General features: G+C 36.9%; 2 pseudogenes; both read right to left on the reverse strand.

Moving 5' to 3' along the window:
* Positions 1–10929: 10929 nt before the first annotated feature.
* On the reverse strand, positions 10930–11751 carry LOC131047870 (asparagine synthetase [glutamine-hydrolyzing]-like; annotated as a pseudogene).
* Positions 11752–19081: 7330 nt separating this feature from the next.
* Positions 19082–47886, reverse strand: LOC131047876 (asparagine synthetase [glutamine-hydrolyzing]-like; annotated as a pseudogene).
* Between the last annotated feature and the right edge of the window lie 24203 nt (positions 47887–72089).

Genomic DNA, 72089 nt, shown 5'->3' on the forward strand with positions numbered 1-72089 from the left:
TGATATTTTGATCACTTTTCTTCGAAGGAGCAACATTGTGTACTTGGTTGTAGATAGACTAGACCTAGTGGACTTGATCTTCGTTGTTGGGTTACCTCTTGAGGGCATTTCTCTTATTAGACATCTTGGTTTGTATCATGCACTTCATCTGCTTGAGGTTACAACCAACAGGGCCTTGATCACTGCTTTAGTTGAGCGGTGGCACTCTAAGACATGCTCATTTCATCTTCCCACAGGTGAGGCCTCGATTACATTGGAGGATGTATGTGTTGGCATATGTGCAGAGTATGTTGACATGATGATATTGTATATTGTCATTGATGTCAATATGATGAAGTGTGAACCGGTATATTGAAGTAAGCACTTGCAAGAGAATCAATATATGTGAAAAAGTGAACTGGTATGGCTGTCCAAGTGAACCAGTATGTTGAAATGTGAACCGGTATATGTGACAAAGTGAAGTGGTATGTTTGTCCAAGTGAACCAGTATGATGGAATGTGAACCGGTATATGGAATGTTTTGTATCAAGGTTTCATATGGTATGACTACCAGTTGGTAGTCTTAGCTTTAGGGTTTCTGGTTGAAGTGTTCTATGACTATGTGATTCAATTGATGACATTGTGTGTTGTGCTAGCATTGTAATGAAGAATAGATTGTGTTGCCATGTTAGCTCTATGCGCGTGAAGGATCTTGCATGAAGGAGATCGATCCTATCTACCTCAGGAATGTGCGAAGTCTCTACGAATAGTGGAGAATGCATGATGGGTTATTGCATCCAAGATGCGGTGAAGAACGAACGATGGAGAATGTCTTGAGATCTGTTCAAGACCGTTGTATTCAAAGCAAAGTGTTCAATGGTCAGGATTGAACCGACTGAATTGCTTAACCTAAATGTTTAGGGCTTAGGGTTTATGCTATAGACCTATTTGTTTCCTATAAGGTCAATGTTGTTTTTCATGTTGAGGTTGTTGGCAAATGTTGTGTGTGTATCTAAGTGCAAAGATACGTGATTCTTGCCAGACTAGATATGAGAATAGATACCTGCAGAGTGTGAGTGCAGAAGGAAGGAACTGAAGTAGATTTGCATTGGCATTGCAGGCTATTACTAGATCATTGTAATACCTGTTGACCTCTAACCACTTCAATAGTTGTAAAATCCCTTAACAGGGTAGCTTTAACTAGCTTGCTATAAATCCTTTAACAGGGTGACTCAAAATCACTGAGTTCTAAAAATCCTCTAACAAGGTAACATTTAACCAGGTTTAACCCTTAACCAGGTATGTTAGCCATCCCTTAACCGGGTGATCCCTAGCAGGAGCGGATCCTAACAAAAGCTATTGTAAAGTTTTTAATCGGACTAGGCTCCTAACAGAGTGGACTTCAAAAGGGTTCAAAGAACAACTTGTGGGTATTCATCCCCACCATGGTTTTTCCCAGTTGGGTTTCAACGTGAAAAATATGTGTGTTATGTGTGATGCTTTTCATATGATGCTTTGTTATTCTCTGTTAAGTGGTAAAGCACATTGAACCTGTAAGTCTTTACATTCCTGTTAAAATATTACTAGTGTATGCATATGGGTGAAGTGGAAATAAGATGTTAGATTGTGTGGAATGCTAAGTTTCCGGTTTATGTCTTTCACTGTGTTTAACCATTAGTAATCTGGTTCAGACTGGTGTTACTACTTGCTAGTCAATGTGCAGGGTTCTTAGTCAAACCGGTTCAAGGAAAAGTGTTTTTATCAATACTAATTGACCCCCCCCTCTAAGTACCAGTTTGGTACTAACTGTTCATCTTTGATTCATCAATTGGTATCAGAGCATCCTCCAGGTCCTCTGTGTTGTTAGCTTAACCACTTGAGGAAAAGATCCTACTCTAATGATGAAGAGGGAAGGTCCAAAGTTCAATAGAGACAACTTTAAAATATGGAAGGACAGAATGAAGATATACATCAGAAGCATGGGTGCTCAACATTGGAGCTATGTTGAGAATGCTTATGTTATCCCTACCGATACTCTCACCGATGACCAAAAGAGAGAGATTCAGGAGAATGGGCAAGTCATGGAAGACCTAATTAGTAGTTTATTTGAGATTGAGTTTATTGATGTTCAGGACAAAGAGAATCCCAAAGAAGTATGGGATGCCCTTGAGAATATCTATGGCGGTGATGAGCATGTGAAACAAGCTAAGGAAGAAAGCCTTAGGGGAAAGTTTGAAGACATGTGGATGGTTGAAGGAGAGACCATTCAACAATATGGAATAAGAATCAAAACTGTTGTTGGAGATATCAAGAGTGCAGATGGTAAAATGGAAGATTCCACTATTGTTAGCAAAGTTTTGAGATCCTTATTACCAGTCTATGCAATAAGGGTTGCTACTATTCAGGAGTTGAGGTCTGTAGACAAGACAAAGGTATTCCTGGACTCCATCATTGCAAAGTTAACAACTTATGAGCTAAATAATTATGATGGAATTATTCAGAAGACTGAATCAACCTTTAGAGCATCTCCTGCACCATCTAGAAAAGGCAAAGAAGCTAGTACCAGTGGTGAACCAAGACAAAGTAGAGAAATGGATGATGAGGAGATCCTGATGGAATTTGGAGCTCTTCTTGCCGAGAGACTTCCCAAGGGAACCAACAAATATAGAGGTAAGCTTCCTTTGAAATTCTTTTCTTGTAACCAGATAGGACATATTGCTGTAAACTACCCTAATGGTGACAACAAGGATAAACCGGAGAGGTTCAAGAAGTTCAAAGGAGCAAACCGGAGAAACTATTTTGTAGTAGTTGATGAAGGTGTCACTGATGAGGAATCAAAAGATGAAGAAAATGAAGATATTGTGTTTGTAGCAGTCAAGGAAGATGTGTCAGACAAGAAGGCTCTTGTCTCCCACTTTGATAATTCCAACAAGTGGATTATTGATAGTGGCTGTTCTCACCATATGATTGGTGATCAGAGTAAGTTTCTATCTCTGGAAGAGTATGATGGTGGCATTGTTCATTTTGGTAATGATGCACCATGTATGGTAAAAGGCAGAGGGTCCATCTCTCTGAATGGAAGAAGCAGTGCTGACAATGTGTATTGGGTAGAAGGTCTAAGGCACAACCTTTTGAGTGTTGCTCAACTGAATGATAATGGACTCACTCTGGAATTCAAAAATGGAGTGTGCAAAATCAAAGGAAAGAATGGTGAACTGATGGCTACCGGTATGTAGATCAAAGGTAACCTATTTCAATTAAATGCTAATGTCAATACATGTCTTATGGCTAAGTTTGAGGATAGCTGGATATGGCATAGGTGACTCTGCCATGTAAACTTTGACAATATTGTGAAGGCCAATAAGATCAAGGCAGTTAGAGGATTGCCTATGCTAAGAAAACTAGAAAATCCTTTATGCAGAGAGTGTCAACTGGGGAAAATGTCTTCCTCAACCTTCAAAGGTAAACCTTTCACTGCAGACAATTTAGTTGATCTTGTGCATACTAATTTGTGTGGTCTTATGAAAACTAGGAGTGTGCAGGGAGATAGGTATTTTATAATTCTTACTGATGATTGCTCAAGAATGATGTGGTTCACATTCTTGAAGGACAAATCTGAAGCTTTTGGAAAGTTGAAAGCCTTCAGAGAACTTATAGAAAAACAAAGCGGTAAGAGGATTAAGTGCTTAAGAACTGATCAAGGAGGAGAATTCACTTCTGGTGAATTCAACTAATACTATGAAGAGAATGGCATCAAGAGGCAACTCTCTGCCCTCGAACTCCGCAACAGAATGGCCTAGTAGAGAGAAACAACTGGACTGTGGTTGAAGCAGCTAGAACTATGTTGATCCAAGGAAAGGTTGCTCACACCTTTTGGAGAGAAGCGATGAGCACTACAGTCTACACAATGAACTGGGTACTCATCAAAAAGGGTAAGGAAAAAACACCTTATGAGTATTGGATCGGTAAGACACCAGTGGTAAGCTACTTTAGAGTGTTTGGTAGTAGATGCTATATCAAGAGGAGTGAACATCAGAGCAAGTTTGATGCTAAATGTGATGAGGGAATATTCCTAGGATATTCCACAAAGAGAAAAGCTCTCACTTGTTTCAACAATAGGACTCAGAGAATTGTTGAAAACATCAATGTTAGAGTTGATGAAACCTTTGAGAGATCTGAGGAAACTGGCAGTGAGCAAGCAGGAGATGAACCAGTAGTAACCTTCTGGGAACTGGCTGCAAAATAGCCAAGCACCAGTAATAATGCTCTTACAATGGTGGATACTGATGCTGATGAAGATGAGGATGAAGAAGAAAAGCAAGAGGAAACAACTAAGATCATTCCTAGGTATGTAAAGCCGAATCATGATCCAAAGCAGATCATAGGAGACAAGGATGCAGGAATTCTTACAAGAAGAAAGATCAGAGAAAACTCTTGCATGATCTCTGAATTTGAGCCTAAAACATTTAGAGAGGCACATAAAGATGAAGACTAGATCAAGGCAATGGAAGAGGAACTTACCCAGATAGAAAAGAATGGCACATGGTCTTTGTACCCAGACCAGATCTTAAAAATGTCATTGGCATCAAATGAGTTTTCAGAAATACGCTGAATGAAGATGGCTCAGTGGTTAGAAACAAAGCCAGATTGGTGTGTAAAGGATATGCCCAAGAAGAAGGAGAAGGCTATGGAGAAATAAGCTGAATGAAGATGGCTCAGTGGTTAGAAACAAAGCCAGATTGGTGTGTAAAGGATATGCCCAAGAAGAAGGAGAAGGCTATGGAGAAACCTTTGCTCTAGTAGCCAGATTGGAAGGAGTTTGTATGCTTCTTGCATATGCAGCATTTAAGGGATTCAAAGTATATCAAATGGATGTAAAGCCTATATTCTTGAATGGAATTCTAGAAGAGGAGGTGTATATAGAGCAACCAGATGGGTTTTCTCTATCAGAAGATAGTGACATGGTGTGTAGGCTACATAAGGCCTTGTATGGACTAAAGTAGGCACCTAGAGCATGGTATGAATGCTTTCACTCCCATCTTGTGAAGATTGGATTTGAGAGAACAAGTGAGGATCATAATATCTACCTGAAGTCAGAAGGAGATTAGATTCTGATTTGTGAGGTATTTGTTGATGACATAATCTTTGGAGGAGATGACAAGATGAGTCATGATTTTGTAGATGAGATGAAAAAGGAGTTTGAGATGTCACTTATAGGGGAGATTAAGTTCCTCATTGGATGACAAATTCAACAAATGAAAGATGGAATCTTTATCACTCAGTCCAAATATGTTAAAGAGGTGTTGAAGACCTTTGGCATGGAAGACAATAAACCGGTTGGTACACCGATGGTGACTGGTTGTAAATTATCCAAAGAGGATGACTCAAGGTTAGTAAATGAGAAGGAATACCGATCAATGATTGGTAAATTGCACTATGTAGTACATAGAAGATGGAACATTGCACATGCAGTGGGCATTTCTGCACAGTTCCTGAAAAGCCCAAGAGAATCCCACTTGGTAGCAGTCAAGCAGATTCTGAGATATCTGAAGAGAACTATTGACTATGGATTATGGTATCCATACAGAAATGATTTCAACCTGAAAGTGTTTACAAATGCTGACTTGGCTAGTAATGTGGATGACTGAAAGAGCACAACCAGTGGTGCATTCTTTCTTAGTGGAAGACTAGTCTCATGGATGAGTAAGAAACAGAGCTGTATCTCTCAGTCTATAGAAAAAGCGGAGTATGTTGCAACATTTATGAACTGCAACCAGATAATTTGGATGAAGCATGTATTAAATGGCTTCAAAGTTCATGTATTTGAATCGATAAGTATATTTTGTGACAACACAAGTGCAATTAATAGCTCCAAGAATCCGGTTTTACATTCTAGAACCAAGCACTTTGAGCTTAAATATCATTTCTTAATGGAAAAGGTTCAGAACAAAGAAGTTGTACTTGAACATGTTTCCAGTAAGGAGCAGTTAGTAGACATATTCACCAAACCTCTATCGAAGGCTACCTTTACCTATTTGAGAGGTGAATTAGGGGTGTTGCCCCTTCAAAAGGTGAACTAAAGGTGTGTGCTCCACATCAGTCAAGACTTACATTGATATATTTTTCTCAGGATTGGTGTGTTGAGGGATGCTACTCCTTAGGGGGAGCAACATAGTAGAACATAGATGATTATGCCTTCACTTTGGCATTGTTGTCAAAGGGGGAGAAGATGTGAAGTGGAGAGGATATCTACAGTATTGGGGGAGAAGATGTGAAGCTCAAAGATATCTTTGTATATTGCCATCAATGCCAAAGGGGGAGATTGTTGGCATATGTGCAGAGTATGTTGACATAATGATATTGTATGTTGTCATTGATGTCAATATGATGAAGTGTGAACCTGTATATTGAAGTAAGCACTTGCAAGAGAACCGATATATGTGAAAAAGTGAAGCGGTATGGCTGTCCAAGTGAACCGGTACATTGAAATGTGAACCGGTATATGTGAAAAAGTGAAGCAGTATGTTTGTCCAAGTGAACCGGTATGATGGAATGTGAACCCGTATATGGAATTTTTTGTATCAAGGTTTCATATGGTATGACTACCGGTTGGTAGTCTTAGCTTTAGGGTTTCTGGTTGAAGTGTTCTATGACTATGTGATTCAACCGATGAGATTGTGTGTTGTGCTAGCATTGTAATGAAGAATAGATTGTGTTGCCATGTCATCTCTGTGCACATGAAGGATCTTGCATGAAGGAGATCGATCCTATCTACCTTGGGAATGCACAAAGTCTCTGCAAACGATGGAGAACGTGTGATGGGTTATTGCCTCCAAGATGCGGTGAAGAACGAACGATGGAGAACATCTTGAGATTTGTTCAAGACTATTGTATTCAAAGCAAAGTGTTCAATGGTTAGGATTGAATTGACTGAATTGTTTAACCTAAATGTTTAGGGCTTAGGGTTTATGCTACCGGCCTATCTATTTCCTATAAGGTCAATGTTGTTTTTCATGTTGAGGTTGTTGGCAAATGTTGTGTGTGTATCTAAGTGCAAAGATACGTGATTCTTGCCAGACCAGATATGAGAATAGATACCTGTAGAGTGTGAGTGCAGAAGGAAGGAACTAAAGCTGATCTGCATTGGCATTGAGTGCCGTTACCAAATTATTGTAATACCCGTTGACCTCTAACCACTTCAACAGTTGGAAAATCCCTTAACAGGGTAGCTTTAACCGGCTTGCTGTAAATCTTTTAATAGGGTGACTCAAAATCATTGAGTTCTAAAAATCCTCTAACAAGGTAACCTTTAACTGGGTTTAACCCTTAACCGAGTATGTTAGCCATCCCTTAACCAGGTGATCCCTAGCAGGATCGATTCCTAACAGAACCTATTGTAAAGTCTTTAACCGGATTGGGCTCTTAACAGAGCGGACTTCAAAAGGGTTCAAAGAACATCTTGTGGGTATTCATCTCCACCATGGTTTTTCCCAGTTGGGTTTCCATGTGAAAATTATGTGTGTTATGTGTGATGCTTTTCATATGATGTTTTGTTATTCTCTGTTAAGTGGTAAAGCATGTTGAACCTGTAAATCTTTACATTTCTGTTAAAGTATTACTAGTATATTCATATGGGTGAAGTGGAAATAAGATGTTAGATTGTGTGGAATGGTAAGTTACCAGTTTATGTCTTTCACTGTGTTTAACCAGTAGTAATCTGGTTCAGACCAGTGTTATTGCTTGCCAGTCAAAGTGCAGGGTTCTTAGTCAAACCAGTTGAAGGAAAAATGTTTTTATCAGTACTGATTCACCCCCCTCCTCTCTCAGTACCGGTTTGGTACTAACTGTTCATCATTGATTCATCATTATGGTGTATTCTGCACATTCCGATAGATGGTGAGAAAGTGGTGTATGATCACAGGGTTGGGATTAGAGGACTATGTCAACTCTTTGAGTGTGAGGAGAAATATATTCCTTTGAACATACGATATGAGATTTGATGGGCTCAGCTGGAGGAGGCATATGATGACTTGACCATTGTACTATGTTGTCTCATAGGAGGTTTTTTGATACTTGACAAGAGATGTCATGGATTCTTGATTGGATGGGGCCAATTTATATATGGGATAATCATCAAGGGAGGAGTATATGCTTGGGGTCCTTATATGCTTGCCATGCTATACTACCAGATGCATGTGATAGTTTATTTGACATATAGATCTATCAGTTGCGGCATTACTTTCCTCTGGGTTTGGGCTTGGGATCATATTGCTATATTTAGGCTAGTTGTTCATGTTGCACTTTAGGCAGAGGAGCCATATGTGTACAGGTATACTCCAAGGATTAGACATAGGGGGTCAGGGAACATTATGTACTAGAGACACTAGATTGATGTTCTACAACACTTTATCTGGAGACCTTACTTGGATTGCCCCAATTGGGAAGATAATGTGGAACACTTTCCTTTCTATAGATAATAGAGATATCTTATTGGTAGGACTATTAACACATAGAGGATCATAGAGTAACACCTCCCAGGATGGGTTCTTAGACAGTTTAGAGAGATTTAGGGTTGTCGGTTATTACAACTTACTTTACTCAGGTGGCTCATGAGGTTTTTGATTGTGATGCATGCATACAGCCTCATGTAGAAGTTATTGAGTTTGATTCATTGAGAGGAGTCCAGTGGGGTTGGGCTACAGGAGTAGAAAATGCAGGGACGATACCACAATATGATGCATGGTGGTTGAGGCAGGCCTATCCCATTGACAAATTTGATCATGTCGATCACTCCTCAATAGATACGACACTAGAGATGATAGGGGAGATGGGGGGTGTAATAGGAGGTGTAGATGGAGGGAGAAAAGAAGTTGAGGATGGAGGGAGAGGATAAGTTGTGACTATTGTTTCTACAAGAGGAGAGGAGGATGATGAGGGAGAGGAGGAGGAGGTGTGTTGTTCACCAAATCTGGTTAACCCGAGAACACTTGCAATCCTTCTATGAAATGGCCAATTTCAATCTACAAAACACATCAGGGCTTGGAAAACATAACATAGGACCCTAATTTATCCTCCTGCACTTCAAGTTCTACTAGGCCTAGGGGGGGGACATCCTTTTGATGCATTAAATCAACTCATTACACACTTATGACAACATCAAACAACAAGCAGATAGGTCCATTCCACAAGCTCAACAAATTAGATAACACATACAGATTGGCTGGATCTTGTACAAATAATGGGTGAAACAGGGCTTTGGAAGGATATAACACAAACCCCTAAACATAAAGGGAAATAGATTTGTCTTTAATTTGAATTAATTAGAAACTATCTCCAAATCTGCAAGACCAGTGCCTTGTTCATTGGGCAATAGAGTCACACACAGAACTGAAAATGTGCATCCATAGTTACAAATTGGTTTTCCTTAAACAATAATCCTGCATTAACACCTTATACTAATGCATTACTTAATTCCATTCACAAAATTTATCAGATCTGGGAAATTCCATTCACAAAATTTATCAGATCTGGGACACATTCCATTGTTTATGACTGATTATAGAATTTAAACTCTTCACTGAAGAATGCCTTCAAACAATCATACGATCTCCTTAAGATGACAAATTATAGCCTCCTTGAGGATTCAATTCATAGCAATGAAATATATGCACATAGACAATATTGTGGGAAATTTACTCATGCCTGACACAAGTAAGACCTACAACTAAGAAACAACATCTACAACACTACACTGCAACCTCTATACCCTGAAATGAGAAGAAAATTGGAATAAGAAGGAGAGGGAAAAAGATTAGGTTTCATCAAAATTTGCGAAGTGTCTCTTTTTCCAACTGAATTTCACTTCCTTCATCTTTCCCATGAAAAAATCACCCAAAATATCCAAAATTTGTTAAAACTAACTTCCTTATTGGATTTCTTATCCCGAGAGCTTTCTGGTGATATATGATACTTGGTATTTTGGCAAAAAATAAGCCTCTGGGTGAATTAATTCTGAATATGCCTCTGTCATTTAAATTTTTCCAATTTTTTATATAGTTTACACTATATAATTAACTTTGATTTTTCACCCATTTTAACTCCTGACATCCTCCCATGTGGTGACCTATGATTCATTAATGGGATCCACTGGGCGCCACATCGGCTGACACCTCATACATCTGCCATGTGTTGGCCACCTATGCACCACATCATCGCCATCTGTGCGCCATTGGACAACCAACTGTACACCACGTCACTGCCACCTATGCACCAAGTCAGTGACATGTTAGTGGGACCCAGATTGCAATCTATCTTTTGCCATTTCATGATGGCTAACTGGCATGCACCTTTCCTTCGCGAAGTCGCGACAACCATTGGATCCTCTAAACTTGCTCACTCTTTAATGTTCATTTTCGGCATGTGCTTTTCGCTATTTCGCTAAGGGTATTCAACGTGTATCTTCCCTTCGTGAATCCACGCACACCGTCAGATCTCCTCAACTTTCTCGTTGGTTAATTTGCTCCTTCTCTGCAAAATCCACTTGCCTCGAGATCTGTGCATGTGTGGGGTCCACTTGTCGCCATTTGTCATTCCTATCAATCACCTCGAGAAGCATGCCCATGCGCGTGGAGTCCGCTTGGGCACCCAACCAGCACCATCCATCAAAATCCTCAACCTTTCGACACTTTACTTATGTGGAGTTTTACATATAAATATCAAAAAGTTACATTCCCCAGCCAATGTGGGATTAATGCTCAAGCCTGGGACTGCACTTTCTAAGCTTTTCTTGAGTGTTTTAATGGCGACCTTTCTCATCCACCACACACAAGGGGTTTAGCATTGATCCTTCACACTCCACCTCACACGCAGCTACATCATGCAGAGGGAGGGATTGACTGGCATCCAATTGCCAATCTTTTCATTTTACCTGAGTCAAATTGCATTTGTAATCTATATAGCCACATGCTCTTTAAGACCGTCTATCCAATTATAACCAACTCCATCACTGAATTGCTCCTTTTGTCTATACAAGATATGCTTTGGGAGTAAAGGATTCTCCTCATCATCAAAAGCTTTGCAAAGAATCCATTTTTGAATTCACCGAATATCAGGTCTCACCATCTTCTAATGCAGATCTACTTCCATTATAACATTAATAAAATCTTTATCTAGAAAAGGCACACAGAATTCCACACCCCATGCTATTGTTGCCTTATTTGCCCTCAGGAAATCATACAGATGAAGGGCTTTGATCTTACGACATGTTTCATGGTGGAACTCTTCTTTACTTGGAGCCTTGTGGAAAAACAAATAGCCTCCAAATATTTCATCTGCTCCTTCCCTAGAGAGAACCATTTTTATGCCAGGAGACTTAATTTTGTGAGCCATTAAGAACATGGGCGTGCTTGCTCTCACAGTGGTGACATCAAATGTTTCAATGTGATAGATTACATCCTCAATAGCATCAATACTGTTTTGTTCTGCACAGAAAATTAAATTCATGATGTATGGTGCCCAAAAATTGGGCAACTTCTTTTGCAGCCATTAAATTAGGGGAATCCTTTAAACCGATGGAGAAGGAATGGAGCTTTTCTCCTCACTGTTTAGCAACACTGGCCTCTTTCAAATGACAGACACCAACTGCAGCAACTAAGGATGAGTCTAGGCCCCTTGCTCAAATGCTTGTCGAAGCTTCAAGGGGTCATAGGGAGTACATGGTATTTCTTTTGAATTCCATGGAGGGTTATACCATCTTCGTATGCTACCAGCCATTATTGCATTTGCTTAGAATTTAATGTGGCCTCCCAATATACCACATTGCCTGTAGGAGAGGAGCTGATTTCACAATTCATTTGAAAGTCTCTGCAGCCTATGACAACGTTTCATGTAAAGAGGATGCTAGCAAAGTCACAGAATTTGGCTTTGAGCTGCCAAGGCATTTGCCAAAACTCTAATGGATTTGCCTTCCAATTCTTACATCCATATAAAATGGATAAGACCCATACAGATCGAGACACCAACTTATGCTTCCAAAATCGAACACAGTGATACATTTGCTGCAAATCCTTCACCGATTTTAAGAATGTAGTGCTCTGGAGTCTGGTGTGAGGCCAAATTTGTCCCCAATTGTAAAGGAAATAGTTAGCATGCTTGACATTTTGTCACAATATCTTCCTCCCTCCTAGTTTTACTTTATACTTAAATCATATTAAACATATATTTTAAGATATCAATTTAAGTGTTGATTCAAAAACCTCAGGAAACTACAAGTTAGATTGGGCCCCAAAGTGGGTCTGACTAAATTTTTTTTTTGTTTCCATGCAACTGACCTCTGAAATGCCTCAAGAACCATAAAATTACCTCTGGAATCGATCGACACCATTTTCAGATCACCAAACTGAGTTTTGCAACTTTCAGGCACTTGTGCCACATTTTCGCATTTAATCGCGAAGATGAAATTTTCAAACCGGTCAAAGCACCTTTCTGGACCTCCCCATCTGATAGGCGTGTACTCTGATATATAAGCATGAACTCTACCAAACGGTTTCTCAAAATGAATCCCAAGTGAAGAGATATTAATTGTCGAAAATGACCAACTGGCTTTGTCAGCACTACAGACCTGATGAAGTCAATGCTCAGGCAACTCATGTTGCCTTTCTTAAAAATATCAAACGACCTCCGTAGACCCTCAAAACTGAGACATAGGTACCTTGAAGTATATATCAAATCTTAGAACACTCAGTTCGACCAAAAGGATGACAGGATGCAAATGGTGCGCTTATGAAAATAGGTACTTTAACTGATATAGCAATGAAAGTACGGATCATTGAAACATATGGCCTAAGAAATCCTTTTGAAAACCGGTCAAACAGATTGGCAGGAGCTTGAAAATTGAAACATAGCTCACCATTTATACCAGAAATATCTCGAAACAAAAATTCTGGCATGACATTCACTGAGACAACTTTTACACTGATGCAAAACAAGGCTCCGACTAGCAGCTAAAATAGGGACTTGTCAAAACATACAAATTGCAAACAAATCGAGCTTTGAAAACTAAGAAAATGGATTGCTAGAGACTTTAAATTTTGCAATCTAACTCACATTTATGCATAGAATTGAATCCAATTTGAAATTATTCATGAAGATTAATAGGGCAAAATATATAAACAACCAAAGTAGGCTACTCAATAAAATCTGCATTTGTGCCTAAAATGCACTTTCAGCTCACCCCTCAAAATGGGTGTCTGATAAACTTATCCAAACTGAAATTTGAAAGTTGCACATCATTGCATAGGCCAAATGAAAGGTGTACAATAGGTTTCCAAAGCCTTACCCTTTGAAAAACAATTGGCTCCATTTGGCCTCTCTCTAACTAGGCCATTCAAACTGACTCATTTGGGAATACAGAGCAAAATTTTGAAATGGGCCTATAAACTTGACTCAATTTTAATGAGTCCCAATAGTGGCTCTGACTGGGAATGGTTGATTGCAAGATCAACACAAGAATCCAGAATCTATGGTTAAGCAGACCACCCAAAAACGGATCACTTCTCTTCTCAAAAATAGGGCTTCCTTATTCTACCCAAACAACAGGGCACTTTATTGAAAACCACACAACTGAAGCAAAGCAACTATACAATAGATACAAACATACTTACAACTAAACATAAACTGCTCAAACAATCTTAGCATTTACCTCTGTCAAAAATTTGATTCTCATCACTTGATACCATGATCCAAACAAAGGCACCTTTCAATAACAACTGAGCATAATCCTTGTAATCCACCTCTTTCATCTCATTACTATAACAGCTAGTGTGCCTACCTTTGGCCTGATTTTGAACTTTGTAATCACAGGCTATTTCAACAAAAGTAAAATCATGAGACAATTCACAATAGAGGCCTTCCCACAAGCTGCCATACATTTCACTATCCCAATCAATTCTATCATTTGCAAAGGCATCATCATGCTGAACCTCAAAAATAAAACATTCACTCTCAACATTGTAATCCTCATCAGTACATGCCTTATTATGATTTAGAATCATAGAATGAAGGGCATTACTATCCGAATGATAAAAACAAGGAACATAAATATCACAATCCAGATGTGATACTTCACTATGCTGATCACACTCTATATTGTCCTTGTTTATCAAACTCAATACATCTGCATCCTCAATATCCCATTCATGGAAGAGAATGCATACCTCTAGCTGAAACAAAACCTCAGCTAAGTCTTTATCATTCAAACTTACATCCATCTGAAAAACTTCCATCTGTGGTCTAAAGTAATCATCACATAACCCATGCCTCTTACCCTCATCATGAAGTAAAATTTTACAACACATGCTACTGCTGTTCGGATTTTCATCAGCATTACAAACTTGTTCAACACAAGGGGAAACTTCAGCATTTTCCATAATGAAATCAGCACTATGAATATTAGTATCAAAGGCAAAAAACTCCATATCCGGTTCAAGCATATTATCAACATTCACATTCTCTTCATGATACTTCAAATTCTGAAAGCATTCAAATATGGGCTCATTCAAATCTGAAAATAAAACATTATCCGCACTATCACATATATTTTTATCTTCAAAAATACTTTCATTTTCAGATTCATGACTGAAGTATATAACTTTGTCTTCTCTTATATCATCTTCACAAGATGAATAATAAGAATTCTCATAACCATCATCAGCTGCATGATTGGCATTCATTTGCCGATCATAAGAAAGTGAAAAACTTGTGTCAAGATCATTCCTACTCTGAAATTGCTCTTCATTGTTCCTCTGTATACCTTCAAGGTGTTGAAAAGTGAACTCAGTGTCCTCATAATCAGCAACACCACTCCATTTTGAAACACATTCATCACTGGGTATACTTGCACTAAAAGCACTATCAACATCATCCACAATTTTATTTTCAGATTTATCAGACTTAAACAAAATCTGAGTTACATCATATTGCACATTTTCACTTGCATAATCAGTAACATTTGGTGATCCTTCAGTATTTGGTATTGCAACATTAAACCCGTCAGTAGTATGTAAAGACAAATGGTCATCACCATCATTGTTTTCATTTTCATTACCCTTGAGAGATGCATAATTAACTCCAGAGTTTGCAGTCACATAATCAGCATAACCGACATACAAATCAAATGGTACATATCCTTTATATATCTATCTCTGTATCAACATTTTCACAACACTTCCCATTAATCATTCCATCATTACTGTGAGAGACAACCGACATTGACAACAGATATTCTTGACTCTCATCTAAATTTGAAACACATATATCAACAAAACCATTCAGAACAACATAGCTTAACATATTTGGACAAGGAATGATTTGTTCAGCTTCACATGGTATTTCACCATTGAAGGTGATTTGACAAGAAACAACAACAGACACAAACCTCTTTGAGATACCAAATTTCAAATTATTTTCAATGTCCCTAGCTATGTTAAAGGCTTCATACAAAGTTTTGGGTTCTTTGTTTCTCAATAAGAAACCTATCTTCTCATCAAATGCACTCATATAGATATCCAGACATACTTTATCATCAAACTTATACTTTTTGGAAATTTTAGTCAATGCTTGTGAAAACCTGATATTAAATACTGGTACCAATTCATCTTCCCTGATTTGTATGTACGTGAACTCTTTCAGCAAATCACAATCACTCACTTTTTCATCAAATTGGTCTATGAAATCTGAAATCAATTCCTCCCATGAGGGAATACAATCTACTGGCAAAAAAGAGAACCAATCCCTTGCATCCTCTTTCAATGAATGGACAAATAACTTCATGCACACATCCTCTTGGCAAATTTCAAACTCTCCTATCAAATCTGAAAATCTTTTCACATGTTGACATGCTAATTCTGATTTCTTCCCATTGAATATGGGTAAATATTTTCTAATTTCTGTGGGTATGGGATTTGGGTAACTTAGAATATCTCTAAAATTTAGAGCAGCATAGTACTTCATACTGAAACCTTTCCTATTACATGGTTGTGACACTTCACTAGGCATGGTAATATGTGGAAATACACCCAACTGAAAAACTTCACTACACATTTCTTTTTACTCCCACAAATGATTATACAACATTGGATAAAAGAATGAAACACTTCAAGCACATATCCTTATTTCAAATCTATTCATAACATTGCTTGACACAAAGCTTTCTTCAAATTTACATACTATGGAAGAACATATACACTAGACATTTCAGCAGAATGGATATGCAAATTAATTTGTGATTCCTCTTTTTCCCTCTTTACTAGTGTTGTTCACTTAATGGGAAAACTACATTACTCATTCAAATTTTTTGAACAAATGTCTTGCATTGAAACTTCTGAAAATACCTAAGTGTTTGCAGCTATAAACTCTTGTAGATCTGAAGATTTATTTCAACTTTCAGCATGGTCTTTTATCACAGAGTCGCCACCTCTTGCATAGAGGATAATTTGAACAATAAAATACCATTCAATCACAAATTCAATTCTCTACTTATCTCCTTCAATCTCGCTTTAATAAACACTCTTCCAGGCCATTAACATATGGATTTGGAAAATAACACCAAATCTATGTGTATCTTCCTATTGCACTTTATATCAAACTTTTATGATGAACTTATGTATGTAAATCTGCATTAGCAGTGATAACTCATATCTCTGCACTATACATTGAACCATAAACCTTATGCAATACTAATTGCAAAGACATTCAACACTGGTATGAACCATAGAGTCGCCACCCAAATAAGGAATTGGGGAAAAATTTGCATACAACTGCAAGGACTTGCTCACAACTCAACAACATGAATTTACTATTACTCCATAATATATGACATGACATAACAATCATTTTGCAGATCCAGAACAAGGAACATTTTCTTCACCATAAAATCCCTTTCAACTTTGTGCTACACAATGGACAGACTGGCTGGATATGAAATTGATAGGACAAGGAATACATTCAACTTCTAACCTTATCAATCAAACATTTAAATCCATTTACTCCCCAACAGACTCGCCAGTTTTGTTGTTCACCAAATCTGGTTAACCCAAGAACACCTACAATCCTTCTATGAAATGGCCAATTTCAGTCTACAAAACACATCAGGCCTTGGACAACATGACATAGGACCCTAATTGATCCACCTACACTTCAGGTTCTGCTAGGCCTAGGGGGGGACACCCTTTTGATGAATGAAATCAACTCATTACACACTTATGACAATATCAAACAACAAGCAGATAGGTCCATTCCACAAGCTCAACAAATTAGATAACACATACAGATTGGCTGGATCTTGTACAAATAATGGGTGAAATGGAGCTTTGGAAGGATAGAACACAAACCCCTAAACATAAAGGGAAATAGATTTGTCTTTAATTTGAATTAATCTGAAACTATCCCCAAATCTGCAAGACCAGTGCCTTGTTCATTGGGCAACAGAGTCACACACAGAACTGCAAATGTGCATCCATAGTTACAAATTGGTTTTCCTTAAACAATATTCCTGCATTAATACCTTATACTAATGCATTACTTAATTCCATTCACAAAATTTATCAGATCTGGGACACATTCCATTGTTTATGACTGATTATAGAATTTAAACTCTTCACTGAAGAATGCCTACAAACAATCATACAATCTCCTTAAGATGACAAATTATAACCTCCTTGAGGATTCAATTCATAACAATGAAATATATGCACATAGACAATATTGTGGGAAATTTACTCATGCCTGACACAAGTAAGACCTGCAACTAAGAAACAACATCTACAACACTGCATTGCAACCTCTATACCCTGAAAAGATCCATATAATTTTGCACATTTGGGTCAAGTAATTCAGAAATGGAAGCCATGAAAACTGGAGCACTTCCTCCAAAATTTTGGAACCCTTACAATGAGAAGAAAATTGGAATAAGAAGGAGAGGGAAAAAGATTAGGTTTCATGAAAATTTGCCAAGTGTCTCTTTTTCCAACTGAATTTCACTTCCTTCATCTTTCCCATGAAAAATACTCCCAAAATATCCAAACTTTGTTAAAACTAACTACCTTATTGGATTCCTTATCCCAAGAGCTTTCCGGTGATATATGATACTTGGTATTTTGGCCAAAAATAAGCCTCTAGGCGAATTAATTCTGTATATGCCTCTGTCATTTAAATTTTTCCAATTTTTTATATAGTTTACACTATATAATTAACTTTGACTTTTCACCCATTTTAACTCCTGACATCCTGCCATGTGGTGACCTACGTTTCGTTGATGGGATCCACTGGGCACCACCTCGGATGACACCTCATCCATCCGCCATGTGTTGGCCACCTGTCCGCCACATCATCACCACCTGTGCGCCACTAGATGACCAACTGTATGCCACATCACCGCCACCTATGTGCCAAGTCAGTGACACCTTAGCGGGACTCAAACTGCAATCTATCTTTCACCATTTTGCGATGGCTAACTGGCATGCACCTTTCCTTCACGAAGTCGCGACAGACGTTTGATCCTCTGAACTTTCTCACTCTTTAATGTTCATTTTTGGCACATACTTTTCACTATTTCGCGAAGGGTATTCGACGTGCTTCTTCCCTTTGCGAATCCATGCACACCATCGATCTCCTCAACTTGCTTGTTGGTTAATCTGCTCCTTTGTAAAATTTACTTGCCTTGGGATCCATGCCTGCGTGGGGTCCACTTGTCACCATATGTCAGCTCTATCGATCACCTTGAGAAGCATGCCCATGTGCATGGGGTCTGCTTGGGTGCCCAACCAGCACCATCTGTCAAAAGCCTCAAGCTTTTGACACTTTACTTATGTGGAGTTTTACATATAAATATCAAAAAGTTACATTCCCCAGCCAAAGTGGGATTAATGCTCAAGCCTGGGACTGCACTTTCGAAGCTTTGTCTGAGTGTTTTAATGGTGGCCTTTGTCATCCACCACACACAGGGGGTTTAGTGTTGATGCTTCACACTCCACCTCACACGCAGCTGCATCACGCAGAGGGAGGGATTGACTGGCATCCAATTGCCAATCTTTTCATTTTACCTGAGTCAAATTGCATTTGTAATCTGTATAGCTGCATGCTCTTTAAGACCATCTATCCAATTATAACCAACTCCATCATTGAATTGCTCCTTTTGTCTATACAAGATATGCTTTGGGAGAAAAGGATTCTCCTCATCATCAAAAGCTTTGCGAAGAATCCATTTTTGAATTCACCCAATATCAGGTCTCACCATCTTCTACTACGGATCTACTTCCATTACAACATTAATAAAATATTTATCTAGAAAAGGCACACAAAATTCCACACCCCATGCTGCTGTTGCCTTATTTGCCCTTAGGAAATCATACAGATGAAGGGCTTTGATCTTATGACATGTTTCACGGTGGAACTCTTCTTTACTTGGAGCCTTGTGGAAAAACAAATAGCCTCCAAATATTTCATCTATACCTTCCTTAGAGAGAACCATTTTTACGCCAAGAGACTTGATTTTGTCAGTCATTAAGAACATGGGCATTCTTGCTCTCATAGTGGTGACATCAAATATTTCAATGTGATAGATGACATCCTCAATAGCATCAATACCGTTCTGTTCTACACATAAAATTAAATTCATGATGTATGGTGCCCAGAAATTGGGCAACTTCTTTTGTGACCATTAAATCAAGGGAATCCTTTAAGCCGATGGAGAAGGAATGGAGCTTCACTCCTCACTATTTAGCAACATTGGCCTCTTTCAAATAATGGATACCAACTGCAGCAACTAAGGATGAGTCTAGGCCCCTTGCTCAAATGCTTGTCGAAGCTTCAAGGGTTCATAGGGAGTAGATGGTATTTATTTTGAATTCCATGGAGGGTTATACCATCTTCATATGCTACTAGCCATTATTGCATTTTCTTAGAATTTAATGTGGCCTCCCAATATACCACATTGCCTGTAGGAGAGGAGCTGATTTCACAATTCATTTGAAAGTCTCTGCAGCCTATGCCAACGTTTCATGTAAAGAGGATGTTCGCAAAGTCACATAATTTGGCTTTGAGCTGCCAAGGCATTTGCCAAAACTCTAGTGGCTTTGCCTTCCAATTATTACATCCATATAAAATGGATGAGACCCATACAGATCAAGACACCAACTTTTTCTTCCAAAATCGAACACAGTGATACATTTGCTGTAGATCCTTCATCAATTTTAAGAATGTAGTGCTCTGGAGTCTGGTGTGAGGCCAAATTTGTCCCCAATTGTAAAGGAAATAGTTAGCATGCTCGACATTTTGTCACAATAGCTTCCTCCCTCCTGGTTTTACTTTATACTTGAATCATATTAAACATATAGTTTAAGATATCAATTTAAGTCTTGATTCAAAAACCTCGAGAAACTACAAGTCAGATTGGGCCCCAAAGTGGGTCCAGATAAAAAAAAATTCATTTCCATGCAAATGACCTCTGAAATTCCTCAAGAACCTTTAAATTACCTCTGGAATCGATCGACACCATTTTTGGATCACTAAACTAAGTTTTGCAACTTTCAGGCACTTGTGCCACATTTTCGCATTTAATCGCGAAGACGAAATTTTCAAACCGGTCAAAGCACCTTTCTGGACCTCACCATCTAACAGGCATGTACTCTGATATACAAGCATGAACTCTACCAAATGGTTTCTCAAAATGAATCCCGAGTGAAGAGATATTATTTTTCGAAAATGACCAACTGGCTTTGTTGGCACTGCAGACCTGATGAAGTCAATGCTTAGGCAACTCATGTTACCTTTCTTAAAAATATCAAACGATCTCCGTAGACCCTCAAAATTGAGACATAGGTACCTTGAAGTATATATCAAATCTTAGAACACTCATTTTGACCAAAAGGATGATAGGATGCAAATGGTGCGCTTATGAAAATAGGTACTTTAACTAATATAGCAATGAAAGTATGGATCACTGGAACAGATGGCCTAAGAAATCCTTTGGAAAATCGATCAAATGGATTGGCAGGAGCTTGAAATTTGAAACATAGCTCTCCATTTATATCAAAAATAGCTCAGAACAAAAATTCTGGCATGACATTCACTGAGACAACTTTTACACTGATGCAAAACAAGGCTCTGACTAGCAGCTAAAACAGGGACTTGTCAAAACATACAAATTGCAAACAAATCAATCTTTGAAAACTAAGAAAATGGATTGCTAGAGACTTTAAATTTTGGAGTCTAACTCACATTTATGCATAGAATTGAATCCAATTTGAAATTATTCATGATGATTAACAGGGCAAAATATATAAACACCCAAATTAGGCTACTCAATAAAATCTGCATTTGTGCCTAAAATGCACTTTCAGCTCACCCCTCGAAATGGGTACCTGATAAACTTATCTAAACTGAAATCTGAAAGTTGCACATCATTGCATAGGCTAAATGAAAGGTGTAGAACAAGTTTCCAAAGCCTTACCCTTTGAAAAATAACTAGCTCCACTCTCTCTAACTAGGCCATTCAAACCGACTCATTTGGAAATACAGAGCAAAATTTTGAAATGGGCCTCTAAACTTGACTCAATTTTAATGAGTCTGTAGACACCTAAAAATGGTCAACGCTTGCGAAGTCATACTTTAACATTTGCGCATTGCCTCATTTTAGGTTTTTTGCGTCGCATTAACATTTCTCCTATGTCACGCACTTGATTTTTATCATTTGCGAGCATCGAGTCATTCTTCTACATTCTTCATTCATCTCGCATTCGAATTTGGTCTTGTCGACAACACTATCCAGTCATGATTTGGATCGATCTTATCTTGTTGCATCAATGTGCGTGCTAATTTGTCATCATTTTGGACATCATCAATCCTAATTAGGGTTTTGTCCTCTTATCAATCTTATCATTTTGGGCATTGTCAATCCTAATTAGGGTTTTGTCCTCTTTTCAATCTTGTCATCATGCGATCGATTTGTCATCGATCGTTGTCATTGTTCGATCTTGTCATTTTGCGATCAATTTGTCATTGATCGTGGTCATTTTCAATCTTGTCGTCTTGCAATCTATTTTGTCGTCGATTCTTGTCCTCTTGTCGATCTTGTCATTTTACGATCAATTTTGCTATCGATCATTGTCTGTCTTAATTATGTCAATTTGGATCAATTTGTCATTGTTGCTCGTCAATTGGCGCCTTTTTCTCAATCAAATCATTTATCAATCAAATCATTTATCAATTCAAAATCATGATCGAATCGATATCAATTATCCTTTGTCAAGACCTAATTGTCGTCTTTGCATTTCTAATTCATCTTCCAAGGTTTTATGATTTATTCATTTAATCTTGTTTGGCATTTTCCCTCTAGGTTAAATAATTTATTTATTTATCCTAAGTCTTCTTGTCACAATTAAATTATTATTTAATTGGCTAATTAATTCCTCCTATTTTTGTAAATTAATTAATGAATGAGAAATTATTAATTAATTTACCTAATTTGCATCAATTTCCTAATTTCCAAGTCATTATTTCCAACTTAATTTTCTAATTTCTCCTAAATTCCTAAATGTCTATTTCTATTTCAAATTCATGTCATAAATCCTTGCATAGAAATTTGTCATAAATTGTCATAAATTGTCATAAATCCTTGCATAGCAATTTGTCATACACATGTCATAATTTTGCTATTCTTGATTTGAATTTCTATTCGAATCAATTTCATGCTAATCTTGTCTTTTTCTCCAATTTCTCTATAAATTGGATGAATTTCTTCACTCAAATCCTTGGATTCTTAATTAATAATCCCTATCAGGCTATCGAATTTATGCTTCTAGTACTCTTGAGCTTTTCATCAATGTCAATCTTGCTTTCAATTGTATGTGCACTTGTAGGTGAGATCCACAAATTCATTTGAAGAGGAAAGAAGAACAATGGAGCCGCATGGAAGAAGCATCCAAATCATCATCTGGTTTGCATGATATTTGCTTTTGAATGCTTTGTTTTTTATGTCTCTATTGAGTGTGCTTAGGATTAGATCATTGCAATATGTGTTTGTGATTGAGCTAATAATGATTAATATGTCTTTTTATATATTGCTTTTATGATTTTCTATTTCCTATGCTACATTAATTGGTGAACTCGACGTGAATACTAACCTTCTAACCCCTTTACTGTGTTTTGGAGTGCTTTCAAGTTGATTTTGCAGGTCAAAAACCTAAAAACAGGGCCGTGCAGGGTATTCTGGACACTTCTGCGCTTGTGTAAGACATCTTGTGCCTGTGTCCTACATCTTGCGCTTGTGTAGGTGTCATTCTGTGCTTGTGTCAGACATCTTGCACCTGTGTCATGAGTTCTGCGCTTGTGTAAAGTCCAGAACAGAGGTGAAAAATGCAGTGTTTACTTGAAATTTTTGGTGTTTTTGCATTCTGTTTTCTGTGCTTTGGATTTTGGTGCTAATTATCTATGTAGAATCTTGGCATACGCATGGAAAAGACTACAAATCAAACTACTAACATGTGTTATGTAGAATCGATGGTCAAAGACAACAAATCAAACCTCTAACTTGGGTTTTGCAGGTTGCCTTGGAGAAACAACCAAACTTTTGTGTTTATGATTTTAATTAGGCACTTAGTGATTTCTAAATAGGTTGGAATGAACATTTGTTTTCTTTGATTGTTAAGTATGACATTGGAGTAGGAGAGTATGCTCTCATCCTTCTTAGGGTGATCAGAAATCCAGATCTTCGATACCATGCTTGTGTTGTTGATTGTGTGTCACATTTAGAGGGCCTGCCTTCCCGACCACGTTGCTTTTGCAAGCAAGTGATAATCGTGAGAAGGGAACGACCCAAAGTGAGTACGGCTAGAATTCCTTGGCATTCTAACTCACTATAAACAAATACCTGATGAGTGAAAGCTTTGAAGGAAGGGTTACGTGGGAATTGTAGTTACTTGGGAAGTGATGAGCCTTGAACTCTTTCTCATATCAACATCTAAGTAGGGCCTCTTGGTCTAAATTGTGCTTGCGCGACTACATTTGTTTGGTATCTTGATGGGCTTAATGTCTCAATCACACTTGCATGACATCAAGGAGTAACGCTTAACAGAAATCCTTACTACACACCTTGTTTTAGAGGCCAAAAACCCTTCTAGTTGCTTGAGAAGGACAAATTCGGATACTTGGAAGAGATACTAAGTTCGCCATGGGAATATTTCCATGGGGACTGATGCTTGCCTGCCCTGAGAAGTGAGTGTCGTGGAGGGGAGCCCATGGGGTCAAGCATCTATGTATTCTCCTTGAATCCCATAATGAGTCTACCTCTCAAGTACCTAATGTCTTTGCCTACCATAAGAAATGTGGGAATGAGCATGATTGTCTTGAGTCTAAGGTGCAATATCTTGTATTCTTTGATTGTCAAAAGTTGAATTTTATCTCATTTCAAGAACAAGGCAAATTGATTCAAAACAAGGTTAAACATAAGAGACATTCATCCAACAAAGGTTCAACAAGATTCAAAAACTCATCTTCAAACATGGTTGTCAAATATTGTTCAAAATGTTGTCTTAACATGCATGTCACTTACATTTAGGTTCATCCTAGGTTGCATTTTGCAAAGTCATTTGTCAAGTACCAAGGTTAGGTTTTCACCTAAGTCATACTCCTTTTCATATCAATAAGAGTCACCCATTTGCATGTGTCCTCTTGCATTAAAGTCATACTATTGTCATACATTCATATTTGCATACCCTAAGTCTCTTCATTAAGCTTAAGTCATTATCATATCATAGCAATTGTCCCTTTGCATATAAAATTAGGTTTTGTCATACTTGAGTAATCCTAATCTTTGATAAACCCTAAGTCATTGTTAAGAAGTCTAGACCTTATCAAATCTTTTGTCCTTTTGTCATCAATATCATTTGGTCAAACCTAGCTTAGTATCCAAGCATATAGGGGAGACTTTGTCATTTGTCCCTTTTGTCACTTACGTCCTTTTGTCCTTTAAGGTCTAGATATCATTCCAATTTCCTAAGGGTCCCTCTCTTAGATTTGCATTCAAAAAGTTTGTCAAAATCTTCAAAACAACCAAAAACATAGGTTGCACTCTTGCCATAGATTGCATTTTCATCTATTTAGTTTGCATTTAGTTGCATATCATATATTGTCCTTGAAAAATTCCAAAAAAATATTGCATTTGCATAGTGACATGTCTATTGAAACAAGGTTCCAAGCACCAATGATGTAACAAAGTTTGACATATCAACCGACAATGCAATCGCAATTATATCCAACCCAACAACAAAGCAACATTGGTCAAACATATCATGATGATGTAAATGTCCAAATACAAAAACTAGAGGAGAAACTAGCTCAAGAAAATGAGATATTGGAACAAAGAGTGAAAAACATTGCGAAGAATAGATCACAAATGTCCAAAATGTTTCAAAAACTTCCAGGTCGAAATCCAAATATTGAGCCAATTGATGTAAGATCTCTTCTTGAATGATCAGACATACCAGCTCTCCTCTCCCAAATAGAGATGATGAAACAATTTCAAGAAAAGAGACAACATCAATTTCAACATTATGTGCCTCCACAACAAGAACAAGAAGGTGTTTACTATCAATCAGTTTTTCAACCAATACAACCAATGGTTCAACCAATTGTTCAACATATACAACCAATACAACCAATGGTTCAATTTCAACAATACGTCCAACCGACTATCAAGCATCAACAACAAACTCAATGGACAACTCAGTATCAACAACAACAACCAAACATTTGAAAACAAAGCTTGCAACATGCACCAAGGAAAATTTTGAACATGTCAAACCAATTTGATCAACATTTAGTTCAACATCAAAACATGACATCAAATCAGAACCAAATTCTTTCTAAACAAGTTCAAATTCCAAATACAACTATGTCAAAACCTCGAAAGAAAGGTGGCTTTATTGCAATGCTCTTAAGGAAATTACCTAGTGAGTTCTTTGAGGAAGATCAAAATAATACAATTATGTCTAGCAATGCCTCATCCCCTTGCAAGCAAATTGACTCTCCAGTGGCATCTATCCCTACACCTTTAGAAGTTTCACAGGAACCTTCCATATTGTCCTCATCAAACAATACACCCAAGGATGAAATTACCCAAGGGCTATCCATAATTGACTACCATGATAATCCAATTCATGATGCACATCCTTTTCATGTTTCAGAAATACAAGACCCAATGCCACCATGCACTTTATTGCCATTACCTGTTTTAGAGGACCCCATTCGAAATCCCTCTTCCTCATGTTCAAGCATTGATTCCTTGCCAAAATCCATCACAAATGTTCAAAGTGCATTTCCTTCATGCCAAAACATTGATTCCTTGCCAGAATCCCCCATGCATATCCAAAGTTCAACCTCATGTCAAGAGGATAATTTAGAGCATAAAGAAACATGTCTTAAAATAGATCAAGATCAAGATCTTGAAACCTTATCATCCCATCCAATTGTTGACCAAGACCCCATGCTCCCAGACACTCATGATGATTCCCCTATTCTTTTCCATCCTATCCAAAGTCCTATTGACACTCCATTCCCCAGGCAAGATCAAGATATCCCAGTTCATCCAATCCCAAATGACCCCCTTCCATTTCATGAACAAAATATCCTTTCAAATCCCATTGACATTCCAGATATCCTTTCCATCCTTTATGATGATCCCATTGAAAGTCAAGAGCAAAGCACCTTTAAAGAGGATTCCAATGATATTCCTCCTTGTCAAGATCAAATTATTCCTTCAGATCCTCCACAAGATCCTTATGTTCCTCCATCTCCTTGTCCTAATGCTCCATATACACTCCAAGAGCGCATTTCTTTTGATGATCCCATTATTTCTCCCATTCCATCTCTTGAAGAGCCTATCATTGAACCATGTCCACTACAAAATCCTAGTCCCTCTCATGATCCTAATCCCCCTCATGATTCTAACATGTCAGTGCAAGATGTTCATGAACCCTCGACATGCATATTGGGTTCTTCCACTTTGGTCCAATCCGATCCACTTCAAGATCTCATTATTTCTCTCATACCATGTCCACCTCATAATGGACTCGCGTCTTCTTCCCAAAGAAAAGAGTATCCTACAAGTCAAGATATTCATAAAGGCAAAGGAGTAGACCTTCATGAGCAAGAATCCCTTCATGTGAAAGAAAATGTTAAGGGTCATGTCTACAGAGCTCACACTCAAGGCGCTGGTATCCCTTCAAAGTCAAAATCCAAATGTCCACCTTCCCCATCATCGCTTCCATCCATCTTAGGTCCTTATTTCCCTTCGTCCTCTATGCAAGGTCAGCAAAGGCACACATCCTTGAGTAAATTTCATCAATCCAAAAGAACTCCACTTCATTCCTATCCATCCATGCATTCCTTTCCCCCTCCAAGCAATTTGAATGCCAAGTATAAAAGTCATAAGTCTAGCAATCCACATATATTCAAGGATCAACATGTCCAATATAATCGACATGTCAAAACAAAGAACAATATGATCTATAAAGAAAAAGAAATATCCAAAAGGCCACAAAGGCCCACTGAGCAAAATAAAGCAAAGTCAAAATATATATGGGTTCCTAAATCCCTCATGCAAGCAATGCACTCCAAGGAATCACAAAAGCATGAAAAATCAAAAACCATGTGGATCCCTAAGCGGCTGCTTGAAGCACAAAAGCCTAAAGAAACATCCAACTTGGCATCCAAAATTGCTATTCCTCCATCCAAACCTCTCAAATCTATTCCTCCATCACATTCTTCATCCGTTTTGGGCCCTTATGTCCCAAAATCTATAGCCTTTCCTTCGTCAAAATCTCAATATCCAAAATACATTTGTCCTCCATCAATCCATCACCCCTCAAGGTGTGTGCCAATGTTGATCTTGCCAACATTTCCGTCCAATGAAGCCCAATTCTTCCAATACCCCATCCATTATCCAATGCATATTTTCCATCCTTCCATCCCTCTGGTCCAATCCTTTGCATAAATCTTTGCCTTAGTTTCATCTTATTTTCCATGTCCTTATCCTACCAACGTCTTTGAGCATGCTTTTCAAGGTCATGGTCCTTTTTTTTTTCAAGGCTACTATCCAAACAAAAAGACGCTTGAGTCCTTCTTCCATCCCCTATCATGTGTCCATCTTCTATTGAAAAAGTCAAAATACAAAAAAAAAAGTCAAAAATAAAAAAGACAAAAGAAAAAAAAAAGTGAAACAAAAAAATAAAGCAAAAATAATTCGTCCATTGGTAAAAACCTGGCAAATAGGTGCCTTGGGCAAGTACCGTGATGAAAACCTGGCAAACAGGCGTCATGTGTAATCTATGAACTTCTTGCACACCACACTTGGGGGCAGGTTTCCTCCTTCATATCCTATTGCCCTTCATTATCCTATCATACCATGTCATTACTCTTCATATCCTATTGTCCCTCATGTCCAGTTTCCTCTTTCCACCTTTGATCTTGACAAGGCTGAGGATCGTCATGAGCATCATGCATCTTTTTTGCAGCTTTTAGTCCATCATAGCTTTTGGTCTTTATCCATTTGCTTATTTCAACCTTTCATCCATATTCCTTGGCTTATTGCAACTTTCTGCCACTGTCCCTTAGCCAATCTCAACCTTCAATCCATGTCCCTTATCCATTCTTGGTCTTGTTTATCCTATCCATATCTTATCACTATCCATACACTCTTTTTCATTCCTTGATCTTGATCTGACATAAGGACGCAACACTTAAACATGGTTTCAAAAACCTCTTGACATGTCCCTCATGCCATGTCACTGCTTTACATTGTTATATCCAGTCTCTTGTCCCATCATGCCATAGCCTTTGAAAATTGCATCTGCGTTGTCTCCATAATAAAAGGCCTTTGTCTTCCCTCTATCCACCATCATTTCAGCAAGCCTATTTATTCACCTGTCATATTCCTTGCCTTGCTAGACATTGGGGGCAAAAATCATAAAAATTGAAAAATGTCATGCAAAATTCAAAAAAAAAAAAAATTAAAAAATGTCCTGAAAAAATCTCAAAAACATTTAAAAATGTCCTGAAAAAATCTTCAAAAAAAATCGAATAATGTCCTGAAAAAATATCTAAAAATTGAAAAAAATGAAAATCCATAAAAAATCATAAAACGTCCTGAAAAAATGAACAAAAAACATTTCAAAACATTAAAATCCAAAAAACAAGCATTTTGCAAGAAAGGATCCCTTGGTGCATAGACAAATCACTGAGCATCCATCCAATGCCTCGCAATCAATCATACACTGTGCTTTAATGAAATCATGTGTTAACAGATGAACTTTTTCAATCAAAACCAAACATTCAAACTGGTCGCACTTGTCTTATCAATCGAACGTTACCTCAAAATCATTTGTCCTTACTATCATGGGTCTTATACAGGGTGTGGTATACTCGAAACCAGACTGTGTCCTGTCTTAGACAGGGTACCGCATGTCCTGAAACCAGACAGCATGATTGTCTTATCAACGCTTTCAACTTTTGACAATGAAGATCAAGATGTTTGTCTGATTTGCTTGAATTTGTGCATCTTATCTTTTTATTGATTTATCTTTGGCTTCGATCATGTTCCTATGTTGCTCGATGATGTCATTGAGTGATTTAGAGTGACCGGGATGGCTCATGATCCCTTTCTTTTTTGTTGTGATTGTCGTTTGTCTGTGATGTGTCTGTCTTTTGCAAAAAGGGTTGCATTTCAGCTCTGGCCTTCAATGCCATGATGCTACGCATCCATTTTGCTACATTAAAATAAAGGTTCTCACCTACAAAGTGCATTATTGAAAGCAAGTATTTCTTCATCTCTACCTATCCTCTGTCTAATTTCTGCTTACTAACATTTCTTCAGTCCATCTTGGTAGTCCATTCAAACCTATCATCTTCTATCATTCTTATCGATCAATTGGCCTCTTTTCCGCATGTTTCCGGCCAATTCCTCAAGGGGGCATGCATATGTCATTATTATTGTCTAGGGCATTTTCATTACTGTTCTTTGAAACAACGCTTAAAATCGCATTTTCTCAAAGAGGGGCAAAATGTAGACACCTAAAAATGGTCAACGCTTGCGAAGTCATACTTTAACATTTGCGCATTGCCTCATTTTAGGTTTTTTGCGTCGCATTAACATTTCTCCTATGTCACGCACTTGATTTTTATCATTTGCGAGCATCGAGTCATTCTTCTACATTCTTCATTCATCTCGCATTCGAATTTGGTCTTGTCGACAACACTATCCAGTCATGATTTGGATCGATCTTATCTTGTTGCATCAATGTGCGTGCTAATTTGTCATCATTTTGGACATCATCAATCCTAATTAGGGTTTTGTCCTCTTATCAATCTTATCATTTTGGGCATTGTCAATCCTAATTAGGGTTTTGTCCTCTTTTCAATCTTGTCATCATGCGATCGATTTGTCATCGATCGTTGTCATTGTTCGATCTTGTCATTTTGCGATCAATTTGTCATTGATCGTGGTCATTTTCAATCTTGTCGTCTTGCAATCTATTTTGTCGTCGATTCTTGTCCTCTTGTCGATCTTGTCATTTTACGATCAATTTTGCTATCGATCATTGTCTGTCTTAATTATGTCAATTTGGATCAATTTGTCATTGTTGCTCGTCAATTGGCGCCTTTTTCTCAATCAAATCATTTATCAATCAAATCATTTATCAATTCAAAATCATGATCGAATCGATATCAATTATCCTTTGTCAAGACCTAATTGTCGTCTTTGCATTTCTAATTCATCTTCCAAGGTTTTATGATTTATTCATTTAATCTTGTTTGGCATTTTCCCTCTAGGTTAAATAATTTATTTATTTATCCTAAGTCTTCTTGTCACAATTAAATTATTATTTAATTGGCTAATTAATTCCTCCTATTTTTGTAAATTAATTAATGAATGAGAAATTATTAATTAATTTACCTAATTTGCATCAATTTCCTAATTTCCAAGTCATTATTTCCAACTTAATTTTCTAATTTCTCCTAAATTCCTAAATGTCTATTTCTATTTCAAATTCATGTCATAAATCCTTGCATAGAAATTTGTCATAAATTGTCATAAATTGTCATAAATCCTTGCATAGCAATTTGTCATACACATGTCATAATTTTGCTATTCTTGATTTGAATTTCTATTCGAATCAATTTCATGCTAATCTTGTCTTTTTCTCCAATTTCTCTATAAATTGGATGAATTTCTTCACTCAAATCCTTGGATTCTTAATTAATAATCCCTATCAGGCTATCGAATTTATGCTTCTAGTACTCTTGAGCTTTTCATCAATGTCAATCTTGCTTTCAATTGTATGTGCACTTGTAGGTGAGATCCACAAATTCATTTGAAGAGGAAAGAAGAACAATGGAGCCGCATGGAAGAAGCATCCAAATCGTCATCTGGTTTGCATGATCTTTTCTTTTGAATGCTTTGTTTTTATGTCTCTATTGAGTGTGCTTAGGATTAGATCATTGCAATGAATGCTTTTGAGCTATTAGCTATTACATTTATCTTTGTTTTGTGATGATTTCCTATTTCCTAATGTACAGAGTCGCAACAAGGTGGATATTGGCAGTGACACTAGTTCCCATAGCATTGAGGTTAATGATGATTCTTCCTCAGGATCATCAAGCTGTGAGGGAGATGAGAGCTCTCAAGATACTGATATGGCCGAGCTTGAGGAAAAACCTATTGCAATGGTAGGTGTAGAGAGTGGAGGAGAACAGGGTGATGATGTTGATGTTTCATAGGTCCTTAGAGCTAGGATCTAGAGCTTAGATAATGTGTTGGCTAGGGAGTAGTAGGGATGAAGAGATGATTGGGCCTTATTCTGACATGAGCAAGTGACGTGGATTGCAGAGCAAGATCACTTACAAAGGGATCGGGATGATGCCATCCAGAGGGTACATTTAGCACATGATGCTTATGAGTAGTATATTGCTCTAGCTACTGGATCATGTGAGGATTGGCTCATACATTTAGCTCAGGAGTGTGTATACTAGCAACGAAAGTATGAGAGGGTTGTCCCTAAGGGAGAGAGTACCGAGTTATAGTGTTTATATATCTGGGAGGAGATCTAGCAGATTGACTAGTCGAGGGACTAGTAGTGTGGGCATTATGGGTCCACCTCCGACGCCATCGAAACATCCTGAAGAAAGATTGAGCAAGTAGGATCCTCTAGTAGATAGAGGTAGTGTTGGTTGAAAACTTTCTTATTATGAGACTCTTTGAGAAATTATGATGATGTATTCTGACACATTTTTTTTTGAGATATATATATGATATGTAGTTTTGGTGGGGGTTCTATATGCTTGTGTCATATTTGTATGATTCTATATGCTTTGGCATGATGTTCTTATATGGTTTATGATGCAATGATGTGATGTTCTTTTTACTTATGCATTCTACATGATTTCTTATGTAATGATATGACCTATTATGTGATGAATTGACTTATGCTTATAATGGATGTGAATAATTGTATACATGCAACCTAATTGAATGAATGAATGCTATCTTAAATAATTCATGAACCAACTATATGACATGCAAATGATTAATGAATAATGGGAGTATTTTAATGATAAATGAATCTAAATGATAAATGAAACTAACTAAAGTGAATATACCTTAATATGTAATGAATGCAATCTAATAGATTAACTAAATGAACATATGTGAAATGAATGCATGCTAATGCAACCTTAATTAATGAACGCATGAATATTTTTTTTGGAAATGTGTCAAATTGTTCCTTTTACCACGTAACTCAAATAAGAAGATTTGTTAGTTGACTAGAGACAAAGAGAAATGATAAGAGAATGACGCTTAGAATGAATTACAATGATGATAAGAATTAGAAATGATTGAAGATGATAAACCCAATAATATGTGTCTTTTTATTCATAGAGAAGTATATTCATCATTGAGCCTTATTATGTAACAATGGAGCTTTGCACACCGAGGTATGGGGAACCAAGGTGTAAAGATATTTCATTGAAAAAGCAAACACATTGTAGACAAGGAGTGAACCCTCCATTCTAGGTATAATGTCAGGAGTCGAGGTATGTGGGGTAGTCACAAGCATCATTATCCTTCATGGGATACTTTCCAAATGAATGTACCAATCATAGACACCCATGTCACCATTGACCTAGAACTTCATTTGTCCACACCACAAACAACAAACAAAGAAAAGGATCATGCCCATCTCGGCTCCTCTAGTCACTTGTGGACATCCTTGAGTAGCATAGAAACATGACCTACCACCAAATGATAAAAGATAAAGATTGACTAGGACAAAATTCAGCAGTCATACTGATATGTGCATTTACTTTGATTGTTTGATGTGATGGTTGATAATGTCTGATCTCAAAAAATGTGGACCCTGTTTAAGACTGACCTGTGTGATTTTGAGCATATCCTCTTTTGTTTAAGACAAGATAATGATCACTTGAAATGGATAATTATTATGATTGATAAGACAACATGATTAGTTTAATTCAAGATTGTTGCTTAGATAGTTGTATCCTTTGTTAACTTCATGCAAAGCGTTTGCTTGATATTTGCTAGGGTGTTTGATTCTTGCAAGGCATTTTATTGCAAGTATTTTTGGATTGTTTTTCGATTTTTAGTTCTTTTCCAAGAGCTTCTTCAATGTTTTTGTATTTTTTTAGGATTATATTTGGATGTTTTTGGTATTTTTTCAGGTCATTTTCTGCTTTTTAGGGTTTTTTCCTTTTAGAACATTATTTGATTTTTGAGGGTTTTTAAGGTCTTTTTTTCATTTTTAAGATTTTTTCAAGACATTTTCTGATTTTTTAGGATTTTTTCATGACTTTTTCTGATTTTTAGTGATTTTTTCAAGTCTTTTGATGCTTTTTAGGGATTTTTTCAAGTCTTTTTATGCTTTTTAGGGATTTTTTTTTCAGGTCTTTTTATGCTTTTTAGGGTTTTTTAAATTATGCCCCCGGTGTACTAGCTTGCTATGATATAATAATCAACAAAATGCACATGGAGACAATAAAATTTTTGATATGAAACTATGCTCATGCAATATGAAAATGCATTTCCTATTTGGACAAGGATGATTGTCTATGTTATCACTTTATAAACTGATTGTTTTGAAGGTATAAAACATTTTAGAGATAGGTGTTCGTTCGATTGTCAAGAACCCTTGGACCACCTACTTTAACACATTGAGTGACTAACATTTATAAATGGAGATGCAAAAAACTTCCCCACTGATTCCTGAAACTTTTGGTCTTCTTTTACCTATGATTGCAGTTTAATTTACTCCAGCTCTTGTGATCATTGGAGACCCTTAGCATCCTATGTGACTAGCACATAGTTTATTCTCTCTTCAAAAGCATCTTGGATAGAGCCTCACTGCCAGCAAGGGTCTATAACCCTGATGAGGTTATCATTGTAATCTCTTGAATAATGTTCCATTTATAGCATGCATCCATAGCCCTGATGGAGTTACTTGCATGTTCCCAAAGCCAAGCTTTTATTGCACTTTTTGATGCATGATATTTCAATTATATATCTTTTCTCTTTTGCCTTGATATTTTGATATGTAATTAGGCATAGATCTTTTTTATTTTTTATTCTTTGCATTGGCTTATAACTAATGAAACTTACATTGGTGTGACAATTATAGCGATGCTGAAGCAGAGTTTTAGATTTTTTCTAGTCATATGATCAACCAGATTTCTACAATGATTTAGAGCAAACAATTAATGTGTGAGATATAGCAATTGATAGACTTGGGAGACAAGGCATGATAGTGAAACATCTACCCAACCATAGAAAAAGTCTAACCACTAGGTGATGTTGAAGATGATTGACCTTAGGTTTTGAAAACTTCATGTCCGAGTATCTAAGAAATGAGATAACCTTTGCTTCTTTCATGTGCAGACAGGTGATTCAAGTAAGACAATTGCATTTTTTTTTATTGATGAAGCTATATATGAAGAAAGATGACTATATGCTATGAAGATGCAAGTTATGATGCGAGTATGATGCAAATTAAAAAATAAACTATATGTAATGCAATGCTAGAGAAATGATATGCAAAAATGCAGAAAAATAAAACCTAAACTAACGTAGCCCTTAGATAGTATCATTTAAGGTGAATGTTGTTCATAGGATTAGGGAGTAGATTTCCCCCCACTGTGGACAAGCTATATTCTCTATTACCAATAACACGTTTTATTATGAAAGGACCCAACCAATTAGTTTCAAACTTTCTTGTCTTTTCATGGTCCGCTAGGTTCTTCTGATTTTCCTTAAGGACCAAATCTCCTACCTCAAAATGTCTTGGCCTTACTCTTTTGTTATAGCTCCTTTTTAGTCTGTTGTAGGTGATTTAGTGTGCTCTACCAATTCTCATCAAAAATTTCTAGCTCTTGAAGCCTGGCAACTCTATAGTCTTCCTCTAATATAATTCCTTTTAGGGACACTCTAAGAGAAGACAATTCTACCTCAATAGATAAAATAGATTTAGTACCATAGACCAATGAGTATGGGGTGGCACCCATGGTTGTGCGCACACCTATTTTGTAAGCCCAGAGCACAAGACTTAACTAGAGGTGCCAATCTCTTCCTTCTTGATTGACAACTTTCTTTAAAATTAGTTGCCTCTGCTTGACCATTACTTTGGGGTTAATATGGGATTGCAAATTGATGCTGAATTTGAAATTGGTCACACAGTTCATGTACCTCCTAGTTTTTGAATGAACGTCCATTATTGGTTACTATGCACATTGGGACTCCATATCAATAGATAATATAATTAAGAAGGAACATTTTTATCCGCTTTCTAGTGGCATAGGTTAGAGGGATTGCCTCCATCCATTTGGTTAAATATTTGGTAGTTGTTAGGCTGAATTTATGTCCATTGGAGGATGTGGGATTTATCTTGCCCACAAGATCTAGTCCCCATTGTGAAAATCACCAAGGTGATGTTATTGGTTGGAGATCTTGAGTGGGCGCATGTAGGTCTCCATGTAACTAACATTGTCTGCACTTCTGCACATATTTATAGGCATCCTTTTCTATGGTTGGCCAGTAATATCTAGTTCTGCATAATTTTTTTGCGAATACAGGACCATTGGAATGTGCCACATAGATTCCATCATGCACTTCTTTTAAAGTTAACAATTCTTCTTTGACATTTAGACATTGAAGAAGGGTCCCATAAAAGTCTTTTTGCTATAGAGTATTAGCAATGATAACATGTCTAGATTCCTGGTGTATGAGAGTTTTCCTTTGATTTCTAGATAGGTTAGGAGACATGTATTGGTCATGCAAATATGCATATATTTCATTATACCATGATGATTATGGGCCTAGTATCATGCATACATACTTAGAAGAAGGGATCTCATATGTCAGTACTATTAGCTATTCCATGATGAACTCAAACTAAGTTTCATTGTTTGGCATATTCAAAAGGGATCCCACAGTTTCCATAGCATCTGTCGATTTATTTTGTTGTCTAGGAATTTTCTCAAAGGTGATATGACTAGAGTGTTGTTTGAGTCATTCAATTATTTTTTATAGGGCATTAGTTTGTCATCCTTGGTATTGTAATCATCATTGACTTGATTAGCAATAAGGCTATGAGTCTACATAGACATTTAAGTATGTTATTTTCCACTAGATTGCAATACGAAGTCCTATGATGAGAGCTTCATATTCAGCTGTGTTGTTTGTGCATGGAAAGATTATTCTATAAGATTTTTGAATTGAGTCACCTTGAGCAGTTACAAATAGGATACCAACACTTGCGTCGTGATTGGTGTAAGAACCATCAAAATATAGTTTCCAGGGTATTGAGGCTATTATGGTGAACATAGATTCATCAAGGAAATCTACTAGGAGTGGATGATCATCCTATATAGGAGCTTCTGCCAACTAATCTGTAATGATTTTTCCTTTAATAACCTTTCTATCTACATATTCAATGTCAAACTCACTCAATATCATGGCCCACTTGGCCAATCTTCCTATTAATGTAGCTCTGCTCAAAAGGTACTTAAGAGGATCAAAGTGTGCTATGAGTTTGATCTTGTGACTCAGCATGTAGTACCTAAGCTTTTGGGATGCAAAGATTATTGCTGAGCATGCTCTCTCCATGGGTGTATAATTAAGCTCATATCCCACTAATGTTTGGCTTATGTAATAGATGGCTCTTTCTCTCCCTTGATCATCATGTTGTGCTAATAGAGCTCCCAAAGAAGAACTAGTTGTTGATATATACAAAAGTAAAGGTTTACTTGGTATTAGTGGAACTAATACTGGTGTTGACAATAGGTATTTTTTCAATGCTTGAAATTCTTCCTAACATTGATCTATCCATTTAAAAGTTACACCTTTCTTGAGAAGGTGTTGAGATGGTTGACACTTTTCTGCCAATTGTGCTATGAAGCGTATGATGGATTGCAATCTTCCTTGCAAGCTTCTAAGCTATTTGAGTGTAGATGGTGGTGGCATTTCTAATATAGCTTTGAATTTAATAGGATCTACCTCAATCCCTCTATTGGATACAATGAATCCCAAGAGTTTGCCAGATGTCATGTCAAAGACACACTTTTTGGGGTTGAGTCAGACATTGTATTGTTAAATCCTGTCAAAGATTTTGGCTAGAATATCAAAATGATCATCCCCAGTTTTTTATTTTTACAGCAAGTCATCTACATAATCTTCTATGAAATCATGTATCATGTCATAGAACAGGGTGGTCATTTCTCTTTGATAAGTGGTGCTAGCATTCTTGAGACCGAATGGCTTCACATTCCAATAGTTTGTTCCCCAAGGGCAAGTGAAAGTTGTTTTATGTTGGTCTTCTAGTGCAATCTTGATTTGATTATAGCCAAAAAAACCATCCATGAGTGAAAGCATATCATGCCTAGTAGTTAAATCCACAATGATATCTATGTTGGTTAGTGGGAAGTCATCTTTGGGACAAGCCTTGTTCAAGTCCTTAAAGTCAGTGCATATTCTTATACCTCCAGTGGGTTTGGTCATTGGTACTAAGTTGGATATCCATTCTTCATAGTCTATCGATCTTATGAAGCCCACATCCAACAACTTTTGTAGTTCTACTTTCACCGGCAAGGCGATTTGAGGGTGCATCTTATGCAAAAAAAAATTATATGGCTTTGCACCTGGTAAAAATGGTAAATGATGTAGTACTAGCTCTAGATCCAGTCCTAGCATGTTAGCATATGACCAAGAAAAAATTATTGGTCTTTGTTTAAAGAACTAAACAAATTTCTCTTTTTCTTCTGGCCTTAGAGACTGCGCCAAGTGTATTTTACGTATGGTTTTAGTGTCCCCAATATTGACTTCCTCTATCTTTTCAACAAGCAACGTCAATTGTTCTTAATCAATAGGGAGGTCATCTAGTCTACTAGTGCTTGGGTGTTCATCTACTTCAACCTCTGCAGAAGAGGAGCTTGCCTCTCCAAAATAGGCTATCCTATCCAGGTCTATTACAAATCCATCTTTGTGATCATCATAAGGAAGCCCATCCCAAGCACCCACAAATTCTGCAATAGCTTCATCATTTTCAAACCAATTAAGATGTGGTTTGTCTTCTTGCCCCCAGTCTATTAAGTGAGGATACATTAGATAGAGCTCTCTGCTTTCCTCTAGAGGAGGTACTACTGATATCATCCAAACTCAGCTATTACAAACATATTTGATTGATTTTGGATTTATTTATTTGTCTTCATAAATAATGCCATCATCAATAGGTGATTGGTTGTCATAAGATCTATACGTTGTATATGTGATACAACTATGAAGAGATAGGAATTCATACTCATGGGAATCAGCTACAATTTCAATGTTTGTCTCCGTGTCTAATCTTTATTTATTGGGTTCATTAACTTCCTCAATGGGAGAAAGAGGAGTTTCCACCATGTTGATGAATAGTTGGATGTTCCCATGACTTGTAGATCCTTCCTCTATGACAGACATATCGTTTAGTGCTTGGATGAGAGACTGAGGTAATATGATATTACTATCACTAGCTGGGGCTATGCTTGTTTCCATTTCTGTGCTATTTGATGGTGATGGTGCAAAATGGGTATTTGATTCATCTGTTAGTACAATTCCCATCTTTGTTACTACATTTACATGTGATTCTAGTGCAAAGACAATCATTGATAGATTATTCTAGCTTGGTGACTCAGGATCTTTTTTCTCACCTACTACGGGTGATGTTGTTGGAGTTGGTAGATTTTGGATAACCAGAGTATCTGGTCTAACTATTGTTCTTCATCTTGTCATGCAATTATATCCCAAACCTTGATGCTTTGGTTTTTCTAATGGTAGTATAGGCTCTATAATGCCTTGATCCTATTTCCCCAATCCCATTGTGCCATCATAACCATGTCTTTGTAACATTTTGAAACCATTGCCATATTGATTTAAAGGGAGTCTAACATTTTAACTATCATCTTCTTCTCTATACAGCCATTTTTTCATATCTTCTTCAAAGAATTTTTCATCTTACTCTCCCCATCTTATAAAGAAACAAGAGTCTGAGAATTGGACTATTTATTTTCCTTTATCTTTCTTTGTTGGATTTGGAAAAGTTATCCCAAAGGATCTAGGAGACAATTGTCCTACTAATAATGTCCTGGAATAGGAATATTTACCACATCCTTCATCCTTGATATGGAGGGGTGGTGTTGTAGGTATGAAAGATGATGATGGAGCTTCTTGATTGATAGGGACTTGGTTGTCTGTTCTTTCTCTTAAGTAATTACAATATTGGAAGGGATTCATATCACCTAGTATTGTGATCTTAGTACCATTATAAGGGAACTTAACATATTGGTGGAAATTTGATGGCACAACTTGCATTACATGTATCCATGAGCAGCCTAGTAGCATGTTGTATCCCAATTCTCAATCTAGGACTTGGAATGTGACATCAGTGGTAATAGGTGCTACTTGTATAGACAAGGTAACTACACCTTTTGATGGGTATTCTTCATCATCATATGCTTTAATGTTTATTATTTTGGTAGGATCAATAAGATGTTGTGAGTAGCCCAATGCTTTGACCAAGTTAAGAGTGTATATGTTGAGTTCGGCTCCACCGTCTATTAATACTCTTATCTCTTTTTATTGTGAATAAACACTTCTAGATGAAGGGTCATTGTGCATGGATTTATCTGTTGGGACATCCTGTTCTGTAAATTCCATATGGGAAGCAGCTAGATTTACAACCATTGATTGGAAGGTGTTCTCATCTATGTTGGGGGTGACAACAAATTCTTGGAGATCTTTATCTAGGATTTATTTGTGACTTGGGGAGATGCCAAGGATCTCAAACAATGAAATTTGTGCGTCGGTCTTTTTTAGTTGATCCACTACATAATAGATAGTTGTTGATGGAGGAGGATTAGACAATACTCCTTGCAATGTGACCTTTGATCGATGAGTAACAACTACATAATCTTAGTTTCTTAGATTGACAATGATTGTGGCAACTATTTCATCTCCTGCACTAATTACATTTATTGCATAATAATATGCTACTTTCGTGTAATAATTTACAGTGTTGTCCGGCGTCCTAGAATAGGAAGCCTTTCCTTTATCATGTTTAACAAAAAAGATCCTTAAAGATAGTATGATCTATGTTTGCAGATCCTTTATTAGCATCCATAATAATGCCACCATGATCTATGAGATCTTGTATCAAGTTCTTGAGCTTATAACAACTTGAATTTTTATGGCCTTTCATGCAATGGTATTTACAAAAGTCATTATCATTCCACCAGGTTGGTTTGAAAGGACCTAGTTTATATGGTTTGATTTTTGTTAGGGTGACCATATTGGTTTGTATCATCTTCTTGAGGGATAACTCAATTGGTTCTCTAAGTGGCATGTAGTTTCTTCTAGGTGTATTAACCCTTGGAGGTCTGGGGTTACCAGACTGAACTGCATTTGCGCTCATTGATGCTGCACTTTTATCTTGGGAATGATTCATGTTTGGCACAAAGGACTCAATCGGTCCTTGTATTGATACCACTAGTTGAACTCTATTAACCACATGAGCATCTACAACTCCATCATTTGTCATATTCTTATTTTTTGACCAAAATTTTGATTTTTCATTATTTGTGTTGTTGGTTGATCCACCTTCCTTGTGATTTTTTAGGACCCTTTTCTCTACAAGACCCTTCTCACACTTTAGACCATTTTCTGTGATCTCCTTGAAGGTTTTGAGACATTGCATCTGCAATGGATACTTGATTTGAGGAATGAGATTCTCGACAAAGATGTCGACCTGTTCAACTTCTAGTATATGACTAAGGCATCTACAGTATAGGGATCTCCATCTTTGTAAAAATGCAACAAATTTTTCACATTCCCTTTGTTTGGCAGCACATAAATCCATTAGAGTAACTAGATTATCTATATTGAGCGATAATTTTGTTATAAATTTCTCATCTAGCTCTCCCCATGAGGCATTATTTGGTGGGAGGTGTGAAAACCACTCTAGTGTTGTTCCTCCAAGACCTTTGGGAAATAAGCGCATCAAGTATGTGTCTACATGAGCCACCTCAATACATGCAATGAAGAACTCCTTGGCATGATATCGAAGATCACCTTTTCCTCTATATTTGTCAAACTTGGGAGTTTTAAAATATGATGGAAAGGGTGGCATATACAAAGTCTCGTCAAAGGGATAAGGACGAAGATCCTCCATTGTGTAGATTTTCTTTTCATTCCCCATTTACATATTTGCCATATGTCTTTGGAGGTTTTGAACTTGTTAAGACAATATCTCTATCTGGGTCAACGATGCACTGGCCATATGTGTTCCCCACGAAAGGATTGGTTTTTGAGTATACATGAGATTGTTGGAACATTGTTTGATTATGCACTTGTGTGTTGTGATTTCCACTGGGTATTGTGAAGTAAGAAAATTGGGTACTGATATTTGGCTGACTAGATCCTTACATTCCTATGGATCCTTGATTCAAATCCTAACCACTATAAGTAGATCCCATGGAAGTTGATATTATTGGTTAAGAGGTACTTGTGGGAATAGTATTATGAGCCATACTTGTTTGATTTTGTGTGGTGGTGTTTGAGGGACTTGCTATGACATTTGTATTTGAGGACATAACAACTGACTGAGAACTTTGAGTTGAAGTTGTGGTAGAAAGGATTGCTGGTGCTTGTGTGTTTTGAGGTGCACCAAGTGTTGAAATTGAAGATACAACTTGTGTTTGTGTCAAGTTTGGTGTGTGATTTACATTTTGGTTCAAAGTTACCCTTATAGGCAATATTGTTGAGATGTCAACATTTGGAGGTAGCTTGGCTCCATTCTAAATGAGAAGAGAAAGATATATATCCTTATCATGATTAATAAGTGCATTGAGAGTGATGAGAGCTTGTCCATCTTGTTGGGCAGCCTCAAGTTCTTCTTGTGTCAAGTTTCACTAGATTTCTTTTATTGAAGGCATGTTGTTTATGTTGGTTGGCAGTGTTGCAACTCTTTGGGGGTACATGTGTTGGTAGTTTGATAAGTCCATGTTCCACATGGGATTAACAAAAGGGTCACTATTTAGATCCAGCTTATTCTTAGCCCTTTGTGATCTTGTTAAGGGCATGAATGACTCCTAAGATGACTTGGGAATATAAGACCTATGACAATTTATGGTGCAACTAGGATGACAATACTAGACTCTTGAAAGACTATGAATGCAAATTACCTTGATACTTTACTAAGGGTTGGGACAAGGAGGTTGAAGATCAAGATGAGGAAACTGTTGTTGTTGTAGTCTTAGTCATTCAAGCCTTTGTCGAACAATCTCTCTTTCAGTTTCTCTTTGCATTCAGATTGCCTTTTGTATTTCCTCATCTATGACAAATTCAACTCCTTCATACTAGGGGACACTTGTTCTCAACTTCCACACAAGGTTATTAAGATCATTAATGATTTCTCCTTGATCATCATTTGGACCCGCATTGGGTTGCTCAAATGGGAAGAAATCGTCACCATGCAAGACCATTACAACACATGCTATGGAGACTCCTTCAAGGAAATTCAAATACAACTAAAGTGAACTTAACCTATTGACCAAGTAAATGACACTACTCAAAAGTGATTAAGAGTTCCTTGATGACTCAAATTAGAATTTTGGAAAATGATTCTCTATGCTAGACTAATGAGAAAGGGAACCAAGATTGATATGATGATTTACTGAAAGTTGGGGTCTCTTGGAATCAAATATCTTTTGGGAGAATGTTTGGATGTGATGCAGATTAAGACTATGCAAGAGCTAAGTGAAAATGACAGACTTGTATTTGACACCTAAATGCAAAAGGAGAGTTTAGGCAAAGACTATGTATAAGAACTAAGCATGAACTAGGGAAAGACCATATGAGGACTACTCAAATGAAATATGAGGATTAGGGATGAATTATGCAAAATTAAAGTTAAGCTTTGACCAAGAAGAAACAATGCAAGACCTACTAGGTAAGGACCTATTGATTATGAAAGTATGATATGAGGATTAAGGATGAGCTATGCAAGATAATGACTAAGGACTTGGAATCAACCTATGATCACAAAGGGTGTAAATAAGAAACTTTGTTTTGGGAATTTAGGACCTTGTTTGACTATTTGGTGTTGATCGAGGTGTCTGTTTGAGTGACATTGTTTGGGCAAAATTTTATGTGTTGAAGGATTGTGCAAACACAACATATAGATGTGAAAGACATTATGGCCAACTGAATTAGTTTCTAACAACTTTGAAAATCAAAGTTATGTGAGAAAAAGTGCCTAAATGGGCCCAAGAAGGACTGACTCTTAATGGTTTAAGATATCAAACAAAATAAAGACATGAGAAGCATTTACAACCTAGGCTAGAAAGAGGAAACCATTTCATGAGGCCCCTGTAACAAAATACCTCATACAAGATAGACAAATAGAGACTCTAGAAATACTGGTTCCACTCCATGGTACTAACTTCTCAAGCATGCTAGATTCTCTTACACCAAAGATCTAGAGATCTTATAATCGGGGAATTCCTATCTCATCAAGATGGGTACATAAGGGGTATCTATAAGGTACGATCCAAACTTTGTGAACCAACAAATGTGATATTTTTGGGTTAACTAAAACAATTGGCTCATAGTAAATTTCCAAGGGATCACTAATCTAATGGAAAATTATTGAAGAAAGCCACTTAAGGCTTTAACTGAGCTTATCAGTACAGTTGGGGCCTCCACATACATCGAATTCACTCAGCGCTCCAGCCGTGTGACCAGTATATTTATATTGCCGCTTGAAAAACCTGCTTGAGATTGCATTGGGAGAGTTGATATCCCCAACATGTTCCAATTCGAGCTACCTCTATGGGGTGATGAAATCCCCAGTCAAAGATACCCCTCACTACTAAAATAAAAGTGGGTGTCATTGTCATTTTTCCCTATCTCCCAAGACCCCAAAGGTGGGTGGAAAGGTACTTCATGCAACTATGGGCCCACCTAAGAAATGAGCAAGCACTCTAAACATAGAAGAAAAAAGTTCATTAACCTTAGAGAATTTCAATGTGATCTAATCTAAGCATAGAACAAATCCATGTCCATTTTTAAACCCAAATCGAAATATGAATTGCATACACATGGGTTTATTTTAGAGCACCAAAACCAAATGTGAGTAAAAAAAATGGATATCTTGTAAACCACAAGTTAGTAATTTCAAATAGGAGTCTTGGACCGATCATTTATTCCCTATTCTTCCTACCACATGTTGTAGACAAACTATCAGTAGAACCAAAAAATCAGAACATAAAAGATCTGACAGAAATGAATTGTCATTTATACTTTCAAACAAATGTAAAATGGTCACTAAATGAATGCGAAAAAACTTAAACAAGAATGTGAAATGATATAACAAAAAATGTGAATTTTTAATAGAACTCTTGCAAATTTCTATCAGAACACATGCAACACAGTTAACGACAGAAAACACAAAAAATAAAAATTGCCAAAATAGAATGTTAGAAAATTTAAATTTTAATAATTTTTCTCTATAATCCTAATCCCATTCCTTTGATAATTTTTGTATTTTTATATGTAGGCAAAGACTCATCTTTGGTATTTTATATAGGCAATCTGAAGTTTGGATTTGCTGAATTTTCTTTCTTCTTATAACAGTCTCTAGAAATATCATTGTTGTCTTCCCTGTTTAGCACTCCTCCTTGACCCTAAAATTATAAATTTCACCTTGCATGCCATGGGTTAGGAGCATTTTAAACAAATACATAAAATTTAAAATAACAGAATGCAGTAGTCTCCAGATTTAAAAGAATTGATCAAGATAGGAGAGAAAAATCAATTGTGAGTAGAAATCATTTAATTTCGAGCATATATCTCCATTCTGAACTGTTGATGGGTGTTTTGACACACTAACCAGTGGTTAGGTAGGATAAGAGAACATATACCACCTCTCCTAAAAAGAAGTCAATCTTGAAAAACTAATTGTTCCAAGGTCTCTATAGTTGGGTCACGACAATGTTGGATCACTCAGTGGTTGATGCGATTATACTTGTCAAGGGGCCTACTGGTTGTAACTAAGTAAACAAAGTTCCTTTTTTTTTGTATTTTTAAATTTTAACTTCAATCCAAAAAAAATGTCAAAAGATAGATCAAGGTGATGAGATGTGATAAGAAAATTAATACATTGCAACTGAATGAACTACGAAGTTAGTTTATCACATAAAGGTATTATCAATAACACTTAATCAACATTCAATGTAACTCTCCAGAAAACATGCAAAGTCAGACAACTTACATATAAATAGAAATCAATATCACAAGATCATATAATTACTCTACCATTTCATTCCTCATATACCATTAACATGCATAATATGATTCACAAAACAATAAAGTTGAAAGGACAAGTTGCTAACTCAAATGGAAGGAGATACCAGACTATGAAGGATTGTAACCAAGAGAGAACCTATTGTAGATCAGGCAATCCACAAGTTTCTTTTCTATTAATCTTTGTAAAATGAATGATAGTATTTGAAGAGTTCACGAGAAATAAATTGCATAAAAAGAAATTCTCTAGCTAAATGGCCTTGAATCATCAATTTGCAGACCTTCAAAATAGTCCAAATTCTACAATTTATAGAATTTCACCCTACACCCTAGGAAGGAATCATGCCTACAAACTAGGATTGCAAAATGGTGGGAGTTGTAGTCGCCATGCAAGTCATTGCCTATGAAATCCACTTAACTATTACTAAACTAGTGCTCACAACTCTCTTGATGTAATACCTCATTTTACTTGAGACTATAACCATACTTTCCTAACAACTTAACCATGAGATGCTCATATTGTTCAAGTACATTGAGGAGTGGAGGATGTTCTTTAAGAACCTTGATATGACACTACTCCATTATCTCCATCTTTAAATCCAAAATATCTATGCATGATTTCAAGCTATTGATATCTTCTCCTCCCAATAGGTCCTCTTTTGTAATCACCGCCTCTCCTAATCTTTGGATTTTCTTAAGTGTCTTATGTTATTTTGAAAACCGAAGAAGCTATTGTTCCCATTGTGCAGAACAATAAATAAGAGAATTCTCATTGAAATGAGCTTCTTCAAAAAGCTCCATTGTATCTTGTAGGAACATTTTAATTTTACTCAACTAATCTTGAGCCCATGTTTTAACTATAGTTGTCACTCTCCTCATCTCGTATAGTGTTTTTAAATCACCTTGTGGGAGGGATGAAGTAGATGGCAATGTGTCATCAACCTTAGAGTCAATTGGTTTTTCTATCTCCCTAATCAATTGTTTATACTACCTTAGTTGTGGTTTAACTTCTGCTTTGGTTTTATGCTCTTTCTCCATCTTGGTCTGATTAATTGAAGTAAGTGCAACTAGAGTGGCAATTTTTCTCCCCACTTGGTCTGTTTACCCAAACTAAGCTCTAACATTTTATATTTTGGGGTGGCTTGAGGCTGTCCTTCAGTATCCTGTATAAAAGTTGCTACGCTTGAAATTACGTCTCTTGAGTCAGTTTTAGAAAGATGATGAATCATCTTGGCCCTCTTGGCTCTTCTTCGAGACTTATTAATTTCTTGCTACAAAGTGATGCTTAGGAGGATGACTTTCTCCACTTTCTTGAAAGTAAAGTTTAACCATTGAGGCATACTATCATCTTGCTCCTCTCCCCGTATTGTTACTTCTGCAGTGATCCTATTGGTCTCTACATGTTGTTCCCACTCTTCATCTTGTTGCTCCTATTGAAGTGGAGGATTATGTGGTTGTTGTTGGAGTTGAGATACCTATTGAGAAAGGTTAGCCTAAAGAACCTAATCAAGAGTTGGCCATTATTTCCTAACCAACTCCTCCAATCTCTCAGTAACTTCCTCTCCAAACACCTTTTCTAATTCATCCGTTTATTTCTCCTCACCTCCCTCTAACTGTCTTAGTAGATTCTCCTAGTCTTGAGGAGTGAGAACCATCCTTTCATCCTGTTCATCCTCTTCCATCATCTATATATATACCTCCATGGGATACACTTGAATCATAGGTCCCTCTTGAGCCTTAGGTGTTGCATGAGTTATATTGGGTTGCCTTTTCTTTGTTTCACCCATTTTCTTTCGAGCAGTCACTGCAATAGGCTCGTCATCTTGGTCAAAATCAGTTTCAATATTATGAATAATTACCTGCTCTTGTGTTAGAACAAGGGCAGATAATGGTGTCTGTATCACAAGAGGGACTTGTTCTTCAGTGGTTTTAGTATACGAAGTACCCTCTCCTAGTGCCATTCCAATGGTAGGAACAACCAAATGAATAGAAGATTGAGGGATCACTTGTAATCCAGTGGTAATTATGTGTTAGAAAACTATCTTAAATAATTGAGACTCTTTCATTTTTGCATCCAACTGCCTCATGAGCTGTTGATCATCAATTGCTGGTGCAACAGTTTCAAGATCAATAGGAGTATTTTTTCTTGATTTTGATCTCATCCTTCTAGTATACGCCTTGGTTGTTTTGGTTTGAGGGTTGTCAGTAGATTTTCCTTTCTTCTTTTATTTTTCCATACTTGGCCTAATCCTCAAGTGCAACCAATGCATTTTTCTTTCTATAACTTTTTTTGAAACTGCATTCACATCAACAACTTCTTGATCTGACCACTAGATAGGAGAGAGTGGTCTCTTATCAATCTCTTTTTCCTTGTATATTGGATCTAATATCTCTTCGTCATCTCTAAGATCCTAGGGAAGATTGGTTTCTATTTTAAAGTTCCTAATATGAGGAATTGTTAATCTGTGGCACCTTCTCTCACGAGCTTCAAAACTATCCTGCATGTCTACCCAAAAATCCTCCAAAGCTGGCTGGTGACCTATATATGAAATGGGCATAATTTGATTTAGTTTGCCCAAAGGATCATATTTCTCTCTTGCATAATTCAATTCTTTTAAACTGAGGTCCTGCATCTCTTATTCAACTACCTTAACTGCTTATAAATTCTGACAAGAGTAATACTCTAGTGAAATAGGGAAGGCGACCCCAGTTTTGTGCTTAAGGGTTAGAAGCGATTGCAACCCCATAATCTATCATGTATACTCGAGAATAATTATTCTGTTAGTACAAAACCTAGAAAGGAGGAAAGGCCTTCTAGCAAACCCACTTACCCTTATGTAAGTAGAGCATTGATTTTCAAGGAACCAACAACCCCACTCTTTGATCATTTTCATAGCCTCTAGTGAAATTCTATACCTTACATCACCTATTAGTTTGCATATGACTGCATATATGAATGCATCATTTATCCTCTTGAAATGAAACTTAGCTTGTGTGATGAGTAATTGAGTGTAATGTTCCTACACCTTCTTTTGCCCTGGCTCTTCTCCCAATTTGCCTTCTTTATTTAGACTCGAGTATTTACCAGCTCGAGCTACTACCCATTTGACATAAAAATTCATGAAAAACTTTTTTGTTTGTACAATTGTAGTTAGTTGTTTATGAATATTATTAGAGGTAATCTATGGCCAATTAAAATATTCTTTACCTATTAGAATTGTGTGCATGTAGTGGAACATCCATAGATGGAAATGTTGGCAATCTGGCTTATTGAAGGCATAACTTAGCATAATTACCAAATCCTTTGGTGCGTCCTTGAAGTCTACCCTCAGGATATTTATTTCCTTTAGACTTGTCTTTCTAGGTTCTTCTAACCAAGCTTCATTGATGTGATGTTTGTAATTAGAAGTATTCTTATTGAATATAGAGACTGCAACTTTTTTTGTAGTTTGATGAACCTCATCCTTATCTAGGATCCCACAGGTCATCCCAATCATTTTAGGTGAGAGATATACTATCACATTACCAACTACATCTACACTTTTTCTGGTCTCCAGATTATAATGTTGAGCTATTGTGGCTTCAACTAATTCAGATCTCTGGATTCTTCTATATGGTGCATCCAAACCAGTTTAGGCCACTTCCTTTCCAATGTATTCTATCTCAATGTGACCTACATTAGTGTTGGTAACCCATTGTACCTCCTTATCAAGCTTAGAGACCAAGGCCTGCCCCTCGTATTGATACTTCATCATGGGAGGATTATTCTCTCTGGTTTTCTTTTGGTTATATGTAGATGCTTCCATAAGTTTTCTTTACTCTGAAAGAAAAGATACATAATCAATTTACACACATTAGAAAAACACAATAGAATCCAAAACTCCAAGATTCTGAGGCCTCGAGGTATAAAAGAGCCATTTATAAGAAATTTTGGGATTTCAGGATTCTGGGGTCCTAAGGTATAAAAGATGGAACAAGGAATTGCTTCGAGGTTCCAAAACCTCAAAGTAGGTAAAAACATGAAAACAATCCATTTTGAAACTCTAGGGTTCTAGGGTAGGGAAACCTTGGCAAAGATCGAATTTTGGAACTCTGGGGTTCTGAGGTGTTCATAACACTTTAAAAAGGTCTCCAGAATTTTTGGATCCCAAAGATGTTAAACTCCTAAGGTGTGAAGGGTTTTGGGATCCCGCGGTTCCGGAATGCCAAAGAGGATATACTTCTTCATTAAAATAGTCTTTGAGAATTCACGGTTCCCCGATCCTGAGGTGGGTAAACTTTGGACAAAAAGGAACCTCAAAACTTTGGGGTTCTGAGGTTGGGTGAATCAAAAACTTCAAGATTTTGGGGACCCAAAATCTCGAAGTGGGTAATCAAGCCCAAACCCTAAGGGGTTGATAAAAATCAACTTAATTTAAAACTAGAAATCTAATCTAAAACCTAAGCTAGGAAAGTGATAAAAACACAAAACAAGAGAAAAAGACAATGGAAAAACCAAAAGACCAACCTGGACAAGGAAGGTCAAATGAAAACACATGCATCATGGGAGGCAAAAATTGCAAAGGGAGAGCTCTAACTTTGTAATGGATGAGTGCACAAATGAGTTGAAACTACTCATTTGGCCACCATTTATACCCCCTTCGGGGGATCGTACAACCCCTTAAATGCACATGACTTCAGGATTTTGGGACTCCAAAATCCTGAAGTCAATAGACAACACACTACGTAGAGAAACTCAAGATTCTGGGGTCTTGAGGCTCTAAAAAGAACAAATGAAGACAACCTTAGGACTCCAGAGTTTCAGGGTTCCGAGGTGCAACATAAGACAAAGATAGAGAACCTAGGATTTAGGAACTCTAAGATCCCTTGACAGGAGGACAAAAATGATCAACAGACTTTGGGATCCCATGGTTCTAGGGATTTTAGACTTCTGAGATCCTGAGGCTTCAAAACAAACTAAACAAACAAAATAAGACAAAGCAAAGATTTGGGATTTTGAGAACCTGAAATTCTGAAGAAGAATGGAGAAAGAAAGAAAAATAAAGCTTCAAGGTTTTGGGAACCCTAAATCTCGAAGAAGGAAAAAACAAAAGGAAAGAAGGAGAGAAAACAACAACAAACAAATGAAAAGGGGGACCCGTATTTTCAAATCAAAGAAAATAATGGGGCTAGATATGTAGGGGATAACATGATCGTATGCAGAATGATCTATCAATGAATGCGAAATAGGTCAAGGTCGTATGCGAAATCCTCGAAGGAAGGATGCGAAACATATAAAGGACAGATGCAAATTTCTATACCTATGAATGCAAAATAGATTCTGTTCCTATGTGATTTTGTACAGGCAACTTGCAAAAATATTAGATCAGGCCGAAATCCATACACAAAACCTGCAAAAATATAGAATCAGGCAAGAATATAATTTTTTTGTTGTTCACGTCAGGTTCACCATTTGTTTTAATGGAAAATTAGGCATAAATAAGCTAGCTTAACTAAGATAGCGATCAAATTTGAAATCTAACTAACTAAATCCTTAAGCATAATGGAGTTTAATCAAATCAATAAAACATTAAATTGAAGAATCAAAACCCCCTTTTTGTTAATCCAATTGGCTTTCATTGCCCTTCTTTATCATCATGTTGGTGTGGCTCTTAGTATCTGCGCTAAAGTACCTGCATAAGTTAAACACAAAATTTTTGAAAATAGTGTTTCCAAAAAATTGAGGAGAAATGGGCTAAATTTATAGATTCTAGAGGATGCAAATGGATGGTTGAGATTCATTTTGGGATAGGATTGATCAATGGCTGAGATTGGTTGAGATAAAATTGATTGATAGTTTAACTCATTTGATTCATGAGTTGAATTGATTGATTGATCAGTGAACTGAGTTGATTGGTCTATTCCAAAAAGGTGATTGAGAGTTGAAAAAAGTGATTGAGGAGTTAATTGAGTTAACTGGGCAGATGACTAAATAGATTGCTTAGTTGACTAAAAGTGAGTGGGAGTTATATTTTCAACATGTGTTGTAGGTGTGATGCTAAAAAATGTGGTTAAATGAAACAAGCATACACATAGATGAGACAACATAATGAAATTATGAAGCAAATAGAAAGCTAAACAAATGCAAACCAAATACTTGTTTGAGATGTCCCATCTTCCTCTATTCTTGAGGACCTTGAAGGTTGAAGAATTGTTGGCTCTCAATGAAGCAATGACCTCCAAAGTGGAAACTCAAGAGTTGAGTAGCTACTTCATGATTAGTTGTAGGTGTGATGCTAAAAAATATGGTTAAATGAAACAAGCATACACATAGATGAGACAACATAATGAAATTATGAAGCAAATAGAAAGTTAAACAAATGCAAACCAAATACTTCTTTGAGATGTCCCATCTTCCTCTATTCATGAGGACCTTGAAGGTTGAAGAATTGTTGGCTCTCAGTGGAGCAATGACCTCCAAAGTGGCAACTCAAGAGTTGAGTAGCTACTTCATGATTATGCAAATGATATGAAAAGCATGATTATTATGCATGATTAATCCAATATGCTAATTATGCTAGATGATTGAAATGAAAATGCCTAGAGTAAGGATTCTAAAACTATGAATGCAAGGGATCCTTATTGCTCCAAAATGAGGGGTATTTATAGGAATTGCAAGGCCAAAGCTGAGGTGGTAGAAATCGACTGTCCAGATTTGATCTGAAGATATCAAGGGTTAAGACTAAGGAAGTTGGAGAAGAGGTTGGAGGAAGGGAAACTTGTCATCTCTGTGGTGACAAGTGTCAAGGATCCTTTCTCATGAGAGGGCAAGTGTCCAAGGGAGGAGACATGTGGAAAAAATGCAATGTGTCTCAAGGGGAGAATATCCAACCCATAAGAGGTTAGGATAAAAGAGGTTAGGATGTGCAAGAGGATAGGGTTAGTTAGACCCTAGGATTAGATAGAATGGGTTAGGTTAGGGGATGGTTAGGTTAGGTGGTTAAAATTTAGGAGCCATGTGCTCATTTGAATTTAGAAATTCAAATATTTAGAAAAAGATAATTAATTTCAACAAATCAAAATTTGATTTGTTTTAACTAATTATGAGATTAGAAGAATGAATTTAAATGGGGGGATGATTAATTAATTTAGATTAATTAATAAAAAATGGATATGAAATGAACTATTTAAATAAATCATGTAGATTTATTTACTAGTAGATGAATAGGGAAATTAATCAAATTGCTTGTAAATTCAATTAAATGGGAAGGAGGATTAATTAAATAACTGTGTATTTAATTAACTATCTTTAGACCATTTTTAGGTGTATACATTTTACCCCTCTTTGAAGCGATGTGTGACGATGCGTTGATTCAAATAAAAATCGATTGATGATGTTGTTGATATTGGTCTCAATAGGACACAAATTCGATCTTGATTCCGATGCAGATTCAATTTTGATATGATACTGATTCGATTAGAGATGATAAATCTTGATACAATGCGGATTTGATGTGGTTTCAATTTTTGAGATGATAAATCTCTATATGATGCCCCAGACACTAATTTATAGATTACAATGCAAAGATGCCCCCTTGGGAGATGGATCGGATAATTTTTCAATGTTTTTGAAGTTTTTTAATAGTTTTGAAATTTTTACGATTTTTAATGATTTTCCACTTTTTAGATATTTTCAGAGTTGATCCGATTCATTTCTCGATAATTTTTTTTGAAAACGTTGCCCTGACAAATTGATTAGTTGATTAAAAATTAGTGGAATAAAAATCCCACTAAAATGCCCCACTTTTGAGTTTAAAAAGGTGAATTCCTTTTATCACTTGAGTTGTTTGAAATTTTTTCTCTTGAGGAAGGAATTGTGATCTCATACCACCAGCATAGGTTCGAGCGAGTTTGGTGACATGAGCGTCCTCCGACCTATGGTCCACTAGTACGTACTTCAAGAAAACCCAACTTTGTCAATTTTTAGTTTGATTTTTTTGAAAAAAATTAGCCATTTTTAAAAAAAATCATTTTTTTAAAATTATTTTTGTCATGTGGGTTTTAAAAATTTGTGCATTTTCCTGCTGGGTTTTTGGTGTTTTAAAATGGGTTGGTGGGATTTTTGAAATATATATTTTTTTAAATCGCATTTTTTTTTTAAATTTCAAAAAATTTAAATTTTTGCATTAAAAAAAATGTTTTTGGGGGGAGTGGCACCATGGTGGCACCGCCCGCTGGTGCCACCGTGGGCGCCGCTGGTTGCAACGCCGACGCCGCCAACTCCACAACAGGTGCCACCGGTGCCACTATGAGCGATGTCGACGCTACAACCAACATTGCAGACGCCACGACGGGCGCCGCTGGCATTGTGGCCGTCGCCTACGTGCTGCTTTTTTTTCTTTTTTTTGGAACTATTTTTTCGATTTGATTTTTGATTTTTGCGATTAGTTTCAATCATTGATGTGATTTTCTGACGACTTTTTTGAATTCGGATTTTTGGCGACTCGATTTTCCGATTATTGATTTGATTTTTTATTTTTACGATGACTGATTATTTGAATTGATTTTTCGATAATTTGATGGTTTTTAATGAATTTTTGATGATTGGACTGGATTTTGTGATTTTGGATTTTTAATTGTTGACTTGAGACTTTTGATTCCGACTTTTGATGACTCGATTATTTGAGTTTTTGATTGCGATTGGATGAATATTGATGATTTGATTTAATTTTTGGATGATTGATTTTGATGATTTTGATAAAAAAATTGTTGCTCCTTTGACCCCCAAACGTCATGATTTTTTATAAAGGTTCTGAAATGCTGTCAAATTGTTTGATTTTTGATTTCGATAGGGTAAGATAGATTTGATTAGGTATCTAATTGACAAAATTTGATGATCAGTTTCGATTATCTTGATTTACATGCGAGATGAGATAAGATTGATAATGACCTCATGATAAATGAGCCTCATTGATAGGGGCTCAATGAGATTTGATAGAAATCTGAATTGAGCAAGATAGATTGATAGATAGAGAAATCAAGATACTAATATGATGATCTAATTTGATTGCAGGAGTACTTTAGTGTTCTCCAGTCTTGGGAGTGCTTACTGAAGACATGGATGATGATACCCAGCCTTAGCTAGGCAAAGCAAGACCAGATTGATAGGTGTGGTTTGTCTTCCCTTCTTGACGTGCCCCAACCTTTGATTAACTAGGGATTATTGATGGCACTAGCGGAGCATTGGCACAACGAGCATAATACTTTCCACCTCTTGACTGGCGAGATGATAGTCACACCTGAGGATGTGTACCGAATATTGCACATCCCCGTGATGGGCGAGATGGTGTATTATGATCTTAGTGAGCAAGGTGGGACAGATGCACTTCACAAATTATTTAGTGATGATGAGATTGGTGGATACGACCTTTCTTGGCAGGAGATGCTAGATATAGGTTATGCCCAGCACCTAATATGCTCGCCAGATTTGTCAGGGTTTTCCTTTGTCTTGATCACAAGTCAAAGGGATTATCCATTGGATGGGTTCATCTCCTTGAGCAGTTAGTCACACAGAGAACTCGGTTCTCTTGGGGATCATGCATGCTGGCCCACTTGTATTATGACTTGCACCGAGTTGTGTACCAGGGATTGGCTAGGTTATCAGCAGGGGTGACAGTTATCCAGATATGGACCTGGGATGACCTGCCTATCACATGACCATTGGTTGACAAAGATAGACCTATAGGTAGGCCCTATGCTGATAGGTATCTAGGCACCATTGTCCAGCGAAAGTTGGGCAAATTGAAGTATTGGCGACATGCACTAGATGATCTGGATACTATGATATGGAGACCATACAAAGATTGCGATATCTAAATTCAAATGAGCACATGGCTCCTAAATTTTAACCACCTAACCTAACCATACCCTAACCTAACCCATTCTATCTAATCCTATCGTCTAACTAACCCTATCCTCTTGCACATGCTAACCTATTTTGTCCTAGCCTCTTATGGGTTGGATATTCTCCCCTTGAGACACATGGTACTTTTGCCACATGTCTCCTCCCTTGGACACTTTCCCTCTCATGAGAAAGGCTCCTTGACTCTTGTCACCATAGAGATGACAAATGTCCCTTCCTCCGACCTCTTCTCCAACTTCCTTAATCTTGACCCTTGATATCTTTAGATCAAATCTGGATCGTCGATTCCTACCACCTCAGCTTTGGCCTTGGAATTCCTATAAATACCCCTCATTTTGGAGCAATAAGGATCCCTTGCATTCATATTTTTAGCATCATTACTCTAGGAATTTTCATTTCAATCATCTAGCATAATTAGCATATTGGATTAATCATGCATAATAATAAGACTTTTCATACCATTTTCATAATCATGAAGTAGCTACTCAACTCTTGAGTTGCCACTTTGGAGGTCATTTCTCTGCTGAGAGCCAAGAATTCTTCAACCTTCAAGGTCCTCAAGAATAGAGGAAGATAGGACATCTCAAAGAAGTATTTGGTTTGCATTTGTTTAGCTTTCTATTTTCTTCATAATTTTATTATGTTGTCTCATCTATGCATATACTTGTTTCATTTAACCACATCTACCATCTTTTTATAAGGCATTAGTTTATCATCCTTTGTTTGGTAATTGCCATTGATTTGATTGATGATGAGATGAGAGTCTCCAAAAACCTATAACTATGTGATGTTCCATTCTATGGCCATCTTGATACCTGTGACCAAAGTTTCATATTCTGTTGTATTGTTGGTGCATGGAAAACTCAATTTATATACCTTTGGATTTGTGTGACCTTGCGGTGTAATGAGAATAATGCCTACTCCTGATCCATGCTGGATATATGAACCATCAAAGTACAATTGCCATGTTTTTATGGTGACCATTAGGATATCAACATCTAGAAATTCAATGTGTAAAGGATGATCATCTTGAAGCAGTGCCTCTGCTAGTTGATCTGCAATGACTTGCCCCTTGATAGCTTTTCTACCCACTTACTCAATATCAGACTTGCTCAAGATCATGATATTTGCAAATCTTCCTGTTAATGTCACCTTTCTGAGAAAATACTTCAATGGATCAATTTTAGCAATCAGCTTGATGAAGTGAGATAGTAGATAGTGTCTCAATTTTTGAGAAGCAAACACTACTGCCAAGCATGCTTTTTTCTGTTGGTTAATAGTTGAGCTTGTATCCTACTAATGTTCTATTGATGTAGTAAATTGCTCATTCTTTTCCTTCAGTATCCTATTGTGTGAGCAAAACTCCTATTGATATTTTGGTGTCTGATACATATAGTAACAACGACTTTCCTTGAATTGGTGACATTAGGACTGGTGGTTGCATGAGATATTTCTTGATTTTGTTGAATGCTTCTTCACATTGATGGTCCCTTTTGAAATGGACATTCTTGTGCAACAAATGAGTAAATGGTTGACATTTATTTGCTAGCTGAGTGACAAATCTTTTGATTGACTGTAGTCTTCCTTGGAGTGATTTGAGTTGACTGATATTCATGGGAGATGCCATTTCCATGATTACTTTAACCTTGGCTGGATCAACTTGGATACCTCTAGCTGAAACAATGTATCCTAATAGCTTACTTGAAGTGACACCAAAGGCACATTTCTTTGGATTGAGCCTTAGCTTGTATTGTTCTAACTCGTCAAATATCTTTTCTAGTATTTCTAGATGTTCTTCTCTGTTGTATGATTTTGCCAATATGTCATCAACATAGTCTTCCATGAATGTATGCATCATGTTATGGAATACCATTTTCATGGCTCTCTGATATGTAATACCTGCATTCTTTAGTCCAAATGGCATGATGTTCCAATAGAAAGTATCCCATGGACATGTGAAAGTTGTCTTTTCTTGATCTTCTGGAGCTATTTTAATCTAATTATATCTTGAGAAACTATCCATTAGAGAAAACATGGAATGTCCCACAGTTAAATCCATAATGATGTCAATATTAGGCAAAGGAAAGTCATCCTTTGGACATGCATTATTGAGATCACTGAAGTTTGTGCATACTCTGATACTTTTATCCAGTTTAGAAACAAGAACTATGTTTGATACTCATTGAGGATATGCTACAGGTATGATGAATCCTACATCCAATAATTTCTTTAGTTCTGCTTTGACAAGAAGAGCGATATGAGGATGCATCTTCCTTAATTTATGTTTAACTAGTTTGGCTCCTAGACTAACATTTAAGTGACGCATAATAAGATTTGGATCCAACTTTGGCATATCTGCATATGACCAAGTGAAATTGATTTGTTGTTGTTTGAAGAACTCCGTATATTGCTACATTTCTTGTTTTGATAGAGAAGTTGCTGGATGTAGAATATTTGGTTGCTCTATTGTTCCAATGTTAACTGTTTCTATTGGTTTGATCAATATGGATGACCTTTCTTGATAGTATTCAAGTAAGGTATCAAATCTCCCATCTTTCGATGCCTCGGGGAGGTTTTCACCGTTAGATGCATCCTTTATTTTTACTTTTTCTTGGTCTAATGTTGCCAATAAATTTTTTTTTAGCATTAGATCTGATATTGTTTTCTTTATTTTCACTTTTACGACTAGGAGATTTGGCTCCCACTTGAATGGAATATGCATTGTTGAAATCCTTGGTGAAATTCATTGTGGGTTCGATTGCATTAAGATATAAGGATATGGAATGGTCATTAGGAAAGGTATCAATGGCAGTATGTCTTTCATTTTCCCATTTAATAATTTCAGGATGGATTAAAGGTAAGGGGTCCTTAGGTTGAGATGATTTGAAGGTATTAAGGGTCATGCTAGAGATCGCCAAATTTTTTGATATGTATTTCAATGTCTAGAATGGTACTCTCTTCAGAATGACCTCTCACAAGTAGTTCCTGATCGTCCTCGATTAAGTCCAAGTCAACAGAATGTTATTCTAATTCAAGTGGGCTAGTTCATAACGTTTGCCCCACATATGCATGAACTACATTGACACCTACATATTCTTCAAAGCAAGTTTCTTTAGCTGAATGTTCAGAATGATAGGAATCCCATTCCCATTCGTTAGTATCTAGCTCACTTGCAAATTGCAATTTGTAGATTTGTTCATATAGTGTTTGATTTGTTTCTTCTATTTTTCTTGCTATATCTTTTCTTCCCTCATATTCAGCTTCCTCTAGGCTGATATTGAGTTTTGTCAACCTTACTATCAACTCTCCTTGATTTGTACTAGCTTCTTGTCTATTTTGATTAGGAGTTAACTTTGCTTGGGAAGTGCCTTTAGTTTTTTTTTCCTATTGATTAGAAGTTGTCTTCTTTTGTCATTTCATGTTTGTTTGTTCTTGTTGTTTGGTAGATATTTCTTCCCTTTCAATTGCAACTTGCTCTTGTCTGTTATCATGTTCATCTTTTTGTTGCCTAGAAGATGTGTCCTCTTATAGAGTAACTTGTCCATACCCTAAGAGTTATTTGTTTGTAGCCTATTGAGTATGAGGTTGTATAGGTTTTGAGATACCTTCTTTTCTTTTTCCTACAGGACCCATTCTTGTGTATCCCATTTTCTGAAGGATGTTAAATCCATTTCCATATTTTTCTATAGGTATTCTGACATAATTGATCTTTTGTTGGACTTCTTAATCCTTGTATAGCCATTGTAGCACATAATTTTCCTCTGTTTCCTTTGATAAGGTTCCAACACTAAAAAATGCTCCATCAAATATTGGAAGATGTTTCACAATTGGTTTCTGTTTAGAGTTTGATGGTTTTCCATGGGATTTAGGAGAAATTGGTAACTATGACAATGAATATCCTCCATTACCTCGATCTCTTAGCTACATTTGTTTTTCCATGCATGAAAAACTTGAGGCAAGTGATTTTTCCTTGGATTGTGTGTTTGAAGATGATGCCTCCCTATTATGAGGAACAATGACCTCTTGAGCCGGTTTTAGATTACTACAGTACTGGATCGGATTTGAATCAGTTGAGATTGTGATTTCATGTCCATTGTATGGAAATTTCAGGCACTAATGATATGTTGATGGAGTGGCTTGTATGTCATGTATCCATAGTTTTCCCAAAAGTATGTTGAATGATAAGTCCAAGTCTAGAAATTGGCATGTTGTGTCTTTCTGGCAAAGGTCCCACTCTGATGGGTAATACCACAATTCCTTTGGAGGAACACTCTTCTTCATCATATGCTTTGCTTGTGATCTTTTTTTGAGGATCAATTGCATCTTTAGAATAACCTAGAGCATGAACAAGACTTAATGAGAAAATATTTAGGCAAGATCCCCCATCTATTAGGACACTTTTAACGTGCGTCTTATGAATGAGGACTTCAATATGCAAGGGAATGTTATGGGGATGTTGCAAGGACATGCCATCTTCTTTGGTGAATGATAAGAAGTGAGGGGTTGTGAGGTGTCCCACCATGGTTTGTAATTGATCTATATCAAGATCTTTGGACACATTGTATCTACTAGTTCTCTTTCAAGAATTTCTTTGTGTGCAGGTGAAAGCCTGAAAAAGTTTTAAGATGGATATTATGTGGGAGTTTTTTGTAGTTGATCCACTAGACTATATTGTTTTGAAGTGGATGATGTGTTAGTTGTAGGGCCCAACAAAACAACTTTGGCTTTGCTTCTTGTGATAGCATGAGAAGGTTCTTGATGTTGTTTCTCTTTAACCACAATCACATTTACCACATTGTCATATGCATGAGCATAGTTCACCTTTGATTTACCTTTACTGTTATGCACTACTGATGATTCACCCTTCTCATAGTCAGGAAGTGGAGTTTTGAAAGCTGTGTGAGATTCATTTGTCGTATGTCCATCCATAGTTATCACTCCATTATCAATCAAATCTTGGATGACATGTTTTAACCGTTGACAATCATCTGTTTGGTGTCCTTTGTTTCAATGGAAATTATAATAATGGTTGTCATTCCACCAAGCAGGTTTTACCTTGGGTTCAAAGTTTCTTTCTTCTAGCAAGGTAATCAACTTGTTTGTGAGAAGCGTATTTAATGCTGACCCAAGTGGTTCACCAATGTTTGTAAATTTCCTTCGAAAGAAATTGTTGAAAGTTGATTTTTGGTGATTGTTGTTTTGTTGCACTGCAACTGAGTGATTGTATAAATTCAAAACTAGTTTCTCTAGTTTTACATTGTTGTTATCAACTATCCCATCATTGATAACATTTTGATTTCTGTTCCAAAATTTGGGCTTATCATTGTTGTTGTTGCTAGTATTGTTATTAGAAGGATTAACTCCTTCTTTGCATAGCTTCAACTCGCCCTTCTTTATCATGGCTTCCTCCATCTTGATTCCATTATGAAACATCTTTTCAAAACTTTGATGACATTGCATTTTTATATTATAGCTCATTTGATCATTTAGGTTGTCGATGAATATGTCCATTTTCTCGTATTCTAGCATCGTACGAGGATATCGTGAAGCTAACTATCTCCATCTCTATAGAAATGTCATGAAAGGTTCTCCACTCTTTTATTTAGTATTACATAGGTCTAGCATTGTGACCTCATGTTGTATGTTGTAAGAGTTGTGAAAAAAACTTATCCACCAATTCTATGAATGACCTAATTCCTGGTGGGAGTTTGGAGAACCATTCCATAGCTAGTCCACTTAAGCTCTTTGGAAATAATCTCTTTAGGTATGTATCCTCATGTGAAAACTCCATACTCATCATGAAAAATTATCATATATGATCTTGGGGATCAATGCTTCCATTATATTGATCACATCTAGGAGTTTCACAACATATAGGAAATGGTATCATGTTTAGATTTTTGTCAAATGGGTAAGGATAGATTTCCTGATGCAAATAATTCTTAGTGGTTCCTTTTTGTATACCATGGATTTGTGCTTGGAGAGTTATTATTTGTTGTGTGAGAGCTAAGAGAGGATTATCAACACAATTTATCCTTGTATCATCATGAGTTTTTGTATGATCATGATTTCTTCTTTTGTCATCACGATTCATTCTTGTTTAATCATTAGTTCTTCATGTGTCCTCATGAGTTCGTGTATTATCAAGAATTCTTGTGTCATCCTTCTTGTGATTGAAAATTTCTTCATTTTTCTCATTGTCACTGCAAGTGTCACTTGATCCCCCCCTTTGTCTTAAATTGTTCACATCAAAATCTTGGGGAAGTTTAGCATCAAATTTTGCTAACTTTAAGAAGTACTTTTCTTTTTCGCCCTCCAATGTTTTCTCCATGAATTTTTCAAATTTAGGATCTTGCTTTATTTCTCTGATGTGTTGATCAATTATCTCTTCTTCTTGTACTTGATTTTCATGTGTCATTTCCTCATGATCTTCAGCCATTCTAAGTGTTTCTATTTTGATTTCTTTGATATTTCATCTTTGAGCCCTGGTTAAAATAGGCATACAGGTGTTCTGAATATTTTACGAGGTTTAAATCTTCTATAATGTATCGTAATAAGTGATCAATTGTTGAGGTAAATATGATAGATTGATAAGACACGAAATGGTCATTCAAGTATTTGCCAGTTTGCAAGTTTTTCAATCTTAGTTTGGAGTACCAATTTTGTGATTTTTGATATGACCAGGTTCAATAGGAATGATATATCCTATGATAGAGAATGAGGTTAATCTGATCAAGCATTGTAGTTTCAAGATAAAGGATGATAGATCTTGATAAGAAACTATGTTTGAATGATCAGTTTATCAAAGAAAATATGATGTTGCACTCTAAGATGTTAGATCTTGAACTTGTTGGAGATGAATACTTGAGAACCTTTAGCGTGTCTAGTCTTGAATCTATTTTGATAGAAGATAACCTAATTGAGTGACTCGAGAAGATGACCTAGTCTCTATGTTTGACTGTTTGAAAAATGGGTTGTTTTTGTTTTCTGATTTTGGTGCAGTTTATCTGAAACGCTAACAAAATGACCAGAAACGCTGCTATACTGACTAGAAATGCTGACAAAATGACTAGGAACGCTACTATAATGACTAGAAATGCTATTATAATGAACAAAAATACTGACAAACTGACCAGGAACACTGACAAAATGACCAGAAACACTGCTATACTTACTAGAAACATTGACAAAATGACTCGAAATGCTGAGGGATAGACCAAAAATGCTATTCTGCAATGCAGTGACTCTAAAGTTCAAAATAGTGATGTTTAGAGTCAATAAATTAGGTGTTTCAACTTAGGAGATTGTTATTTTGACCCCACTTTTTTTATTTTTAGACTTGGATAATTGATATTTAGACCTAGCAAGTGCAAACTAAGAGATCTAGTGTTGAAACAGGAGCAATTTGACATTCAACCCAAAAGAGTTGTTTCTTAGACCAAGAGAGCTGACATTTAGACCAAGATAGATGATGATTAGACCAAAAGAGCTATTGTTTAGACTAAGAACTTTGTTGTTTAGACCAGGAACTCTATTGTTTAGACCAGGAACTCTATTGTTTAGACCAAGAGAGCTGCTGTTTGGACTAAAAACTCTATTGTTTGGACCAGAAACTCTACTGTTTAGACCAAGAACTCTATTGTTGAGACCAAGAGAGTTGTTGTTTGGACTAGAAGCTCTTCTGTTTAGACTAGAAACTCTATTGTTTAGACCAAGAACTCTGTTGTTGAGACCAAGAGAGTTGTTGTTTGGACTAGAAACTCTGTTGTTTAGATCAGAAACTCTATTGTTTAGACCAGAAACTCTACTATTTAGACTAGGAACTCTAATGTTGAGACCAAGCGAGCTATTATTTGGACTAGAAACTCTACTATTTAAAATAATGATGTTGGAACTTAGACAATGTTTGTTTTGACTCCAAGAGTTGATGTATATATTGAGAAAATTGATGTTTATACCCAACAAGCTCAACCTTGAAGAGTTAATGTTGAAATAGGAGAAAGTTAACATTCATACCAAGGGAGCTGACATTTGGACCATGAGAGATATTGTTTAGACTGTGAGAGCTAATTTTTGGACTGAAAAAGCTACTGTTTGGACTGAAAGAGCATCTGTTTGGACTGAAAGAGTGATTGTTTGGACTGAAAGAGCTACTATTTCGATTGAAAGAGCATCTGTTTGGACTGAAAGAGGGACTGTTTGGACTGTGAGAGCTACTGTTTGAACCGAAAGAGCTACTATTTGGACCGTGAGAGCTAATCTACTGTGAAAATTGTGAATTTGACAATTTGAAGTTTGAGTTTGCAATTTTTGTTGTATTTCAATGGATGATATCTTGACCTAACTTACAAACACAGAATTCAGATTGTATTTTTTTTCCCGAAGGACACATAAAGTGTATGTTCAAGAAGCTTTAAAGAAAGCCCAATTTTTCATGGGTTTTGAATAATTGAAAACACATCATTCAGTCTATCCTAAGGAGATTGGATTCATTATTAGTTCTTATCCCACACTTGGTACCCTGTCATCTCACACAGCCTTGTCACCCCTTAAAGGGTGCCCATGTTTCTGCCTTTGCGAGAGCTAGTGGAGTTGCATTACGAGCCTAGCAATAAGGTCTCAAAAGGGAATTTCACACATATGCTCAAGAGGGATATATGGTGAGTGTCTTAAGGAGAGGTTCTTCCCCCTCCATGCACTAAGAATTTAATAAAATTTGAAGGTAAACTGGGTAGCTTCTAATTTTAATTGGAATTAGTAAGCAATCCGTTTGGCACGTCGGGGTATAAACTCAATTAAGAGGTCTCCTAGCCTTGAAAACCAAGGTTCGATATACTAGAAGGTACATAGGAGAGCTATTCCCAAACACTTCCATTGACTTTATTTTCATCAAATCATATTTATTTTATAGTGGGTTGGAGTACTTGGCGTTAGCCATTCCCACTTGGGTTGTTCCCCTCACTGAACTTAATGGCTTTGGCCTTATAGGCTCCTTGGGAGGGCAGGCCCGCTAAAGATATGCACTATTGAAAAGAAAAGATGAATCTAGCTTTTTGATCACCTAATAAAGGTGAGGGAATACTTGCCTATCATCAAAAACACATAAGACATGTTTGTTCATTTCCATTGTAATTAGTCTATGTGCCTAATTAATCAAAATAAGTGCAAAATCCTACGGTTGTAAACAAAGTTAATAGTTTATATCATAATCTTTGATGGCGAAATGGTTTATAACTCCGGTCTTTCACAATGAAATAAGTACCTGCAAAATCAACAAACTACAAATTAGGTTCGGGAAAATGACAGTCCATAAGCAGAAATGAGAAAGGCAGAATACAACGTTAGAAAAATCAATGAAAAATTGAAAATGCTATCAAATTGACCAAGAACGCTATCAAATGGACCAAGAACGCTATCCAATTAACCAAAAACCTAATCTAAACACCAAGAATGTTGCAGAATTGACCAAGAACGTTGCTAAATAGACCAAGAACACTATCAAATAGACCAAAAATACTACAAGACATACCAGAAATGATAAGGTATAGAATGAAAACACTAAAGTATGGAAAAACATAAAAACATAGTTGAGAAATCTCCCATAAACGCCATTTGAGGTGCTAGGATGCCACAATGGAGACCAAGAATGCAAATTGATAGCCCGAGAGAGCTAATTTGTGCATTGAAAGAGCTAATCAACTTGTCAATAAGATTTCATGCAAGCAAACTTGTTAAAGATCAAAGGGGCTATTCCCCACGGTGGGCACAAATTAATGTGATGCAAAAAAAGGTGGTTAAATGAAACAAGCATACACATAGATGAGACAACATAAGGGAATTATGAAGCAAATAGAAAGCTAAACAAATGCAAACCAAATACTTCTTTGAGATGTTCCATCTTCCTCTATTCTTGAGGACCTTTAAGGTTGAAGAATTGTTGGCTCTCAGCAGAGCAATGACCTCCAAAGTGGCAACTCAAGAGTTGAGTAGCTACTTCATGATTATGCAAATGGTATGAAAAGCATGATTATTATGCATGATTAACCCAATATGCTAATTATGCTAGATGATTGAAATTAAAATGCCTAGGGTAATGATGCTAAAAGTATGAATGCAAGGGATCCTTATTGCTCCAAAATGAGGGGTATTTATAGGAATTCCAAGGCCAAAGCTGAGATGGTAGGAATTGATGGTCCAGATTTGATCTGAAGATATCAAGGGTCAAGATTGAGGAAGTTGGAGAAGAGGTTGGAGGAAGGGACACTTGTCATCTCTATGGCGACAAGTGTCAAGGAGCCTTGCTCATGAGAGGGAAAGTGTCCAAGGGAGGAGACATGTGGAAAAAGTGTCATGTGTCTCAGGGGAGAATATCCAACCCATAAGAGGTCAGGATGTGCAAGAGGACAGGTTAGTTAGACCCTAGGATTATATAGAATGGGTCAGGTTAGGTGGTTTAAAGTTAGGAGCCATATGCTCATTTGAATTTTGAAATTCAAATATTTAGAAGAAGATAATTAATTTCAACAAATCAGGATTTGATTTGTTTTAAATAATTATGAGATTTGAAGAATGAATTTAAATGGGGGGAGGATTAATTAATTTAGATTAATTAATCAAAAGGGGATATGAAATGAACTATATAAATAAATCATGTAGATTTATTTACTAGTAGATGAATAGGGAAATTAATCAAACTGCTTGTAAATTCAATTAAATGGGAAGGGGGATTAATTAAATAACTATGTATTTAATTAACTATCTTCAGACCGTTTTAGGTGTATACAGTAGGAATTTAAGATGAAATTCACATTTTATTTCAATTTCTATTTGAATTTGAAATTTTGAAAAGTGAAATGCATATGGAATTAATTAAAATTAGGGGAAAATAGGAAATTTTGAATTTGAATATTTGAAAAGAGTTGGCTAGTGAATTAAATAATTTAAAGAAATTATTTATTTATTTAGAAATTGAATTTTAATTAAAAAATAAAGACTATTTAATTAAAGGTTTCAATTGCAATTAATTAAATTATCTAATTAATAAGATGAATAATTAGTGCAAGATTGATGAGACATTTCTAGGTGTCTACACGCATATAACATAAATGAAATTATAAGAGCTAAGGTTGTAGACAATGTATTATACTCCCTTGCACATAAAATTTCAAACCATTCACTTCAAATATTTGAACAAATAGAAAAGGTAATTTAAGCATAGTTTGATATGTTTTGTAGACTCAAAAATATCACCCTCATCACCTTTAGTGGCAATTGTGACATGTGGTGCCTCCCCCATGCTACTTGGAGGACATGTCCGCCAACTTGTCCTTTTGTCCACCAAAGAATTTCATGTCACCTTCTCTGGAGGGATTACCGATCCTGCCAATTTGATAGGTTCGCGGATGTAGACATGGTGCAAAGTCATCCGTACAGTGTGCTACCATCCTACCAACCTACTAGCCACCAAGTGGTCATTGGGACATTACAACATGTGCTAGGAAGGAATCATAATGCCTCCTTGCACGACCACCGACATCCCGATTCATCCCTTAGCCTAGATCTTTGGTTTTGGGACACTTCCAAAGGATCTTTTGGTAGATTTAAGACTTGCTCTTGGAGATTGAAGCTCTTGGAGATACTACCACCATTGTTGCAGAATTGTCAAACTACTAAGTTCATCAAGCGCATTAACACTTTCCAAGCATTAGGGGAGTAATCTAACTTTATCTTGCATTTGCAATATCTCATTTACTTTCCAATTATTGAATAGCATAGCATCATCTTTATATTTCTCTTTGCATTCTTCTATATCATCTTCCTTTCTCGTGGCTATCCAGGGTTGTTCATGGAGGTGGAAACACCAAAATGGGGTTCAAATGTAGGTAGGCTCCAAAACACAACCCCCAACATTTTCTCTCTTGCATGTGTGTAGGCACAACTTTGTGAAGAGGAGACTATCTTGTGGGAGGATTTATAGCGTGGACCGGTTGTGAGATTCCTTCATCCTTTTAGCAGTCTTCTCATTCCACTTTGTAATTTGTGTTTTCCATACATTTTAGTATTGTTTAGCTAATCTGCAAGTTCTGTCAACATGTCCTAAGATTTCTGCTCGAATTCTATACTTCATCTTGTAGCGTCATAAAATTGAGACCTTGCAATTTTTGACCGCATTTGGGTCTTTGCATTGGTAGACAAATGCTTAAGTCTGACAAAAGACCCGAGACATGCTCATACCATTAGAAACTTGCATTTTCTTGCACCCCGCACTACCTGCTCTTGCTTCCTCTCCTAAATTAGGGTAGGACAGGGGCGTGGTGACCTTGTCCCTGCCCTATTTTGGGCCCACCTTGGTCCTACTCCTGCATTGGGGGCTTGCCAATTGCAAGCGGGAAAAAGTTTTCCTATGTCGGTCTGAGATGGAAAATCAGTTGAAAAGCCCTAATTGGCAAATATATAAGGAGAATTTTCCCCTCCTATTTGCATAAGTTCGATAAGAGGAAATAAATTCAATCAAGTACAATCAAGCAAAAATAATTTCAAGAAGCGAAATCAAGTGCAAGCGTTCAAGCATTCAAGCATCCACTGAGCATCTCAAGTCTCCTTTCAAGACTAGGTGTTGCATTCAAGTCAAGGATTCAACCATTGAAGAGGATATCCCTACTAACATTTAAGACATTTAATTCAACATATCCTTTCAAACAACTTCATCTACATTTCAATTGCATCCTCTCTTTAGGTTAATTCTATTTAAGATATTTCCTTTCACTTACTTGCAAGTGTTTTTCATCATTTGGTTAATTCCAAAATGGGGTTTGACCTGAAGGAAAATCCCCAATCCCAACAACATTTCCTCTCTTTTATGTGTGTAGGTTATAGGTGCGCATCTGTAATTGCAGGTTTAGGCTTCATTTTTCCCTTTTTGGCACGCGAATTTTTTGGAGGACCAAGTACACTTTCAACCCAGCCTCAACAAATTTCGCTCAAATTTGTAGGAGAGCTTCGTCTCAACATTTTACTACTAATTCTAGGTGCATAGCTTCATCTCACATCTCAATCTCAAGTTATAATTATTTCTTTGTCATCTTCATGCTTAGTTTCAATTCATTTAATTCAATTTTTCTATTTTAAAAGAGGGTTACTTTACTTTCCAAATCATTGTCAATTCATTTAGCATTCAAACTCTTTCCATTTGAGATTGGATCTAATGAATTCAACCCCGCATCTTTTAAATGTAATGTGCATGAGAAGTTGAAGGGAATCCTTTGTGAAACTTGCACTCCTTTCTTGAGGAGGGTAAAGCTTTCCACTTGATCTCCTCTCATCACTTTTCAACACATCAGATATCTGTAAAGGATGACAACACATCATGCTGGCGTCCCTACTCTACATAATCATCCTATGGACAAAGGCTCTGCAAAGCCATCCAGAGACATCTCTCAGGCGTCTGACATTCCAAGTTGCATGATTATGTTATCCCCTACCTTAGCATTGCGCCTATTCAAAGAGGTAATAAGTGGGACAATTTGTCCTTAAGGATTTATCATCCTTGGGGTGACAAATTCCCTCCTTTACATTTTGGTGAACCCAACGTGAAGGGGGATTCATGTGTGTTTGCTTTTTCTAGTATAGCTTAGTTGCTTTATTTTATTTCCTTTTCTAGCTTAGTATAGTTGTTTTACTTTTCATCACATTCCTTTTAAAAACTTAAAAATTAAAAAAAGAAAAAAAGAAAATGAGACAAACAAAAAAACACAAAAAACAACAATCACCTTTTTCCCTTTCACACATCAAACAAAAATGTCCATCTTTTTTTCAAAAAATTGCATAGGTGTCCCTGTTCCATGATTTAGTTGTCGATCAAATTATGATCTTTATGACCCAGACTGCAACAAGAGTCATATTCAGGAGGTCATCCAGGAGGAGCTTCCCTCCTAATCCCTATAGTCCTCCTCTACCCAACACCATCCAGGGTGAGCAGTCATCTGATCCCAATGAGTTCTTGATCTCTCACAGTCTGAAGTCTATTCTAACTCAGGGAACTTCTGCTTCTAATTCATAGCTTAACTCTCCCAAGAGTTCCGCTCCTTCTTCCCCTCCTCCTATCAATTAGGATTCTGCCATCTCTATCAATTTTTAGTAGATCAATTCTTTAGAGAAGAATATGAGAGATTTTGAGGGATTCTTGAACCAAGATAACATCCTCTCCCAGGGCGAGAATGTCGTTAGCACATTGAGAGATATGTTGATATTCGATAGGAGAGGCCAAGAGATGCTGAGGACCCTATCCATGATTGTTAAAAGTCATGTGCCCCTAGCTGAGGTACCCCTTGTGGACACCCAATTTGATCCATTTGGGTCCCAGGTCGGTGTTAGCATCTTGGGGATGGGAACCCACATGGTGGATTCCGCCATCCTAAGTATCAGTGTCTCCTTTGTTCCTTTAGGTTACATGGGCATGGCTAGTGATTCAAATATTGTATTTTTCTCTACTAGTACCATGTCAGCCAGTATGTGATCTAGTGGGAGAGGTGGTGGTGCTCCACCTCCTCCTCCTCCACCTACGAACCTAGTTCCGAACACTATATTGCAGAACATGGGCCAACTTCAATTGCAGCTCACTTCTTTGGCTTTTGCTTCCAGTCAATCATATGCACCTATGTACTATAGAAAGAGCCTCTTAGACATCACTATCCTGAATACCATCCTTCCAATGACCACCAAGTCATTGAATTTTGATAGGTTTAGTGGTGATGGTGACCCAAACACTCACATTGATTCATTTATGACCATGTGTAGTGACTACCACAATCAGAACTTTGTCCTCCTCAAGCTATTTGTTCATTCCCTCAAAGGGACTATGTTGGAGTGGTACAATTCTCTGCCCAACCACTCCATCCACACCTTTGACCAGTTGATGGACCTCTTTCTCAAGAGGTTTCAGACTAACATAGGAAGCAAGGTCATTATATCCGGCCTTTTTCATTGCAAGAAGAAACCAAGTGAGAAGGTGATATATTTTATGTCACGATATCAAGTGATCTCAACTAAGATCCCCTTTGCCCTACCAGATAGTGATTTGTAGTGTATGTTCATAGCCAACCTATAGTCAACATTGAGGGAGAAGTTGTCCTTGAATCACTATCACAACTTTTTGAGCATGTGCTCTACCTTGACCGATTATCAACACATTGTGATGCAGTTTAGAGACTCCTCTTCAAACCTTCGTGGTGGGTCCTTTTTTGGCACGTCCTCGATGGGTCTCAAAAGAATAAAGTCATGGCTAATATAGTGGCTACTCCTCTGATTGCTGACTCTCAATCATCATAAAATTGAGTCTTCATAAAATTATTCACGAATCTTATTTGAGTATCATGCAACAGTTGTTGCGAGACAACCTGATCACCCTTCCTGAGCCTAAACCTCTGGCAGATATCCGACCCTACCCTCGCTAGTTCGATGGGCCAAAATATTATCATTACCATCATGTTCCTAGTCATGAGGCTGAGAGATGTTATTGTCTTAGACACATTGTGCAAGACAACATCAATAGTGGGGATATTAAAGTTGATGCAAGGAAACACAAGTCAAAAAGTTCATGGATAAAACCAACAATGACTTGCAAATCTATACCAACTCATTTCCTCCACACTCAATAAATGTGATTTCTACATTTGATTCGACCTTGGAGGGTATATGTAAACATGGTAACTGTCACCCCTATCATCTCCCCCCTTCCCAAAAGGGGAAGGTGGTTGACGTTCTTATCTCATTCACACTACTCGATGCCCCATATTGCAGAGAACCTACTCCTCTCTTTATCCCTGCTCAATTGAATGGTCAAACTATCATAGGTGTGATGGTTGGCCTCTCTAGCAGATTTGATGTTATCACGGAGGAGACACTCTTCGTGAATGGATGGAATAGGCTAGTTTATGATGAGTGCCACACTACCTTATGGACCCACCATGGATTCTCTATCAACCCATTGGGCAACATCACCTTGATGGTCATGGTACATCCCAAAGCAGTGTACTCAATTTTTACCATCATCCCCGAGTCTGATCTCTTTTGAGTCAGACTTGGGACACCTTGGTTGATCACAATAGAGGTGGTTCCTTCCATGGTTCACAAGTGCTTAAAGTTTCCTCACGAGGGCGCAGTGTATATCATCTAGGACATTGGCTACCGACCTCTAATTTCCCGTGGGGACTTCTCTTTGGACCAATTTTGGCCTGTTCTAGTGGGACACATGCTCCCTTGTGG

This window comes from Cryptomeria japonica, chromosome 4, assembly GCF_030272615.1.
Source record: "Cryptomeria japonica chromosome 4, Sugi_1.0, whole genome shotgun sequence".
Lineage (NCBI taxonomy): Eukaryota > Viridiplantae > Streptophyta > Pinopsida > Cupressales > Cupressaceae > Cryptomeria > Cryptomeria japonica.